This window comes from Triplophysa rosa, unplaced genomic scaffold (genome assembly GCF_024868665.1).
Source record: "Triplophysa rosa unplaced genomic scaffold, Trosa_1v2 scaffold432, whole genome shotgun sequence".
NCBI classification, from domain to species: Eukaryota; Metazoa; Chordata; class Actinopteri; order Cypriniformes; family Nemacheilidae; genus Triplophysa; species Triplophysa rosa.
In genome coordinates, this window is record NW_026634436.1 from 6,820 (window position 1) to 70,657 (window position 63,838).

Below are 63,838 nucleotides of genomic sequence, written 5' to 3' on the forward strand. Positions count from 1 at the left end.
TCAGGGTCCTCAGGAAGAAGAGGCGCTGGTGAGCCTTCTTGACCAGGCTGGAGGTGTTGGTGGTCCAGGACAGGTCCTCCGAAATATGGGTCCCCAGGAACTTAAAGCTGGGGACACGCTCAACAGCCATCCCGTTAATGTGGATGGGGTCATGTGTGCCTCCTCTCTCCTTCCTGAAGTCCACGATGAGCTCCTTTGTCTTGGAAGTGTTAAGGAGCAGGTTGTTGTCTGAGCACCATGTGGCCAGGTGCTGGACCTCCTCTCTGTAGGCAGTCTCATCGTTGTTGCTGATGAGACCAATCACTGTAGTATCGTCTGCAAACTTGATGATGGCATTAGATCCATTCACAGGCCTGCAGTCGAGTGTGAAGAGGGAGTAGAGAAAGGGGCTCAGAACACAGCCCTGTGGAACGCCAGTGTTAAGTGTGATGGTGGTGGAGCAGATGTGGCCTGACCTAACAAGCTGAGGTCTGTTTGTCAGAAAGTCCATAATCCAGTTGCAAATGGAGGTGTTAATACCCAGGTTCCCAAGTTTGGTGATTAACTTGGAAGGGACGACAGTATTGAATGCAGAGCTGAAGTCAACAAACAGCATTCGTGCATAAGTGTTTTTATTGTCCAAGTGTGTGAGTACAGAGTGCAGTGCTATGGAGACGGCATCCTCTGTGCTCCTATTGCTGCGGTAGGCAAACTGGTATGGGTCCAGTGTGGATGGAAGGGAGTCCTTTAGGTGAGCCAGGACCAGCCGCTCAAAGCACTTCATAACAATAGGTGTGAGTGCTACAGGTCGGTAGTCATTCAGGCACGTAGGGCTAGAGTGTTTCGGCACTGGAACAATGGAGGTGGATTTAAAGCATGCTGGCACAACTGCTTGGGCGAGGGACAGGTTGAAAATATCCGTAAAGACCCCAGCGAGTTGCTCTGCACATGCCCTAAGTACACGACCGGGGATGCCGTCTGGTCCAGCAGCCTTCCGTGCGTTGATCCGGCTCAGTGCCGTGTAGACATCTGAGAAGGTGAGTGTGGTGGTCGGGTGGTCATCTAAGGGTGTGAGCTTGGTGGCAGTTTCCTTATTGTCTCTCTCAAAGCGAGCATAAAAGTCATTAAGCTCGTTCAGGAAGACAACATCTGTGGCTATGGGGGTGGAGTGGCTGGGTTTGTAGTCGCTGATGGCCTGGATGCCCTGCCACATTCGTCGAGGATCAGAGTTGGAAAAGTGCTCCTCTAGCTTTAGCTTGTAGCAGTGCTTGGCCTTTTTGATGTCCCTCTTCAGATTTGCCCTGGAAGTGCTGTAGGCCTGTGCATCACCTGAGCTGAAGGCAGTGTTGCGTGACTTCAACAGGAGGCGCACTTCCTTGTTCATCCATGGCTTCTGATTTGGGTATGTAGTGATCTGTTTCTGGGTTGTAACACTGTCTATGGTGATGTTAATGTAGTCCAGTACAGAGGAGGTGTAGCTGTCTATGTCCATATGAAAGCCACAGGTAGCCTGAGAAGCAAACATACTCCAGTCTGTGTCTTGTAACCTGTCCTGGAGTGTTGAGTCTGCCCCCGCAGGCCACACTTTGATGGTCCTTACTGATGGCTTCACACGATTAATGATGGGTGAATACTTGGGGGTAAGGAACAGAGAAAGGTGATCAGATTGACCCAGGTGGGGGAGGGGGGTCACAGCGTAAGCTTCAGCCATGTTTGTATAGACATGGTCCAAAGTTTTGTTTCCTCTGGTGGGACAGGAAACATGCTGGTGAAATTTGGGGAGCACTGTCTTTAAGTTTGAGTGATTAAAATCTCCTGCAACAATAAATGCAGCCTCCGGGTGAGCAGTCTGTTGTTTACTGATGGCCGCATGAAGTTCGTTCATAGCAAGCTTGGCATCAGCATCCGGAGGAATGTAAGCTACCGTTGTAATGGTGGACGTGAACTCCCGTGGCAGATAAAACGGTCTACATTTAACCATGAGAAACTCTAGGTTAGCTGAGCAGTGTCTCCCAACAATAACAGAGTTCGTGCACCAAGCTTTGTTAACGTAAATGCACAGTCCTCCGCCTCTGGTCTTACCGGATTCATCTGCCGTCCTATCTGCCCGAAGTGTGTGGTGTCCCGCTAGCTCAGTAGCATTGTCCGGTATGCCGCTGTTTAGCCACGTTTCAGTGAAAATCATGACATTGCAGTTCAAAAGTCTTTTTCTATGAATGATGCGGAGTCGAATCTGATCCATTTTGTTCACCAATGACCGTACATTAGCGAGGAAAATGCTGGGTAAAGAGAGCTGATGCGGTGTTAGCTTTAGCTTAGCTCTTAGCCCTCCGCGCTTCCCCCGCCTTTGTTTACTATCTCGACGCCGCCGGCGAGCACTTCCGCCCGGCCGTGTAGGGTGCGTAGCATCGGGTGTTCTGGCGATCTCAGGGACGAGTTGAAGATTGCAGATAAAACTTCCGGGAATGCGCAAACCAATATCCAATAGTTCATGCCGGGTGTACGATGTAAAGGCATAGCTGTCCTGCACGATCAGACCCGAGATGAGCAAGAAAAACACTGCATAAATGCAAAAACTGGAGAGACCCTGAGCCTCGCGATGTGCACGCGCCGCCATCTTAGGGTATCCCAGGCCAGACCTCTGGAACCTCCATGTCTGGCCCCTGGATGAGATGAGGAGATCCTGAGTGGCCTACCCCCTGCGGCGGTTAGGACCATCACTCAGGCTAGGGACCTGGCCACTAGGTGGCTATACGCCTGTAAGTGGTGCCTCTTCTCATCCTGGTGCTCTTCTTGAAGAGAAGACCCGCGGAGTTGCTCGATTGGGAACGTGCTGTCCTTCCAGAGACTCGAGAGTAATCTCTCCCCTTCCGCACTGAACGTGTATGTAGCCGCTATTGCCGCTCATCACGACCCAGTTGCTGGTAAGTCTCTAGGACAGCACAACCTGATCAATTGGTTCCTAAGGGGTGCGGGAAGGCACTGCCTCACCCGCGCTCTGTACCCTCTTGCAACCTTGATGCGGTCCTGGAGCCCCTCGGAGATGCCGCTCTTTCTCACCTCATGATGAAGATGGCTCTCTGGATGGCGCTCAAGAGGGTAGCTGACCTAAAAGCTTTCTCCGTGTCCACAGATTGCCTAGAACTCGGGCCCGGTGATTCTCATGCTATCCTGAGACCCCGGCCCGGCTATGTGCCCAAAGTTCCCACCACTCCCCCTACACCAGGTGGTGAACTTACAGGCGCTCCCCACCGGGGAGGAAGACCCAACCCCATCCGTGTTGTGTCCAGTACGCGCATTGCACCTCTGCTTGGACCGCACGCAGAGCCACAGGAGCTCTGAACAGCTCTTTGTCTGTTTTGGAGATCAGCAGGGAGCAGCCCTGGCCCTTAGACCGGGTACCATCTGAGTTATCCACAACATAGCTCTAACCGGACCTAGTGCTACCGGACGTTGTAACCCCCCAGCAGGGCGGTTCCGTCTGATGTATCTTCATGATTGGTTCCCACCTGGGTAACCCATGACCTTCCCTAGGTGGACCTCCACCTCACAGTTAACTCCTTCAGTCCGCACATTCTTCCCATGAGTTCTCCCCCATCGCTGAGACCATGTTGGTATCTCCACTAAACTCCTCCCTCCGGTAGGAAGTGGTCTCTGTAGCGCATCCCCCGCTTGAGGAAGTAGCACTTACCCAGTGGCCTTACGGTACCAGGCGGCTTCTCGCTGTTAGAGAAACAAGGCCGCCGCCTGTGAGGCCGAAGGCAGGGGCCTTCCCACCTTTCAAGTAAAGCTCTGGGACCCCCTACCTACCCACTGGTAGGTTACAATTTCGCGGTAGCGCTCACGGCTGACACGCCCAGGCCAGTCACCGTCGCTTCGCTAGAGATTGTGACAGGGCACAGTGTTATGGCGTTTTCCATAGGAACCCCATCTGTCGGTTCGACACAACGTCGAGAGATACAGATGTAACCTCAGTTCCCTGATGGAGGGAACGAGATGTTGTGTCCTCCTTGCCACAACACGTGCTGCCCACTGCAGCAGTCGTGAGAGGTCTCAGGCTCCTCAGAACTAAGGTGAATGAATGAGGCACGCCATCTCCCTTTTATACCCGGATATCCGGGGTCGGAGTCCGGCATGCAAATTTCATTCGCCAATTTTCATTGGCCTTTTCTAAGAAGTCGGAAGCGATTGGTTCTCAGGGACGAACCCCATCTGTCGGCTCGACACAACGTCTCGTTCCCTCCATCAGGGAACTGAAGTTACATACATAACCAAGACGTTTTCTGTGCCAAAAAATGAATGCTGACAATGGAGGGCAGAGTTATCATAGAGCCACAAGAGCTAACAGATTTACACTCTGCATTAGCTGTGTTGTTTGGCTGCTACTATGTATTCAATGTGCACTACCAGGAAGCAGCCACCAATACGCTGGAGTTCATTCAGAGGTAATCATAAATTAATTAACAATTATTAAAGGGATACTCCACCCAAAAATAAAATTCTGTCATAAATTATTCACCCTGAAGTCGTTCGACAACTGTAGGACCTCCGTTCATCTTCGGTACACAAATGAAGATTTGTGTTTTCCAGACACGTATTGAGACTGATGCGCAAGTCAGGAAATTGTTCATTGAAGTTCATTTTTCTTTATTTGTTTGTTTGCACAGTATCCACGTGGCTTTATACAGTTAAGGCTGAACCACTGGAGTCACATGGACTATTTCAACAATGTCTTTACTCACTTTCTGTAGTTTGAGAGTTGGTTGCGTTGCAGCCTATGGGGGAGTCAGAAAGCTTCTGGACCTTAATTTCAAACTGGTTCTCTAGACAAGATTTATGTAAACCTCCCATCGTACAAACACTGAGTTATTAATACCAGATTTGTGATTACATGCATTACGCAACTCTTGTTAACACTTGCCTATGCTGATATGCTTAAAGGGTCTAACATGTACAGCTATACAGTACACTAATAACCATGTAGAGACAAGGTGTCTTTAATTGTGATCGTTTTCTGGTACTTTTTTAGAAGAGAACCTCAGCAGAGATTTCAATTAAAGCATCTGAAGTTTTGTTATAACAGGTTAAGCATCTGAAACCATTAGCATTATGAAGTCGAAAAAAAAGCTGTTTATGAAGTTAAAGGCATAGTTCACCCAAAACAAATGTCATCATTTACTCCCACCCTCTTGTCATTTCAAACCTGTATGACTTTCTTTCTTCAGCAGAACAAAAAAGAAGATAATTTGAAGAATGTTGGTAGCAGAAAACTGTCGGTCCCCATTGACTTGCTTTAGTTTCTTCAAAAGATTCTTCAAAATATCTTATTTTTCATTCAGCAGAAGGAAGTAAGTCATACAGGTTTAAAATGAGAAGAGGGTGGGTGACATTGACATTGTTATTGGGTGAACTATCCCTTTAACTGTTAAAACACTTGAGCCAGTGTTAAATTTTACTCTAATCTACAGCTGTCAGTTGAATCTCTGGCCTGACTAAACAGTTCAAGATTTAGATCTAGTTTTGCAGAAATATTTAAGAATTAAATGCATTTTACAAATATTGTGTCTTCATTTTATTAATTTTTTCCCTTTTCATTCATAAATGATTTATAAATATTGATAAGTATATTCAGTTCAAATTCAGTTTATAAATAATGCTAAATGTGTTTTTCTTGTGCTCGCAGGTTAATTCTGAGAATACACCCTGATAGCACCAAATGCCAAAATCACATATCAGCCAGACACGGAGGAAAATCACCAGCCTGAATCCATGTGGCATCTTTCATCAACGAGCTTGATGAGTAATGAACACTACTGATGACAACACTAAACAAACATGTTGTCACGGCAGAGATACACTCAGGAGTCAGATGCAGGGTTCGAATGCAGAATTTATTCGCAGTACAAAAACAACAAGAGTTCAGACAGTAATACCAGGCAGGGAGAACAGAGTTCGAGTAGGCTCGAGCGCTCGGCCAGGGAGAGAGGGTGAATGTTCAAAAGGGCAGTGCCTAACTGGGGGATGTCAGGGAACAAACGGCCCACAGGGAACCGTGGGGTTCAAAAAGGGTAATCCCCAAGGCAAACAAAAAATCCAAATGAAAGAGTAATCCACAAAGCAAACGGAAAAATACAAATGAAAGTATAATCCACAAGGCAACGAAAAATACAAATGAAAGTATAATCCACAAGGCAACGAAAAATACAAATGAAAGTATAATCCACAAGGCAACGAAAAATACAAATGAAAGTATAATCCACAAGGCAACAAAAATTTCCAAATGAAAGTATAATCCACAAGGCAACAAATTTCCAAATGAAAGTATAATCCACAAGGCAACAAAAATTTCCAAATGAAAGTATAATCCACAAGGCAACAAACATTTCCAAATGAAAGTATAATCCACAAAGCAACAAAAATTTCCAAATGAAAGTATAATCCACAAGGCAACAAAAATTTCCAAATGAAAGTATAATCCACAAAGCAACAAAAATTTCCAAATGAAAGTAATCCACAAGGCAACAAAAATTTCCAAATGAAAGTAATCCACAAGGCAAAAATCCAAATGAAAGTAATCCACAAGGCAAAAATCCAAATGAAAGTAATCCACAAGGCAAAAATCCAAATGAAAGTAATCCACAAGGCAAAAATCCAAATGAAAGTAATCCACAAGGCAAAAATCCAAATGAAAGAAGTTCACCCCCCACAGAAAGAATCTCTCCGGGCAGGGCCGGATTATCCAATGGGCATTATGGGCACAGGCCCAGGGGCCCATGCGCGCTTGGGGCCCAGGCAAGGGTAAGAAAATTTCACATAACAGCGTTTACGCCAAATTCATTTGTGTGCGCACATTGAGGTGCACACACAAATTCATTTGTGTGCGCACATTGAGGTGCACACACAAACTAAGTCAGTCTTATTTTCACTACCAAAGGAAGAACTTCTGAGGAAAAATGGTTACTATTTATTTTTCAAACGACACCAAAGGAGTATAAACCGAACGTTTTACTTTGCGCGCGTCATTTTACCGAAGATTGCTTCATCAATCTTGGCGCCTTTACTGCAGGATACATTAAACGTCTTTCCTTAAAAGATGTTGCAATACCAACTTTATTTGGACCTGTAAGCTCCACCGAATCACAACCTGTAAGTGTGACTCTTTATTTTTGTCTTTACTTAAAATTAAATTTGTGTGACGTTATCTCATGTCTGTGTTTAGCTAACGTTACCGTTATTTTTGGGGTTGTTACTGTTTGTTTACCTAACGTTAGCTATAAACTCGTTGCGCTAATGTAAGTGTTCAACCATATTAACTCGCAAAGTCTTTATTTCAAGAACTGCGTGGTGTACTATAGTTATAATAACATCTGAAGATACGAACACCGTACACTGTATGCCGTGATAACTAACTGTTACAAGAGAAGTGTCTAAAACAGTCCTTTTTCTTACTGGCATCTGTATAAGGATTAAAGAATGATTCGTCAGACTCGGGCTCGAACTGGTAAGGTAAAATCGACGCCATCTCTCTCTATACACTGTTAATATCCAACCACCTGCAAACCGTAATACAGCAGTAATGATAGGCGGTCCATTTGCGACACATGCTGAACGCGTTTGACCAATCACAGCAGACTAGACCATTTGACCAATCACAGCAGACTAGACCATCTGACCAATCACAGCAGACTACACTATCTGACCAATCAGATCAGACTACGCTGGCGGAAAGGCGGAGATTACACAGATGAATCGCGGAACGAATCATTTGAGAGTCAGTCAAGAAGTAAGGTAATAAAAACTGCTTATTATTACGAAATAATAGTATTTTTACATCATGTATGTACATAAACTTGTTGTCGGACACTCCATAAACCAAAATAAGACCTTAAAAATATTGAGGAATGTACTCTTTAAGAACAGTTTTGCATGTCCTGCATGTTTGTGTGTGAATTATGGAAGAATCTGATAGAACTGATTTGGTAGAGGTGTGGTAGTGTGTGCTGCTCCCATATGCCAGTGAGTTACAGTATGCTGGGAAATGTCTTAATATTGTTGTTGCTGGTCCAGAAAAGCATTGTTGCAATCATGAGGTGTAAATCCTGTATGATGGAGGATGTGTACAGGTGTTGATATAGTCCTTCAGGTTGTGATCATAGTTTGTAACTTGTCAATGTAATCCTGTAAAAGATAGAGGTGTTTATACGCATGGTAGGCTAATTAAAAACTTTATTGTGTGCATGTGTATGTGGGGGGGGTCCATAAAACACTTGTGCCCAGGGGCCTCTGAATTCTTAATCCGGGCCTGTCTCCGGGAGACGTTGCGTCCGCCCGATGCGAGCGGTGCACACGAGCCACGGGAAGGGAGGTGGCCGCGAAGTTGCTGAGGCGGAGTCCTTAGGAACGAGAGAAGCAGCAATGCCAGGAGTTCTGAGGGGAGAAGAGGGATCCCTGAACAGACGAGGACAACCGGGAGCCGTGGCAGCGATCTGCGGGTAGAGGGTAAGGAGAACACCGTGCAGACATCAAGTAGCTCTGGAGCCTAAACAGGATGAGACTTTTAGTGACTGCAAGGCAAGGCAAGGCATCACCGCGCTAGGAATGCTAACGGACTGACACAAGATAGAAACAAGCGGAGGTTTAAATAGAACAGAGAGCGATAGCGGAATAGGGAACAGGTGTGAAAGGATTAGCAAAAGTGAAACCCGGTGTGAGGTAATGAGAGAGTAACGAGGGGGCGGGGCACACATACGCGGACTCCGAACACATGGGCGGCTGTCACAACAACCCCATGTGTTTGACAAAACCCAAAACACAGACGAAACAGACAAAACAAGCAGGTGATCAGACCCGAGACCTGACACATGTTTTTTGCTGTTCGATTTATACTGTATTTCACCAATATTGCAGAATAGTCAGCAAGCTGACTAGTAAAACTATACAGCAGGATGTACGGTTAACAACTATTACCATATAACATTTTCCCAAGACACACGCAAGCTTGAATCTGGCATCCTCCATTCTTTCAGACAACAAAGCACCTGAACACAACCAGCTCGGAATCATAACATCAGAAGTGGGAATTATCAAATTTCCGAGAGCACTTGAATGTAGCATAAGTCAAAACCAACAAGCCACGCCCTCAGATACCCCCACTTGTGATCTTGGCCACTTGATGGCGCCTGCACGCCTCAGGAAATGCAGTGCGCTTAACGCACACTAAACCCCACACTATGACCCTTTCCCAAATGGCGCACTTTATGTGGACTTGCGGTCTCGTGGACTTAAAGGTGGGATGAAGTGATGTTGTTTATTATGTTGGCTTGACAGACTGCTACTCCTCCTAGAGCTTTCAAACTACATCCACCAAACTTTCCACAAACCTTCAGTCTGGTCTGACTTGAGTTGCTATATCTTTTCTAACTGATAAGCGTTCTGGTTTTCGAAAACCGGACTCTCAAAACCACCTAATTTCCCATAGACTTAACATTGCGACAAACTTTGACGGCTCATAACTCAAAGCGAGGATGTCGTAGAAACTTGCGTTTGAAGAAGCTGGCAGGCTCTGTAAGAACTTGTACCCCTGGGGAGTAAGAGCCCCCCAAAATTCCCCATTGACTTATAATGGGACAGGAACATGCCCATATAAGGCGTCATAACTGTCTCATGTTGAATAACTTCGCAGTACAACCACTTAGAGACAAGGGGGTGGGCTCATTTTACTGAGGCAACCAATCAGTATCCCAGGAACTTCCTTAAGCTACGAAGCCACGCCCATAGCAACCATTTACAGCAACCTAGCAACCGCTCCCACAGACTCCCATTATAAAAAGTCCAGATGGATATCTTTGCAACACAGTGTCGTAGACACAAGAGGGTGGGCTCATTTGGCTCAGGCAACCAATCAGTATCCCTGAAATTTCATTAAGCTACGGAGCCACGCCCATAGCAACAAAACATGTTAACTTAGCAACCATTTAACAAGACCTATAACTCTACATCAGAACATCGTAGAGACATGGGGGTTGGTTTGTTTCACTTGGGACTTGAAGCATCATCAATTGGTTTCTACTAAGCCACGCCCATAGCAACCAAACAGGTTAGCCTAGCAACCATTTAGCAATACCTATATCTCTGCATCAGAACATCATAGAGACACAGGGGTTGGTTCGTTTCACACATAGCTTAGAGTATCATCAACTGGCAGATGCTAAGCCACACCCATAGCAACCAAACAGGTTAGCCTAGCAACCGTTTAGCAATACCTATATCTCTGCATCAGATCATCGTAGAGACACAGGGGTTGGTTTGTTTCACTCATAGCTTAGAGTATCATCAAATAGCAGATGCTAAGCAACGCCCATAGCAACTAAACAGGTTAGCCTAGCAACCGTTTATCAATACCTATATCTCTGCATCAGAAAATCGTACAGACATGGGGGTTGGTTTGTTTCACTTGGGACTTGAAGCATCATCCAAACAGGTTAGCCTAGCAACCGTTTAGCAAAACCTATATCTCTGCAACAGAACATATTGGAGACACGGGAGTTGGTTCGTTACACTCATAGCTTAGAACATCATCAATTGGCATATACCAAACCACGCCCATAGCAACCAAACAGGTTAGCCTAGCAACCGTTTAGCAATACCTCTATCTATGTACTAGAACATTGTACAGACATGGGGGTTCGTTTCACTCATGGCTTGGAGTATCATACTAGCAACATGCTAATTATGCTATCAAACATGTTAATCGTGTTAGTATCATGTTAGTTAACATGCTTACAGTGTAAGCATCATGCTTGCAAAATGCGAATCACGTTAGCATCATGCTAGCAAACATGCTAATCGCGTTAGCATAATGCTAGCAAACATGCTAATCATGCTAGTATAATGCTAATCATGTAAGCATCTTGCTAGCAAACATGCTAATCATGTTAGCAAACATGCTATTCATGCTAGCAGACATGCTAGTAACATGCTAATCATGCTATCAAACGTGCTATTCGTGCTAGCGAACATGTTAATCATGCTAATAACATAATAAACCCGGTTTTTACACACTGGGGTCACATTATTTTTCCCATCATGTTCGAAAAAGTTTAACAATAAAACCTTTAAAACTATTTCCTACTCTTCAGGACAGGCTTTGTCAAGCCAACATAAAGTTTGTACTCGAACTTTACAATCTAGTTGTTTTATACTGTTGTACGAGGTCTACTTATGACGTTCGCGTGGTTTTTACATTCAAAATCATAAAAATCAATAAGTAATGGGTTATTTTCTACCCAGGTTTTGAGGCCAGCTCTGAAAACACTCGGTTTTAATGGGCGTGCCGCATTGAAGACACTTGGAAGTAAATGCCCACCACTTTGATTTAGTAGCAGTTTGCGTAGTTGGAGCCTTCTGTGAATTTGGTTAGAGACGTAGCGTTAGGTTACACATTAGCACCATTCACAGTTTTCGCAGGGCATTAGTATTATCTGGAGACCTCCTGTGATTTATAAATGACCTCCCCACATCAGTATTTCATGCGACGTATTCGCACGGGATGTGATGGCAAGGCTTTGTGTATAGTTTGTATAGCCTATAGTTGTATTGCGTTTAATGATATATGGCCGTACCTGTCAGCATTTGAGACCAGTGATCCCGAACCGGACAAAAGATCACCGCGATCACAGGTCTCAAATGTCAAGCCGCCATTATTTGCAAACGGTGTATAAAACCTTGAAAACTTATATATGAGCCCACCAAATCACAGAAATGGCAATTCGCACGGGCTTAAGATCACAGACAACCTCTGCAATTAATACAAATGAATAGTGCTCAGGGCACATCAAGCGATCTCTAACAAAGCAATAGAGACGCATAGTACAAACATGTTTTACTCACATAAGATTGCTGCGCCATTCCTATCGGATCCAATATTGACGGCACAGACAGCACTGCTTTTTAATTCGACCTGTGCCTTGTTCACGAAGGAATCTTCAGAGAAATTAAACGAACAAACGCTCCATGTTTTTCCCACATGAGCTGGAACGTCTTTAAAACTAAACTTTAACCACACATTCCTATCGGAATCCAAAGGAAGGTTATGCAGCGACTGTATTCTTCCACAACTAGGGATGGCACAATATTTAGCTATCTTTAACGGCATGTTTGTTTATTGCTTGCTCGCTCTATCTGGATCCGCGCCACTGGTTCTGTCATGCGCGAACCAGTGGGCGGGGCTAGACAAGTAGTCATTGATATTTTTTCTTTTGGAGGCGGTGTTCAACCTATCAATAGGTGCATTCCAGAACCTGGCGTTCGCTGAGCCTGGTGTCAATAACAGATGTAATCTTAGTAACAAGGGCGTTTTCAGTTCTGACACTTACATGATGTTCGCGTGAATACGATTCCCTCTTATATAACAAAAACTCGGGTTAAAATTGTGATTTTAATTCATCGCACCTTTAAATTGCGCGTGCTCGCCAAGTCTACGAGTCCGTAAGGTGTCCCATTTTTATTTTTAGCTCTCAGAAGTCTGCTCGCGAGCACCGTCTTTGTGCCCTCGATGCGGTCTTCGGCGAAGCCCGCATTGATGCAGACTCCACTGAAGTTACCTACCCAGGAATCCTTGCGATTGCCCAATCACAGAACGGATGGGAGGAGTGTCGTGGACGTCAGACATATACGTAAACATTACAGATACATTTTCAAATGTATGTTTTGATAAAATTCACAGTTACTTATTCACAGTATTGCTTATTTATTATTTATTAAGCCAGCTATTCAATAAAAAACTTTTAATGCAGTGCATTTTCTTACTTAAGGTGTAAGCCATGTTTTGTTGTAGATTTATATCTAGTTGTCTCAGGGCTCTGTAAAGCTGAACAACACAGCTTCTGTATTATAGAGAAATATTAAATAACAACATACAGTATATGCATATTAAGAACACATTATGCACATTAGTATAGTGTATACAAATAAATAAATATACATAAGCAGTTGCATTTACGTCATGCCAAATTTACATTTAAATTTAGTCATTTAGCAGACGCTTTTATCCAAAGCGACTTAAAGAGAGTTCAGGGAGCAATAAGCGATATGTCAATAAAACAATAGGTGCTAATACAAAGTTACTAGTTTCAGCAAAAGCTAGACCAATACCTGTTGAGAGAAAGAGAGAGGGTTAGTGTTTTTTTTCTCATTTGTCTGTCAAGTATTCACAGAAGACATGGGTTTTAAGTAGTTTTTAAAATTTTGTGAGAGATGTGGTTGGACGGACTGAGTTAAGAAGAATGTTCCACCAGGAAGGAGTTGTGAAGGAGAATGAGCGGGAATGCGATTTACTGCCCTTATGAGAAGACAATACAAGATGCCGCTCGTTTGATGAACGCAGGGTTCTTGATGGGGTGTAGGAGTGTAGGAGGGTTTGAAAGTATGCCGGTGCAGATCCAGTGATAGTCCTGTAGGCAAGCATTAGTGACTTGAATCTGATACGGGCTGGTAGCCAGTGGAGAGAGATGAAAAGGGGTGTCACGTGAGCCCTTTTGGGATGATGGAAGATGAGGCATGCTGCTGCGTTCTGAACCAGCTGGAGTGGTTTGATAGCCTTTGCAGGAAGACCAGCAAGGAGAGCATTGCAATAGTCCAACCTTAAGATTACAAGGGCCTGGATAAGTAGTTGTGCTGCATGCTCAGTGAGATGGGTCTAACCTTTCTAATGTTGAATAAGGCATATCGGCATGACCCCATTGTCTTTGCAATGTGATCATTGAAGGACAGCTGTTCATCAAATATGACTCTGAGGTTCCTGGCTGTTTTGGAAGAAGTGATTGTGGTATTGCCAAGTTGGATGGCGAGATCGTGTTGCACCGTGAGGTGTGCCAGAAACACGAGTAGTTCTGTCTTGGCAGGGTTCAGCTGCTGGTGATGCTCTTTCATCCAAGCTGAGATGTCTTCTAGGCAGGCTGTAATGCGAGCTGCTACAGTGGTAAGCGAGATGTAGATCTGGGTGTCGTCAGCATAACAGTGATGACAAATGAATGCATTACAAACATAAGTATTGCCTAATGCTTGGGTGGCATATTAACATATGAAATACAGAACTATAAAAACCGGCAGCTCATGTCCCAAATAACAATGGGACAATTTGCTGGACCTGACGAGATGTCACGGAAAACTTTCCAGTGTAAGTTAAAGGGGTCATGTGACACAGCTAAAACGAATATTATCGTTTGTTTTAGATGTAATGCAATGTGTATACATGATTTAAGGTTAAAAATGCTGTATTTTCCACATACCGTGCATGTTTGTATCTCCTCTTTGCCCCGCATCTCCGAAATGCGCAGATTTTTTTACAAAGCTCATCACTCTGAAAAGCGAGGTGTGCTATGATTGGCCAGTTAACCAGTGCATAGTGATTGGTCGAATACTGCAAGCGCGTGACAGAAATGTAACGCCTCTTACCATATTTGGAACATCAGGTTCCAAAGCAATTGTACTGACATGTACGCCTACCTTACTTGCATATATATTTATGTGGTCTTAGTCAAATCATTCCACGAACTGACGTAGATTTGTGGGGGTGTGGTTACACGAGGCGTTTCAGGCAGGTCTGGGTGAGCATTCGCTTTTAGATAGAATGCATCTTTTGTTCCGACACTTTAATTTTTGCAATTTTATGTGTCTAATACATGCGTGGGCAACTTATAACTCACCAAAGACACAGAAAAACACGTATTCTCGCCATATGACCCCTTTAAATAATGAGAATTGAAAGTGAATGTGGTAATAAACCATTAAGAGTTGCACTTTTTTTTGGTGCAAGCTACAAAGATAGGTTGGATTTGTATGTGTTTGAGGTATTTTGTAAAACGATTGCAGCTGCTTTTATCACATAATTAAGAACACTATATTAATTAGTAAGCGGGTTTCCATCACTCTGGTTTTATTCGCATTTTGAAGTTTTGCATCAGAAACGAGTGATGGAAACGGCAAATTTCGAATTAAAAACCCTTAATTCGCAAAAAAGTTTTTAAGCTCGCTTGAGGTGGTTTTTCTTTTTTGCGAAAAAGGGTTAATGCAAATAATGGGAGATGGAAACGCATTTGCCGAATAAATTCCTCCCAAAAGTCATGTAACTGCACTATGAGACGGCGTAACCTGACTAACCAGAGTACTGATCTTGTTACACACACAGCATGAGAAATGTTGTGATGGTCATTCTTAAATGCCTGAGCAAAGTCGTCAAAGTATTCTGTAATTGCATCTTAGAACTGTCACGACTGTGTTTCCCAAACAGCTGGCATCCACAAAAGCAACGCATTTATTGTGTTTCGTAATCGTCGGCTTGCACAAGTTTTATTATATGTGAAAATTATTATATTCAATAGGCTTCTCTTACTTTTCTTACTGATATTTAGTAGCAGTTTATTAGGAAGTGACGGTTGACTAGTTGGATGGAAATGGTGCTTATTCGAAAATGTTTTATGCGATATTCCAATTTTGCGCATAAGCTAAATTCGCAACTTTGGACGGAAACCCGGCTAGTGATGATTTGAAAAAGCATAACTATTGTTATTCGAACATACATACTTCTTAGTGATGCTTTGAAAAAGCATAACTATTGTTATTCGAACATACATACTTCTTAGTGATGCTTTGAAAAAGCATAACTATTGTTATTCGAACGTACATACTTCTTATAATTATTCTTGTTCCGCCAAAAGTTTGGCACGCTACTTGTCCCGCAGCTTTTGACGTAGACCCATGAATGAATACATCACATCGACGGGCCTATTCGGGAATGGTGTGCTATGACTTTTCGGGTGGCGAAAAACCACCCGAAAAATCCCATTGACTTAACATTGTGCCCAACTTTGAGGGATCGTAGCTCCGAGCGAGGATATCGTAGAAACATGAAAATAATACATGATTTGAAGGGGTTATCAGGCTCTATAAGAACATCACTCACAATAGGGTGTAAGTTGCACCCCTGTGGTGTGAGAGCCTCCCAAAATTTCCGTATACTTATAATGGCGCCCATAGAGTCCCATTCAAAACCTAGATACCTATATATTCACACGTTATTTTTTCGCTTTGGACCCATGAATGACTACATCAAATCGAGCGGCCCATTGAGGAATGGTGTGTGATGACTTTTGAAAGCGATCAGGTGGAGGGGGTGCGATAGGGGGCGAATAAAAACCCGAAAAATCCCATTGACTTAACATTGTGCCCAACTTTGACGGGTCGTAGCTCCGAGTGAGGATATCGTAGAAACATCAAAATAATACATGTTTTGAAAAGGCTATCAGGCTCTGTAAGAACATCACTCACAATGGGGTGTATGTTGTACCCCTGGGCTATAAGAGCCTCCCAAAATTTCCCAATCATAGGAAGCATGCCCATATAAGGCGTAAAACGTCCCGTGTTGAATATCTTAGCAGTACAACCACATAGAGACAAGGGGGTGGGCTCATTTTACTCAGGCTACCAATCAGTGTGACATGATCATTATGAAGTTATTAAGCCACACCCATAGAAACCATTTACAGCAACCTAGCAACCGATCCCATAGACTCCCATTATAAAAAGTCCATGCGGATATCTTTGCAACACAGTGTTGTAGAGACAAGGGGGTGGGCTCATTTGACTCACACAACCAATCAGTGTCACAGCATCATCTTGAAGCTATTAAGCCACGCCCATAGCAACCATTTACAGCAACCTAGCAACCGATCCCATAGACTGCCATTATAAATGGTTCAGGTGGATATCTTTGCAACACAGTGTCATAGAGACAAGGAGGTGGGCTCGTTTTACTCAGGCAACCAATCAGTGTCCCAGGATCATCATGAAGCTTCGAAGCCACGCCCATAGCAACAAAACATGTCAGCCTAGCAACCGTTTAGCAATACCTATATCTCTGCATCGGAACATCGTAGAGAGACGGGGTTGGTTCTTTACACTCATAGCTTAGAGCATCATCAATTGGCAGATGCTAAGCCACGCCCATAGCAACCAAACAGGTTATCCTAGCAACCATTTAGCAAAACCTATATCTCTGCATAGGAACTTCGTAGAGACACGGGGGGTGGTTCGATTCTCTCATAGGTTAGAGTATTATCAATTGCAGATGCCAAGCCCATAGCAACCAAACAGGTTAGCCTAGCAACCATTTAGCAATGCCTATATCTCTGCATCAGAACATCATAGAGACACGGGGGTTGGTTTGTTTCACTCATAGGTTAGAGTATTATCAAGTGCAGATGCCAAGCCACGCCCATAGCAACCAAACATATTAGCCTAGCAACAGTTTAGCAATATGTATATCTCTGCATCACAACATCGTAGGGACATGGGGATTGGTTAGATTCATTCGTGGCTTAATGTGTTATCACTCTAGTGTCCAGTTCCGCAGTTTGCCACAAACATCACTCACATTTTCTTCAGAAAATGTACCTATCTAGTTACATTGTGTTGTTTGTTCAGGGACTACAGAACAAACATTAACCTTTATAAAGCTTTGTGCTGAAAATGAAGAGCTATTTACAGGTGCTAAAAATTCTGCTTCAGAAGGTTTCAGGTGTAAGGTTTTCTAAGTGTATTTAATTTCAGCTATTTTTCATTTCTGAGTGCTTAAGCGTTTACTTAATTTAAGAGAGAAACACATACAAATGTGTTTATTGTAGAAGTAATTAAAAAATGTTGTGGTGTAAACTATGCAGTTGTTGTTTTCTGCTTTTAGACACATTTTAGGTGTAATGGGTTTGGACTGCCTGATGACTTGTGACCAGGCCAAGAAGAAATGGGAGAACCTCAAATTCAAATACAAGGTATTGTATTGTGCACATATGAATATCCATGGCATTCATTGTATATAGCATATCATTGTAGTGTACAGTAGATATGACCTCTCAATAGCTTAACCAGCAAACCTTGTCACGAATGGTGGCGGACAGAACCCAGGCGCAGACAGAAGGAGGGGGTAAACAAAACAGACGATAAAAACCCACGATGGGGAACAAACACAATAACCAAAAACGCTTTTAAAAGACAAAGAAAAACTTCCCACAATGGGGCAAAACAAAAACCAAAGAACACTAAAACAACTCACTTAACTAAACAGGTTCACGGACAGGACAAGGCAAGGCTGAGACGTGGGAACATGGGGTCACACGAAACACAACGAAGCGCACAGGACAATGAAACATGAGGCATTTTAAAGGGATCACAAATGAGGGATAACGACACAGGGCAGGTGCGAAACATTAGACACGGCAGGGAAGCAATACATGAAACGAGAGGGGCAGGGCCAATGACAAGACACTGGAGAGAACGCATATTTATTGTCAAAAGGACAATAATATGTTTCTCTCCACACATAACCAAAGACTTTGTCATGGCTCTGCCTCAGGACCAGGAAATCCAAGACTAAATGAAGCAGAACCATGACAGAAGCCCCCCCCCTTTAATGAGCACCTCCAGGTGCTCACCAAGGGGTAGACAGACGAGACAAGGCAGACTGGGTGACAGACAAGACAAGGCAATACAGCGAAAACATGATCAAAGGTAAACATGACAATACAATGACAGGACTAGGATGGGATAATAAAAACAATAAACATGGGAGGGGGGTGGGGACAGACAAGGGCTTGTGGGGGGAACAGTCCTAGTCCCCGGCTGCGCTCGAGGGCGCGAAGTCCTGTGGGGGACCGCCGACTTGGAAATCGGCAGGGCAAGGTTGGGCGCCGGCCGGCTGGAAGGCCAGCTGGAACACCGGCTGCACAAGGCTGGGGACCGGCTGGAAGGCCAGCTGGAACGCCGGCTGGGCCGGAAGCACCGGACTGGACACCGGTAGCACTGGACTGGACGCCGGCTGCACCGGACTGGACGCCGGCTGCACCAGACTGGACGCCAGCTGCACCAGACTGGACGCCGGACTGGATTCCGTCTGCACTGGACTGGATGCTGGCTGCACTGGACTAGACGCCGGACTGGATGCCGGCTGCACCGGACTGGATGCCGGCTGGGACGCCGGCTGGATCACCGGCTGGGATGCCGGCTGCTGCACCGGGCTGGGTGCTGGACTGGACACAGGCTGTACTGGAGTCCGCGCTCCTTTCCGCTGCCTCTTCTTCTTCAACCGAACCACAGGGCCTGTGGTCGGTTGCGAAACGGCGTTGGAGGGCGTGGCTAGCTCCGCACCGGAGGAGTCCGTAGACATTTCCCCAGACGCCCTCCTTCCCCGCTTGCCGCGGAGGGTCGCCGGAGGACCAAGGGCCGCGGAGCTAGTGGAGGAAGGTGCAGAGTCCCCCAGGGTGACAGTGGTCAGGACGTGATCCTCCGGGACGGTAGCCAGTGAGGAGGACACCCAGTCAGGGACGGATGGCCAGGGGTCGTCCCGTTTGATCACGTACTTGGCCATGTCGCAGAACCCCAGGACGCCCAGCATCCGGGTCTCCGACGGCTTGAGAGGCTCGGTGAGGCAGCCATTAAAAATGACCTTAAGTTCCCCCTCACCGAACTCTGTCTCTCCTGCTGCCGCCGCGAAGACCCGGACAAAATCGCGTATACCGCAGTCTCCCTGACGGACCCCAAAAAGGAGATGGGCTTGGCGGGTCCGCAGGGAAGACCGCGAATATTCCTCCTCGCTGTCTGCTGGGTTCATTATTGGCGCTTCGTTCTGTCACGAACGGTGGCGGACAGAACCCAGGCGCAGACAGAAGGAGGGGGTAAACAAAACAGACTTTAATAATAACTACAAAATAAAAACCCACGATGGGGAACAAACACAATAACCAAAAACGCTTTTAAAAGACAAAGAAAAACTTCCCACAATGGGGCAAAACAAAAACCAAAGAAAACTAAAACAACTCACTTAACTAAACAGGTTCACGGACAGGACAAGGCAAGGCTGAGACGCGGGAACACGGGGTCACACNTAGCATAATGCTAGCAAACATGCTAATCATGCTAGTATAATGCTAATCATGTAAGCATCTTGCTAGCAAACATGCTAATCATGTTAGCAAACATGCTATTCATGCTAGCAGACATGCTAGTAACATGCTAATCATGCTAACAAACGTGCTATTCGTGCTAGCGAACATGATAATCATGCTAATAACATAATAAACCCGGTTTTTACACACTGGGGTCACATTATTTTTCCCATCATGTTCGAAAAAGTTTAACAATAAAACCTTTAAAACTATTTCCTACTCTTCAGGACAGGCTTTGTCAAGCCAACATAAAGTTTGTACTCGAACTTTACAATCTAGTTGTTTTATACTGTTGTACGAGGTCTACTTATGACGTTCGCGTGGTTTTTACATTCAAAATCATAAAAATCAATAAGTAATGGGTTATTTTCTACCCAGGTTTTGAGGCCAGCTCTGAAAACACTCGGTTTTAATGGGCGTGCCGCATTGAAGACACTTGGAAGTAAATGCCCACCACTTTGATTTAGTAGCAGTTTGCGTAGTTGGAGCCTTCTGTGAATTTGGTTAGAGACGTAGCGTTAGGTTACACATTAGCACCATTCACAGTTTTCGCAGGGCATTAGTATTATCTGGAGACCTCCTGTGATTTATAAATGACCTCCCCACATCAGTATTTCATGCGACGTATTCGCACGGGATGTGATGGCAAGGCTTTGTGTATAGTTTGTATAGCCTATAGTTGTATTGCGTTTAATGATATATGGCCGTACCTGTCAGCATTTGAGACCAGTGATCCCGAACCGGACAAAAGATCACCGCGATCACAGGTCTCAAATGTCAAGCCGCCATTATTTGCAAACGGTGTATAAAACCTTGAAAACTTATATATGAGCCCACCAAATCACAGAAATGGCAATTCGCACGGGCTTAAGATCACAGACAACCTCTGCAATTAATACAAATGAATAGTGCTCAGGGCACATCAAGCGATCTCTAACAAAGCAATAGAGACGCATAGTACAAACATGTTTTACTCACATAAGATTGCTGCGCCATTCCTATCGGATCCAATATTGACGGCACAGACAGCACTGCTTTTTAATTCGACCTGTGCCTTGTTCACGAAGGAATCTTCAGAGAAATTAAACGAACAAACGCTCCATGTTTTTCCCACATGAGCTGGAACGTCTTTAAAACTAAACTTTAACCACACATTCCTATCGGAATCCAAAGGAAGGTTATGCAGCGACTGTATTCTTCCACAACTAGGGATGGCACAATATTTAGCTATCTTTAACGGCATGTTTGTTTATTGCTTGCTCGCTCTATCTGGATCCGCGCCACTGGTTCTGTCATGCGCGAACCAGTGGGCGGGGCTAGACAAGTAGTCATTGATATTTTTTCTTTTGGAGGCGGTGTTCAACCTATCAATAGGTGCATTCCAGAACCTGGCGTTCGCTGAGCCTGGTGTCAATAACAGATGTAATCTTAGTAACAAGGGCGTTTTCAGTTCTGACACTTACATGATGTTCGCGTGAATACGATTCCCTCTTATATAACAAAAACTCGGGTTAAAATTGTGATTTTAATTCATCGCACCTTTAAATTGCGCGTGCTCGCCAAGTCTACGAGTCCGTAAGGTGTCCCATTTTTATTTTTAGCTCTCAGAAGTCTGCTCGCGAGCACCGTCTTTGTGCCCTCGATGCGGTCTTCGGCGAAGCCCGCATTGATGCAGACTCCACTGAAGTTACCTACCCAGGAATCCTTGCGATTGCCCAATCACAGAACGGATGGGAGGAGTGTCGTGGACGTCAGACATATACGTAAACATTACAGATACATTTTCAAATGTATGTTTTGATAAAATTCACAGTTACTTATTCACAGTATTGCTTATTTATTATTTATTAAGCCAGCTATTCAATAAAAAACTTTTAATGCAGTGCATTTTCTTACTTAAGGTGTAAGCCATGTTTTGTTGTAGATTTATATCTAGTTGTCTCAGGGCTCTGTAAAGCTGAACAACACAGCTTCTGTATTATAGAGAAATATTAAATAACAACATACAGTATATGCATATTAAGAACACATTATGCACATTAGTATAGTGTATACAAATAAATAAATATACATAAGCAGTTGCATTTACGTCATGCCAAATTTACATTTAAATTTAGTCATTTAGCAGACGCTTTTATCCAAAGCGACTTAAAGAGAGTTCAGGGAGCAATAAGCGATATGTCAATAAAACAATAGGTGCTAATACAAAGTTACTAGTTTCAGCAAAAGCTAGACCAATACCTGTTGAGAGAAAGAGAGAGGGTTAGTGTTTTTTTTCTCATTTGTCTGTCAAGTATTCACAGAAGACATGGGTTTTAAGTAGTTTTTAAAATTTTGTGAGAGATGTGGTTGGACGGACTGAGTTAAGAAGAATGTTCCACCAGGAAGGAGTTGTGAAGGAGAATGAGCGGGAATGCGATTTACTGCCCTTATGAGAAGACAATACAAGATGCCGCTCGTTTGATGAACGCAGGGTTCTTGATGGGGTGTAGGAGTGTAGGAGGGTTTGAAAGTATGCCGGTGCAGATCCAGTGATAGTCCTGTAGGCAAGCATTAGTGACTTGAATCTGATACGGGCTGGTAGCCAGTGGAGAGAGATGAAAAGGGGTGTCACGTGAGCCCTTTTGGGATGATGGAAGATGAGGCATGCTGCTGCGTTCTGAACCAGCTGGAGTGGTTTGATAGCCTTTGCAGGAAGACCAGCAAGGAGAGCATTGCAATAGTCCAACCTTAAGATTACAAGGGCCTGGATAAGTAGTTGTGCTGCATGCTCAGTGAGATGGGTCTAACCTTTCTAATGTTGAATAAGGCATATCGGCATGACCCCATTGTCTTTGCAATGTGATCATTGAAGGACAGCTGTTCATCAAATATGACTCTGAGGTTCCTGGCTGTTTTGGAAGAAGTGATTGTGGTATTGCCAAGTTGGATGGCGAGATCGTGTTGCACCGTGAGGTGTGCCAGAAACACGAGTAGTTCTGTCTTGGCAGGGTTCAGCTGCTGGTGATGCTCTTTCATCCAAGCTGAGATGTCTTCTAGGCAGGCTGTAATGCGAGCTGCTACAGTGGTAAGCGAGATGTAGATCTGGGTGTCGTCAGCATAACAGTGATGACAAATGAATGCATTACAAACATAAGTATTGCCTAATGCTTGGGTGGCATATTAACATATGAAATACAGAACTATAAAAACCGGCAGCTCATGTCCCAAATAACAATGGGACAATTTGCTGGACCTGACGAGATGTCACGGAAAACTTTCCAGTGTAAGTTAAAGGGGTCATGTGACACAGCTAAAACGAATATTATCGTTTGTTTTAGATGTAATGCAATGTGTATACATGATTTAAGGTTAAAAATGCTGTATTTTCCACATACCGTGCATGTTTGTATCTCCTCTTTGCCCCGCATCTCCGAAATGCGCAGATTTTTTTACAAAGCTCATCACTCTGAAAAGCGAGGTGTGCTATGATTGGCCAGTTAACCAGTGCATAGTGATTGGTCGAATACTGCAAGCGCGTGACAGAAATGTAACGCCTCTTACCATATTTGGAACATCAGGTTCCAAAGCAATTGTACTGACATGTACGCCTACCTTACTTGCATATATATTTATGTGGTCTTAGTCAAATCATTCCACGAACTGACGTAGATTTGTGGGGGTGTGGTTACACGAGGCGTTTCAGGCAGGTCTGGGTGAGCATTCGCTTTTAGATAGAATGCATCTTTTGTTCCGACACTTTAATTTTTGCAATTTTATGTGTCTAATACATGCGTGGGCAACTTATAACTCACCAAAGACACAGAAAAACACGTATTCTCGCCATATGACCCCTTTAAATAATGAGAATTGAAAGTGAATGTGGTAATAAACCATTAAGAGTTGCACTTTTTTTTGGTGCAAGCTACAAAGATAGGTTGGATTTGTATGTGTTTGAGGTATTTTGTAAAACGATTGCAGCTGCTTTTATCACATAATTAAGAACACTATATTAATTAGTAAGCGGGTTTCCATCACTCTGGTTTTATTCGCATTTAGAAGTTTTGCATCAGAAACGAGTGATGGAAACGGCAAATTTCGAATTAAAAACCCTTAATTCGCAAAAAAGTTTTTAAGCTCGCTTGAGGTGGTTTTTCTTTTTTGCGAAAAAGGGTTAATGCAAATAATGGGAGATGGAAACGCATTTGCCGAATAAATTCCTCCCAAAAGTCATGTAACTGCACTATGAGACGGCGTAACCTGACTAACCAGAGTACTGATCTTGTTACACACACAGCATGAGAAATGTTGTGATGGTCATTCTTAAATGCCTGAGCAAAGTCGTCAAAGTATTCTGTAATTGCATCTTAGAACTGTCACGACTGTGTTTCCCAAACAGCTGGCATCCACAAAAGCAACGCATTTATTGTGTTTCGTAATCGTCGGCTTGCACAAGTTTTATTATATGTGAAAATTATTATATTCAATAGGCTTCTCTTACTTTTCTTACTGATATTTAGTAGCAGTTTATTAGGAAGTGACGGTTGACAAGTTGGATGGAAAAGGTGCTTATTCGAAAATGTTTTATGCGATATTCCAATTTTGCGCATAAGCTAAATTCGCAACTTTGGACGGAAACCCGGCTAGTGATGATTTGAAAAAGCATAACTATTGTTATTCGAACATACATACTTCTTAGTGATGCTTTGAAAAAGCATAACTATTGTTATTCGAACATACATACTTCTTAGTGATGCTTTGAAAAAGCATAACTATTGTTATTCGAACGTACATACTTCTTATAATTATTCTTGTTCCGCCAAAAGTTTGGCACGCTACTTGTCCCGCAGCTTTTGACGTAGACCCATGAATGAATACATCACATCGACGGGCCTATTCGGGAATGGTGTGCTATGACTTTTCGGGTGGCGAAAAACCACCCGAAAAATCCCATTGACTTAACATTGTGCCCAACTTTGAGGGATCGTAGCTCCGAGCGAGGATATCGTAGAAACATGAAAATAATACATGATTTGAAGGGGTTATCAGGCTCTATAAGAACATCACTCACAATAGGGTGTAAGTTGCACCCCTGTGGTGTGAGAGCCTCCCAAAATTTCCGTATACTTATAATGGCGCCCATAGAGTCCCATTCAAAACCTAGATACCTATATATTCACACGTTATTTTTTCGCTTTGGACCCATGAATGACTACATCAAATCGAGCGGCCCATTGAGGAATGGTGTGTGATGACTTTTGAAAGCGATCAGGTGGAGGGGGTGCGATAGGGGGCGAATAAAAACCCGAAAAATCCCATTGACTTAACATTGTGCCCAACTTTGACGGGTCGTAGCTCCGAGTGAGGATATCGTAGAAACATCAAAATAATACATGTTTTGAAAAGGCTATCAGGCTCTGTAAGAACATCACTCACAATGGGGTGTACGTTGTACCCCTGGGCTATAAGAGCCTCCCAAAATTTCCCAATCATAGGAAGCATGCCCATATAAGGCGTAAAACGTCCCGTGTTGAATATCTTAGCAGTACAACCACATAGAGACAAGGGGGTGGGCTCATTTTACTCAGGCTACCAATCAGTGTGACATGATCATTATGAAGTTATTAAGCCACACCCATAGAAACCATTTACAGCAACCTAGCAACCGATCCCATAGACTCCCATTATAAAAAGTCCATGCGGATATCTTTGCAACACAGTGTTGTAGAGACAAGGGGGTGGGCTCATTTGACTCACACAACCAATCAGTGTCACAGCATCATCTTGAAGCTATTAAGCCACGCCCATAGCAACCATTTACAGCAACCTAGCAACCGATCCCATAGACTGCCATTATAAATGGTTCAGGTGGATATCTTTGCAACACAGTGTCATAGAGACAAGGAGGTGGGCTCGTTTTACTCAGGCAACCAATCAGTGTCCCAGGATCATCATGAAGCTTCGAAGCCACGCCCATAGCAACAAAACATCAGCCTAGCAACCGTTTAGCAATACCTATATCTCTGCATCGGAACATCGTAGAGAGACGGGGTTGGTTCTTTACACTCATAGCTTAGAGCATCATCAATTGGCAGATGCTAAGCCACGCCCATAGCAACCAAACAGGTTAACCTAGCAACCATTTAGCAAAACCTATATCTCTGCATAGGAACTTCGTAGAGACACGGGGGGTGGTTCGATTCTCTCATAGGTTAGAGTATTATCAATTGCAGATGCCAAGCCCATAGCAACCAAACAGGTTAGCCTAGCAACCATTTAGCAATGCCTATATCTCTGCATCAGAACATCATAGAGACACGGGGGTTGGTTTGTTTCACTCATAGGTTAGAGTATTATCAAGTGCAGATGCCAAGCCACGCCCATAGCAACCAAACATATTAGCCTAGCAACAGTTTAGCAATATGTATATCTCTGCATCACAACATCGTAGGGACATGGGGATTGGTTAGATTCATTCGTGGCTTAATGTGTTATCACTCTAGTGTCCAGTTCCGCAGTTTGCCACAAACATCACTCACATTTTCTTCAGAAAATGTACCTATCTAGTTACATTGTGTTGTTTGTTCAGGGACTACAGAACAAACATTAACCTTTATAAAGCTTTGTGCTGAAAATGAAGAGCTATTTACAGGTGCTAAAAATTCTGCTTCAGAAGGTTTCAGGTGTAAGGTTTTCTAAGTGTATTTAATTTCAGCTATTTTTCATTTCTGAGTGCTTAAGCGTTTACTTAATTTAAGAGAGAAACACATACAAATGTGTTTATTGTAGAAGTAATTAAAAAATGTTGTGGTGTAAACTATGCAGTTGTTGTTTTCTGCTTTTAGACACATTTTAGGTGTAATGGGTTTGGACTGCCTGATGACTTGTGACCAGGCCAAGAAGAAATGGGAGAACCTCAAATTCAAATACAAGGTATTGTATTGTGCACATATGAATATCCATGGCATTCATTGTATATAGCATATCATTGTAGTGTACAGTAGATATGACCTCTCAATAGCTTAACCAGCAAACCTTGTCACGAATGGTGGCGGACAGAACCCAGGCGCAGACAGAAGGAGGGGGTAAACAAAACAGACGATAAAAACCCACGATGGGGAACAAACACAATAACCAAAAACGCTTTTAAAAGACAAAGAAAAACTTCCCACAATGGGGCAAAACAAAAACCAAAGAACACTAAAACAACTCACTTAACTAAACAGGTTCACGGACAGGACAAGGCAAGGCTGAGACGTGGGAACATGGGGTCACACGAAACACAACGAAGCGCACAGGACAATGAAACATGAGGCATTTTAAAGGGATCACAAATGAGGGATAACGACACAGGGCAGGTGCGAAACATTAGACACGGCAGGGAAGCAATACATGAAACGAGAGGGGCAGGGCCAATGACAAGACACTGGAGAGAACGCATATTTATTGTCAAAAGGACAATAATATGTTTCTCTCCACACATAACCAAAGACTTTGTCATGGCTCTGCCTCAGGACCAGGAAATCCAAGACTAAATGAAGCAGAACCATGTCAGAAGCCCCCCCCCCCTTTAATGAGCACCTCCAGGTGCTCACCAAGGGGTAGACAGACGAGACAAGGCAGACTGGGTGACAGACAAGACAAGGCAATACAGCGAAAACATGATCAAAGGTAAACATGACAATACAATGACAGGACTAGGATGGGATAATAAAAACAATAAACATGGGAGGGGGGTGGGGACAGACAAGGGCTTGTGGGGGGAACAGTCCTAGTCCCCGGCTGCGCTCGAGGGCGCGAAGTCCTGTGGGGGACCGCCGACTTGGAAATCGGCAGGGCAAGGTTGGGCGCCGGCCGGCTGGAAGGCCAGCTGGAACACCGGCTGCACAAGGCTGGGGACCGGCTGGAAGGCCAGCTGGAACGCCGGCTGGGCCGGAAGCACCGGACTGGACACCGGTAGCACTGGACTGGACGCCGGCTGCACCGGACTGGACGCCGGCTGCACCAGACTGGACGCCAGCTGCACCAGACTGGACGCCGGACTGGATTCCGTCTGCACTGGACTGGATGCTGGCTGCACTGGACTAGACGCCGGACTGGATGCCGGCTGCACCGGACTGGATGCCGGCTGGGACGCCGGCTGGATCACCGGCTGGGATGCCGGCTGCTGCACCGGGCTGGGTGCTGGACTGGACACAGGCTGTACTGGAGTCCGCGCTCCTTTCCGCTGCCTCTTCTTCTTCAACCGAACCACAGGGCCTGTGGTCGGTTGCGAAACGGCGTTGGAGGGCGTGGCTAGCTCCGCACCGGAGGAGTCCGTAGACATTTCCCCAGACGCCCTCCTTCCCCGCTTGCCGCGGAGGGTCGCCGGAGGACCAAGGGCCGCGGAGCTAGTGGAGGAAGGTGCAGAGTCCCCCAGGGTGACAGTGGTCAGGACGTGATCCTCCGGGACGGTAGCCAGTGAGGAGGACACCCAGTCAGGGACGGATGGCCAGGGGTCGTCCCGTTTGATCACGTACATGGCCATGTCGCAGAACCCCAGGACGCCCAGCATCCGGGTCTCCGACGGCTTGAGAGGCTCGGTGAGGCAGCCATTAAAAATGACCTTAAGTTCCCCCTCACCGAACTCTGTCTCTCCTGCTGCCGCCGCGAAGACCCGGACAAAATCGCGTATACCGCAGTCTCCCTGACGGACCCCAAAAAGGAGATGGGCTTGGCGGGTCCGCAGGGAAGACCGCGAATATTCCTCCTCGCTGTCTGCTGGGTTCATTATTGGCGCTTCGTTCTGTCACGAACGGTGGCGGACAGAACCCAGGCGCAGACAGAAGGAGGGGGTAAACAAAACAGACTTTAATAATAACTACAAAATAAAAACCCACGATGGGGAACAAACACAATAACCAAAAACGCTTTTAAAAGACAAAGAAAAACTTCCCACAATGGGGCAAAACAAAAACCAAAGAAAACTAAAACAACTCACTTAACTAAACAGGTTCACGGACAGGACAAGGCAAGGCTGAGACGCGGGAACACGGGGTCACACCAAACACAACGAAGCGCACAGGGCAATGAAACATGAGGCATTTTAAAGGGAACACAAACGAGGGATAATGACACAGGGCAGGTGAGAAACATTAGACAAGCATTACATGAAACGAGAGGGGCGGGGCCAATGACAAGACACTGGAGAGAGTCAAAAGGACAATAATATGTTTCTCTCCACACATAACCAAAGACTTTGTTATGGCTCTGCCTCAGGACCAGGAAATCCAAGACTAAATGAAGCAGAACCATGACAAACCATAGCTGCAGATTCTGGTTGACCAAGGAAGTATTTCCGTGGGCAATACAAGGGGCCAGTGGGACACATCAGCATCTAAAATACATGTGCTGGTCATTTTATCGGGAAAATATGTTAAAAAAGTACACTTTTATTCAGTTTAGTAAAGTTGCATCTTATACACTCTTGAATGTTCATGCATACTTTTTAATTTTTGTACTTAAATTGTATGTATGCTATATATCTTAATTGTTTCATATGAGATTAAACAGAAATCAAAGATGACAGGGTTGGGGACAGAAGGAGGAGAGGAGTCAGCAGGCACTTGGTTGTTCTATGCAGCCATGGATGGGGGCTATAGGGGGCAGGCCTTCGGTCACTCAAGTCAATTTGTTTTCATCAGGCGGACCAGAGGGATCCTCAATCATCAGTGAAACAGAGAAACATGCAAAGTGTGACATGCCTTCAGTGGTAATAACTCATTCCCCATCAGGAGATAACCAGTGCTCAGCAGCAGGCACCCAATCCACAGAAGCCGAGCCTGGGCCATCTGTAATTTCAGAGAAATAAAAAAGAGAGGTAAAGAAAAAAGAAAACAAAAAGCAAAGAAATTAAGTGCTTGAGTATATCCGGGAAAAGGAAGAAAAACGACTAAAGGAGGAGTAAGACAAAGAAGAAAGAAAAGCAGACCAGACCTCAAAACAGATCTATCTATCTATAGAAAATGTAAATACATTTTTTTGTTTCTTTTATTCTTTTTTAAATTGGTATCACTTATTTTTTTGAGTTTATTAACAGTGTCTCGTGATACACTAATATCAATTATGTTATTGAAAAAATAAAAAGGTATATGACAATAATAGTCATTGTTACACAACTGATGTACTTTTTGCATCAAAGAGTTCAGAACAGTACTCTACTCTCAGCCAGTCTTGTCTCATTGTTCCAAGGTTACCACAGCGAGCAGGATGCAGTTCATGGCCTGACCTGATGGTAGTGTGGAGAATGGGAAGTGGGGACCTGACAAGAGCTGAGATGATAGAGCTGGATAAAGAAGGACGCGGTCTCTTGACATGTCTTCACCACAAAATTTCAAATGCTATTAGATTATTAATGATAATCTTAAACTATAATTTATTTTATTATTAAGTTTATTTATTTTATTTAGCCTTGTTGTGCAAGCTCTCTGGAGCTTGTGCAGAGGCAGCAGCTTTTGCCAGAGGGGAACTGGAATCCCCTGGTTGGGCCTGGGTTCTCCTGAGGTTTTTTTTCTCGATTAGAGTTTTGGGTTCCTCGCCACCGTTTGCATACTGTTTTTGCACTATCTGCCTGACCGGGGGGGCTGCTTTAGAATTTTAAAGTTTTACTTAATTAATATTGCATATAGGAATTTATAGTCTGTTATATTTGACCTGTGCTTCTCTCTCCTTTATCCTAAATGTGTGCTCTCACTGAGCGTGTGTGTGTGTGTGCGTACTTGTCTGTGTACGTACGTGTGTGTGTGTGTGTGTGTTGTGTGTGTGTGTGTGCGTGCGTGCGCATCCGTGTGTGTGTGTGTGTCTCTATGTCTATGTGTGTTAGTACGTGTGCATATTGTGTGTGTGGAGTGTTTTGTATGTGGGTATGTCTGTCTTCTGTGTTTTCAACCTTTTCTTGTTTTTGCAGGTACAACTTTAATTATTTTGCTTATAGTCAATATGTCTCATGTACAGCTGCTTCGTAACAATGAAAATTGTAAAAGCGCTATATAAATAAAGTTGAGTTGAGTTGAGTTGTTTCTCACTTTTCCAATGTGTACAGTGGCAGTGTTTCCCTAATCATTTTTCTCAAAGAATCCAGACAATACACCTTTCTGATGTATATCTTATCCACGATTCCCGATTCAATGATCAGCTTATTAATAGTGTATCAGACAATAAGTCAAAGGAAAGACAAACATGTGTATTGATTCAATTGTTTTGATTCATTGTTCAAGGACTGGTATTTCAAATAAACAAAAAAGTACAGCAAAAACAACCTAAATTTCACTTTACAACACTATATTAAACTTTTAACCATAAAGTAAACTTTCGAAAATCATAATTTGTAGTATTACAACACCATAGTAAATTCAACCAGTACCGTTACAAATAATCATCAACAACTATGGAGCCAGTGAGTCAGCAGCAGACACTTGAGTGCACAGTCTGTCCCTTGTGCGAGCTCCACTCCTTTATTCTTTGTTATCTGGTAGAGTTTGTTCATCATGGCCAGCATCATTCAGATCTTCTTCTGGCTCCAGGATATCTCCACTCGTGACACAGATATTATGCAGAAGTGCACAAGCAAGCACAACATATGTACAGAAGGAGATCTTCACTTCTAGAGCTTTGAACAGAGTGGATCTCCACCTTGTTTTCATGATACCAAAGGCTACGATAACCAATGATACCAAAGGCTACGATTGAACGTGCCTTACGATGATGATAGTAGATTAAATCTACAGGATGCCTTGAGGCAGATATAATTCTCAGGGCACATGTCCTTACAAACACATAGCCTAAATGCGCTTCTCACTTGGACAGTTACATGATTCACACCACGTGTAGGCTATATAGTAATTACAACTGTGTATTCTAAAACTATATTGCATACCTGTCGTTGCGATTATACCGCAACACTTTAATCCAGTTAATGCAAATAGGGGACCATGGTTGGAGGTTTTGGTCTTTATGAATTGGTTGGCTCATGGACTGTCTTATAGAGTGACTGCAAATGTCTTCTACATGCACAAGTCAACGGTTTCTCTTCATGTACACAGGATCACAGCTCAAATCTAGAAAATTGTGAGGGAGGGTAAAGTCATAAATTACCACGGAGAGATCAGCTTGAATGTATTGGTCAAGGCTTTGCCGGTTTGGCACAGCATGATGCCTTCAGCAAAGCAGTTGGTGCTATTGATGGGTGCCGTTATTTTTTTTTTCCGATTCAAATGCAGGCCATATGTGATAATAAAGGGTGTTTCATAAATGTTTCATTGGTTATCCTGGATCTGTGCATGACACAAGAATTCTCAAAAACAGTCCAATCTTGCTAAATGCAGAATATTCACCTCAGGGGTATTTTCTTTTAGGTGATGGTGGCAACCCTTCTGGAAACTGCCTCAGTAAATATTTGCATTTGATTTAACGGTTTATTATAATAAATATAAATAATCTAAAAGGTGTGCATTATGCTGACACACACATTAACACTGTACAGTTAGTCTTGTGGGTATAAGTCATTCCCTTTAAATGCCATTAAAGTTGGAAACATGTATTTGAATGTGTATGTAACTTTAGAGACGGTCCCTAAATTCACGAATATCGAAAGTTTAATGTCAAACCAACTTTATGCCAGTGAAACGCGGCAATGAACGCATGCTTTATATGCGCCACGCGCTCGTGTGTAAACACATTAAGACAATTTATAATCTAATCTAAAATAAAACAGTATACAATATTCGTTAATGTTCCTCTAGGAGCTTGTTCTGTTGACAGACAGAGGCTTCAATTCCGCGAGTAGGCTACAGTTTGCAAAACTGTGCGAACGGATTGCGAAAGCGTGGGCACAGATTATGAATTCGTGGGTACAGATTTCAAAAACTGAGGGGACGGTTTACAAAACCGAGAGCACGGATTGGAAACTCGTGGGTACAGTTTATTAATCCGAGAGTACGGTTTTGTAAACTGTGGGTACAGTTTATTAATCCGAGAGCACGGATTTTTAAACTGAGGGAACGAATTACAAAACTGTGGCCACGGATTTGCGGGTCTTGCTTTCTTTTCTCCGAGGGGTGACCAGACGGGCTCCGTACTACTCTACCCACCTCTGCTTTTCACCAGGAAAAACAACGCAACTCTGTTTATATTGACCTTCCTAATATGGCGGCGCAGTTGATCCACGATTCAGCATTAATGTATTAAGTCTATGGGCGGTGCTGTATCTTTCGGCACTAGTAAAATATCGCAGTGCAGAAGAGAAGACGGCGCGCCTGCAGTTCAATGCTTGATCCGGCTGTTACACAGAAAAATGAAGCTATAATGTGAGCTGACCTACTCTGGTGAAGGTAACGTTACGTGGAGAAAATATAATTTTATTGTTTGAATGACCAAGTCGATTTTTTTCTTTAAAATAATTACAACATGGCGTTTTGTAAGTATTGTCATCTGAGATCACGTGTTTGCCACATGGCCTTTTTAAGTCACATTCACTATAAAATATTTGTGACTGTTCAATTTAAAGTGTAATTGTAATTTTTACCATGTTTTAACAGTTGTTACACCTCAGTGATTAAAGTGTGTTTTCCTCCATTAGGGTTTCTGATAGTAACGTGTAGCGGCAGAGTTGAGCTCAGGTCTGTCTGTAGCCTATTAGGCTACATGTAAGCAACCTAAGCCAGCCATTATGTTTAATGTGTTCAAACTCATCATTGGACTCCTTTTCTTGAAACGGCATTAGATGAAGGAATGGACACCCTGGGATATATTAACCCTGTTGCTGTTTTACTGGTATAATAAAAAAAAGTGGGTAACAATTTAGAATAATGGTCCGTTGTTAACAAGTAACTATGCAGAAAGTAATAGGCAGTACTTCATTAACACTTACCTTAATACTATTAACTAATATAGAAGCAAGATTAACTAAGCAGTAAGTAATAGCTAATTTAGGACAAAGGTAGTTCCTTATTTGGTATTTGATAATTACTAAAGAAAAATGCCTTCATTGACAACTACTTGCGAACTATGACCAATTAATAAAGAAAAAACAATTAATTACTAATCTCAACATTAACGTACATAAAGTGAAAAAATAGGTTGTTTGTGGAAACTAATTTATGAATAAATACAAATACCAAAAGCCAAATACCAAAACATGAATGGATGTATTCTACATATATTGCCTATCCATAGAGATATATTTCATGTAGTACTGCCTATTACTTTCTGCATAGTTACTTGTTAACAACGGACCATTATTCTAAAGTGTTACCAAAAAGTGTTGATTGATTTGTAAGGGGATGTAGTTTTTATCTCTTTTTATTTAAATGAATCCACTTGAATGCAGGCATCTTGAACAATACTTAATGTACACCGTATTTGAGTTTGTTGATAATAAACAATAAATTTGAACATCTGTGTGTGCGCGTGTCAGCATCTCAGCACTGTCTTTGAACCTGTTGAACCCCTTCATGGCTCAACGGGGCAAGCAACAGTGCAAAAGTAAAGGCTTGTTATATAATTGGAGCCTCTTGGAATTGCTCCCAAGTTCCTCTTTTAAAAGCAACCTACAATTGTATTCATTCATGAAGTTCAAGTGGTTTAAAATGACATTTTCAAGGCTAGTTAATTTGCTAGCCTTGTTAATTTCCCCACACAATCATGTCACAATATGGTTGAATGCAATAGTTTCACAAAGTGTAAACAGCAACTGAAGATTGCACATGATCAATGATCTAGTGTAAACGACACAAAGTAAACTGCTATAAAAGCATATTAATATTACGAGTTTGCAGTTCATTTTTGCAGATACCTTAACACCAGCTAAGATACAGACCTCATAACATATGTATATGGGCTAAAGAAATGATCAATCTATATCAATATTGGTAGATGTCATTACAGATAAAAGGTAAAACTGATTTGTATGTTAAATGGCTAGTAATAGCCAAACAAGAACAACAACAAAAATGATTTAATGCACGTCAAGCCCTGCAAGTGTAGTAAGTAAAATCTAACCTGACAGTTTAATACAGATGTTAACACTTGATAAAAGAATAAATGGAAAAAGCTGACAAGCAATGATTTGTACATTCATCAAGCATCACATGTTCACAACATATGAGTTCACTGTATTTGGAAAAAGAATAGATAAGCACTTGATCTGAAGTAGGGCTGTCACGATAATGAAATTTGGCAGTTAATTTCTGTTTTAAAGCTTTGACAATATAACTATTAATGACAATTAATTTATTCAAAGAAGGAAATATAAACCTAAGAAATGTTTTTTTTAAATAATTAATAGTATTTACTGTAGAGTGACCTTAACAGAGAAGACTTGAGTCTTGAGCACTAAATCTAGATACGAGGGTCTTGCTGTGTAGATGCAGCAAGTCTGGAAACAAAACAAATCAACAACAACAAAAAAAAATACAACTCAAATGATGGAGAAATGTCAGTGAGTGCAGATCAAAGACGGTGGATGTAAAATGCAGCAGATACTGCAGACCACCCTTGTTTTCAAAGGATTCACAATAATTGCGGTTATCTGAAATAATTGTGATGGCGTCAATTAATTGTGATGAGATGATTATTTAATAATTGTGACAGCCCTAATCTCAAGAACAATATAACATCCAGAGCAGTGGTTCCCGGCAGGTTTTACATTTGGACAGTCAAGTAGTAACCTAACACAACCAAAATTCAGGTTGAATGGGAAGTTACAGTGCCTATAAAAAGTATTCACCCACTTCATTTTTCCATATTTTGTTGTTTATGCCTTTTGTTAAACTACTATAAATTATATGTTTTTACATTAATATACACTCCATACAACCTAAGGACAAAGCAAAAAAACAAAATTGTGACAACTGAAATAATTACATTGCATAAGTATCACCCCCGGGCCCCTTTGCTCAGAAGCATTCTGCTTGTTGATGTTTTAGTGGCGTTAACCTGTGGCAAATTCAACTGACTGAGTATTCAAGTTCAAGCTTTATTAAGATCCCTTGCGGGCAATTTGGATGCAACGGAAAGCAGAAAAATTACAACAGACTCTCACAATGCATTCCCATAACACACAATACAAAACATATATGGATAAAATAATAAATTACTCAAAAAATGTCCACCATTTAGCAACCGGATTGACTATTTGTAATCGATTACTTCTCATCTTTGGCAGTCTATAACATGAGCCTGAAGGGAGCATAAAGAACTCTGAATACAGAAAATGTTCACTGTCCAGAATAAAGAACTGTGCCCTACTCAAAACATTTCTGTTAAACAAGAATGACAGACTTCTTTGTTCTTTGCCTATAATTTACCCACTAAAAGTAACTATTCTATGTCAATCATTTTTATGTTTCACACTGAGATCACCAAACCAACAGCTAATAGAAAAGGACACTACCGGCTCAATATACGACTTATGGAACAATTCCATCAATGTCCTATATTAAATGATCTTCAGCAAACTTTAAAAAATACCTACTTTTATAATTTCTTACACAGTCATTTGTATATAAGATATATAATAAAGGAGACAAAACACAACCTTGAGGAGTTCCTGTGGATGTTGTCAATGGGGGTGAGAAACTACCATTGACTCTCACTCTTTGAGTTCTTTCGGTTAAGAAGTCTAAAACCAAGCCTACTAAGTTAAAATCAAGACCAAAATTAGAAATTAATTTATCTGCTAGAATATAAGGTTGTAAATAATTAAAAGCAGATGAAAAATCTGCAAACAAAAGATTAACATGTGTTTTGCTCCCTTCCAGATACTTTAAAGGGATATTTTTCAATACCAAATCAAAATTTCCCCATGTTTTACTCACCCTCAAGGCATGCTAACTGAATATGGTTTTCTTCTGGAATAAATATTCAGGCAGAGTTACACCACGTACAGTATCATTTTGCTTCCAAGCGGAAGAACGGGAGTGAAGGGGTGTTCATTTCTTGAAGCTCCAAAAAGTGCACCCATCGATCAAAGAACTGCTTTGACATGACTCCGTGGTCTTAACAAAGGTCTTCTGAAGCGAATCGATGCGTTTGTTTAAGAGAAATATCCATGCGCTATTAACGTTGATGTCTAGCTTCCGTCATCTCTAAATGCGCGTGAACCAGAGGCTTGTTCTTCCGGCAGATGACTTCTGGTTCCAGAAGTTCCGGTGGCGAACGCTGCATTTTTCGTTTTCCGCCAATAGGATGCATCTAATCTGGCGGGAGATTTCGTCACCGTCATTTTCCATCAAAAAATCAACACCCACTCACTCCTATTCTACCGCTTGGAAGCAAAATTATATTCAGTTAGGATACCTTGAGGGTGAGTAAAACATGGGGAAATTTTGATTTGGTAGTGAAATATCCCTTTAACACCAAATTTAATAAAGTTGCTGTTGCATCCTCGCCACCTCGCTTCGTTCTCTAAGTGAACTGTAGATCCAATACATTTTTGGTTTTAGCCAATAACACTTCTTTAACTATTTTTTCAAAGCATTTCATTATAAGAGATGTTAATGTTATTGGCCTAAAATCATTTATTGTTGCAACATTTACAGTTTTTGGCACAGGCACCACAGTAGCCTGTTTCCACAATTTAGGGACTATTACAAAACACTGGGGCCAATTGCTCAGCGCAAATCTTAATTAAACGTCCTCCAATATTGTCTGGCCCAGGGGATTTATGGAAGTATGTATTTATATACATATAAGTTATACATTTATATAAGTATTATGGAGTATGATTTGGAAAGGGACACACATCTTAATAAAAGGTCTAATAGCTGAAAATGCATATTCAATTCAGTTATTTATATAGCGCTTCACAATTTTCAATTTTGCAAAGCAGCTTTACATACAATATAATTTAAACATTTAATGATAATAATAATACTTGAGGGAAAAAAGCGTACGCACAAATTTGTGCGGTAAACCTGCGTACGTACATTTTTACGAACAAATCATGATTCACTAAAACGTTTGTATACTAAAATTCTAAAATATATTCTAAATATAAGAAAAAGTTAGGAACTGCTGAAAGCACACGTACGCAAAAATCACCAGTCTCTTTGCTTGCATCCGAAAGCTCAAAAATGCTGCCTTCGGAGGCAGCATTTCAAGGAAGGAAGGCATCACGGCACTTCCGAATACAATGTTTTCTTTACTTCCTGTCTCTTGAGATACCTCCATCAGGACGGTTTTTGAAGGCAGCATGAATGTATCCTTCGCTGCCTTCACTGTCCCACAATTCTATGCGTGTGCTCGTGCGGGCAATGTGATTGGTTGAGCAGGGTCAAGTTCGAAAAAATAAAATTGCGGCCAAAAAAGCGGCTGGAGCACAGTTTTTGTGTAAATAAAGTTATTTTTCTATTCTTTATAGCGAGATATTAGTATTGTAGTTTTAACATATTCGATTAGTTATCACAAAGGCGCCCTCTGTTTATACTTCAAACATAATTCTGTTATGCTGCCTCTGAAGGCTGTCCGAATGTCTTTCTCGGAGCTGCCTTCATGCCCATCGCTGTCCCCGAAGTCATTGCCTCATGAGGCAGTGAGGCAACAAGTCAGCTACTTAAGCTTTCGGACGCAGCCTTTGACGTAAGTGATGACAGGTGATAGAGAAAAGGTTAGGTGGAAAGCTCTAATATGGAGATGGACTGGGTGTGTCTTATGCAAATGACTATACTCGTGCACATGGCCGCTCATTTAGAATACAAATTCCCTAGGACGAAGAACAAATTCATGTGCGTACGCACGTGTTGTGAATTAGGCGGAAAGTTTTCGCGAGAAGTTCAAATGTGCATATAAATACGAAAAATCTACGCAATTATTGGTGAATGAGACCCAGTATATGGTTTTAAGATACATCGTATTAATGCAAGTTTTTCCTTTATGCAATATACACTGATGAAACTTAACTGAAATAAATGTTGTATTTAAGTGTTGTATTGTCAGAAACTCTCAATTATTTAATTGAAGTATATTATTTTAAATATTGTTATCGGGGCTGGAAACCTAAAATTACAATATACCAGAACAATTTGGCATAATACCAAAACGTGGAGAAAGAATGTATTTGTTAAAGCTAAGGTGTTAATGCACATCTAAATTGTTAAACGTAAATCGTTTATATCTATGGATTAAGCAAAAGCAGCAGTCTCCGAGTGAGTAAAATGGTGGCAAGGAATCATATCAGAAACATAGAGCAAAAAGAGCTTTATGACAGAGTGGCCAAACTCAAGCCTCTCCTCAGTGAGACACATGAAAATTTGAAATTTTCAAAAACAAAAAACACTTAAAAGAATCTTTAAAAATGTCAGAAACAATATTCTTTGGTCTGATGAATCTTAGTTTCAAGCATCATGCCTTCAGGAAAACAAGCGCTGCTCATCGCCTGCACAATACTATCCCACACAATAAAGTGTGGTTTTAAAAGCATCATGCTTTGTATGTGTTTATCAGCAGCAGGGACAGGGGAACTTCTCAGGATAGAAGAAAGGCTCAACGGCATGAAATGCAGAGATTCCCTTAATGAATGATATGTAATCAACAAAGTTCAGGATGAGCACGAGCAGATAATCCAGCCGGCTGTTCGCTATCAGCAATCTCAGCTCAAGAGAGAACCACTGCAAATAGACATTTACATACATTACATTTATGCATTTGGCAGACTCTAGCGACTTACATTACATTATATTACACATTTGTTTCTGAGTATCTGCAATCCCTGGGATCGAACCCATGACCTTGGCGTTGCTAGTGCCATGCTCTAACCACTGAGCCACAGGAAAGCTGTCTTACCTGTATTCTCCCGCAGGACAATGGGGGGAGCGCTCTGGCTTCGGGCTAATACCGGGCCCGGAGCCCTCTCCCCGGACTGAGGGAGAGTACTCCAAGTTCGGAAGAAACTGCCGGACAGCACGCCAAATATGTATACCTTTTAACCTGCATTATTATCTGCATAGGCGAACTCGTGAAAAACCTAGTCCAGAGCATTCAGAACCTCTGACTGGGCAGAAGTTTTCTTCTTCAACAGGACAATGACTGGGCAGAAGGTTCCTTCTTCAACAGGACAATGATCTTAAGCACACAGCTAAAACAATGCAAAAGTGGTTTAAGTCTGTCTACTGTTTTGCTTGAGGGTTCCAGCCAGTTCTTGAGCTTGAACCCAACTGAACATCTCTGTAGAAACCTGAAAATGTCTGTTTACTGATGGTCCCCAACCAATCTGGCTTTAAGATGAGTTTAAGATGATCTGACTCCTCAGAATGGCAGAAAATTGCCAAATGCAGATGTGTAAAGCTTGTCACATCATACCCAAAAAGACTTCATGCTGTAAAGGTATTTTAACCAAGAACTGAGTTAAGGGTATGAATAAGGGTAATACTTTTGCAATGTACTTATTTTATTTATTTCTTTAAAAAAAATTAAAAGTTGTCAAAAAATATTTTTTTTGCTTAATCATTATAGTGTATGTAGCGTAGATTGGTGTGAAAAAAAGTTACCTGAATTATATTAACGTAAGGCAGCAACATGAAGAAAAAATGAAGGGGTGAATATCTCGAATTTCAAATGTCTCATGTTCTCACAGCCTGTAATTTATAGCTCAAAGCACAAACCTTTGTTCCTAGTGAGCCCGTATTTAATGTAGCCTGGGCCCTTTCAGCATTCAGTATTTCAGGTTATGAGTCACCTCTTTTGATCCAGCCCATTGCAGAGGGACAGTGATTAACTACTAGAGATGTCTTATATTAAAAGCTCTTTGAACCCTATCATCTTGAGTAGGCTGCTTGTGTGGGGATCGCTCAGGGTGAGGGGTTATTGGCTGGTGTCCCTCTTAAACACAGTGAAATTGATCTCATTGCATAATCAAAGGCCACACAGAGGGCTCAGGCAGTGTGGAATGGAAGGATATTGATGGTACAAGTAGGCCTAGTGTCTCTAAGCATGACAATCATTATCATGAAATTGTAAACAGGTGCAAATCTCAGAAATGCACCCTTTTGGCTTGTGGTTTCTGTCGCATAAGCTGTGGTTGTAGCTAACTGTACATCACAAGGATACACTTCATCCGATACAGTACCCTGAAAGCACTCTGTCATACCAAAAGTCCACTGGGTTTGTAAATCATGTCTGTGGACCAGGCTATTATGCTTAGAAGATTTTACTCCCAGGCACATTGCTTCACACTGACATATTAGGCCTTCCAGGTCCTGTGCTGCCTCTTTATTGTTCTACTGTATCTTACATCTCCTGAACGCTTGCGATTTGTAGGATAATTTCATACTTGACCAAAACCTCTTTGTCCTTTTTGAATCTGATCAATGGGTTCATTTTGATCAATGGATCCATGTGAAAATGCATGTGGACATTCTATTCTGTTGTCACCTATGTCCTACACAAATCAGAAGCAAGCAGAAAACATTTCCTTTCTTTTTGTTATGGGTTCAGATTTTTCACAGCTCTGCTCACGGAGCGATATGTAATTGTAAGCTCAGGTATGGTCTTGTTCTTTTGGGACTTCATTATTTATGTTTTGATTTATAGAAACGTCTTCACATGTCTTCAAGGGATTCCTCAGGTTCCAAGGATTCCTTGTCCTTGGCACTGGATCGTGTGTCCATGGCAGAGTGCATGTTAGGCAGCCAGATGTCATCCATGTTTGGCATTACAAAGATTTTCTGGGTAGGATAATGGAAGTGTCACAGAGTCAAGGGAACATCAAGTATAGATCCTGACAGAAAAGATCTGAAATTTAACCCTAACAAACTAATAAGGAATAATTTATTTAGAATAGAGAATATCCTTAACCGTAATTTCAATTATAAAATCGGTGTGTGCCTCCAGTCAAGACCCATGTAAAAAACATTATAACTTTTATGGCTGTTGGTTCCAGCAATGTGTGTATAATACGTGATCCGTGCAATGCATGTTCATGTTTAAATCTCAAATATGTGTACCTGAAACTCCTGATCTAGTTTTTTCTCTATCCAGTCTGTCACATGAGCGAAAGTGACTTCTCTCTCTCCCAGTTTAGGTCGAGCTTTTAGTTCCAGGTGAGGAGGTCTTCTAAAGCCATACCTAAAAAAAGATAAATCATGAACACACATCCATCTAAATAGTGTTGTCACGATACCAAACTTCGGTACCAGTCGGTACTAAATGTGACGATACTTGCATTTCCATTATCATTTTGAGCGCTGTTGAACAGAGTACACACGGAAGCGTTTGAAAGTCTATCAAAGTGTATCTGTGTAAGCGCTCGGTAGAGAGTGCGATGCAATGATCATTTCACGCGCTTCCGGGTTTAGTTGTGCAAGCGCTCGGTAAGGAGCCATTCAAAGACATATCCCATGAGCTTGGAAACACAATAGCCAATCAGAGGTCTTTCCAATCTGTTCAACAGCGCTCAAAATGATAGAGGGAAATGCAAGTATCGTCACATTTAGTACCGACTGGTACCCAAGTTTGGTATCATGGCAACACTACATCTAAAGATCTAGCTTTACTTGCACAATATAATGCAATTTACAGTCATGACAATGACATTTCTTTTTACATTGCAGCATAAACACTGCAATAATCCTAAATATTCCTGACAGGTTTCCTGACAGACTGACATGTGTGCAAATTGCATTTTAATAGACGGTTTCAAAGCAACAAAATATACAAACATTACTGCGCACGAGAGCGCTTTTATAGCCCGAACTAACTTCCGGTACACATCCGCAAAGAATATAGTCCCTGTGGATTATTTCTGATAACAAGCAAAACAAATAACAAGCAAAAATAAATTATCTAGCCAGTTAAAATGATGTCTAGCTAGCATTGTTTTGGGTTACCAGTAGAAGATCCATCACTTGGCTAAACTTAAATGTGACAAAGTTACACGACCTGTAAGCAGCCAAGTCTAATACTTAGGGCAGCCAAAGAACTTTGAGGCAGCTGAGGGATGCTGGGTGGTACTTGTTAGTGGACGTGCACGCTTAAAAAAAGTTAAATGTTCACACATACGTTTGATATATTTTACCGTCGTTGGTCTTCATTTCCATTAAGCAAGATTCCAACAGTCAATAAAATCCAGAGTTCACTACAGCGTAGCATGGACTATCACAGGCAGCGCAGCATTACACAAGCTGTGTCTGAATTCGCCCTATATTTTCTATATAGTGCACCATATCGGGTGTCCACCATTTTGTAGTGTTGTCCGAATTCTGAATGAACAACTCATTCCCTACATTCGTTCACTACTTTTACCCACAATGCATTCTGTTTTAGCTCTACATCTGATGTACACTTGTTCACTCACTCTGATTAGAATCGGCTGGTGGAGAGTTGATGCCACGAATGCACGTTTATACTTTGTACTACGTTTATACTTTGTTCTTGTTGACAGTTATTTTCTACTTTTTGAGAATAAACTGATTAAATGAATGTTATAGACAGTGGAGCTTTATTTTAAATATATTAAATCATTTTATTAAACGTAATAAATGTAATAAAATTAAACGTGGCAAACAGTTGTTTTGTTCTCTTTATTAAAAACTAATACAAAAACGTGACAAATAAGGTAAAAATGAACTTTAAGCCAAACAGTTGTAACATAAGCGTTATGACGAATGTCAGCGACAGTACTTATATTACAGAAGCAGGTTATATTACTTCAGCGTTTGAAATCGTTCACTCATTTTCATTCACTTCTTCCCCCATAGTGGACTATTTAGCATTTGCTATATAGGGAATAATGAATGAGTGAGTGAATTCAGATGCAGCTACAGTGTGGCGGTTTAAAAACTGTGTGCACCTTCCCCCAGCAACACCTGTCATCTGAGGGAAGGTTCCTACCTATATTGTGATGTCAATTAAACAATAGTGACCCCTACTTGACACACCTCTATGTAACAAAAATTCTACAAAATGGCTCTTACACAACCCATTCAACAAATTATTTATTTAATAAATTAATATACAAGAAAATTCAACAAATTATTTATTTAATACAATAAAATATTAATATAAATGAATATCAACATAAATAAAATAAAATAAACATTTTGATTATTAGCCACTAGCCAGAACAATCAACAAACACAAAGCTGAAGTTAAATTTCGGGCCAGGCACGTGTTCGATGAAACCGTCTATATCATGGGTGTCCAAAGTCGGTCCTGGAGGGCCGGTGTCCTGCAGAGTTTAGCTTCAACCCTAATCAAACAAACCTGAATCAGCAAATCAAGGTCTCACTAGGCATAGTAGAAACTTGCAGGTGTGTTGAGCTAAGTTGTAGCTAAACTCTGCACAGTAAGGTTGCACCAGCCATTCATAAATTCTTTCTTAAATTAGAACGTAAAGTCCACACTTAACAACATAGCTTAGTAACTACTTGCTAGTTTGTAACTAACTCTGTACGTTATTCGTTTGCACCATTACACAAAACGTAGCTAGTTTACGTTGTACGGAAGTTCAGCTGTGTTTATTTAGTGCATTTCAGTGATGAATGTTATATAAACGAGAGATAATGCTGGATTTTCAGATCGTTTGAAACTGATAGAGCGGTCCCAGCGCTAAAAGATGCTGGTTATGAACCTCACGCTGTAAGTGAAACGGAGTCAAATGTCTGTGTTTTGTTGGCAATCGGCGTGTATGTGCATAATGCATAAACATGAATCATGTTTATGAATCAACAGATATGCTGGAATAATGCAACGATGTATTGTGTGCTTGTGCTGTAGTTCCACCCACTGCACGCCTTCAGGAGTTTGACTGTTTTCAGAAATAATCAAAAAAGCTGTATTTGTCTTTTATAAATGTGATCAAACTAAAGACTCTTTGAAGACACAAAGTAGGCAGAACTACTTTATATGTACTCAAGATTAAAATGAGATTGGCAGAAATTGCATGTGTTACCACTGCTTTAATAAAATGCCGATTAAACAAATGCTGATTAAACAAAATACAACATAATACAATCATAATAATGATATGAATACGGGTGGAGTTCATTTTAATGCCATCCACCAATGAAATAAAAAGATGATTTTATTTTGACATGCATAACTGTCATGAATCTGACAGGAGGCAAGAACCCAGATGCAGACCGCAGGTAGCAACAAAATATTTTAATAAACACAAAAACCCACGATGGGGAAAAAAATGGTAAATAAATAGGAACTCAAAACAGAAAATACTTCCCACGAGGGGGCAAACAAACGAACTCCAAATGATAAGAATAAAGTCCACGAAAACATGACAAGGCAAGACTGGAACAGGGAACAAGACGATGGGGAATTACTTCACACGAACTTAGTACAAACTCTGCAACCATAGCTAATGAACCGGCACAGAGAACATGGGGGCCTTAAGTGGAGAAACTAATGAGGGAATAATGACACAGGGCAGGTGAGGGGAATTAAACACTAAGGGCGAGAATACGGGAAACAAGGGGGCGGGGCCAAGACACGCGACAGGAGAACATGGGGAGCAAAGTCACAACAAAAGCCACGTGTTTCCACACAGAACACAACAAGCACAAAAGACATGATACTGTCACAACCCTGTCCACAGAACTAGAAAACTCCTAACAAGGACAGGATCATGACACATAATACAGGCAGATACACACACTGAGACGCGCTAGGGCGGGTTTTTGCTAGAGCCGCTAATAATGTAATGTCATCACATACATTTGGGAAAATAATTATATGATCCCCTGCTGATTTTGTAAGTTTCCCCAGTTACAAAGAAATGAAGGGTCTATAACTGAACAAAATATCAACCAGAAAATCCAGAAAAAAAACACATTATATAAATGTTAGAAATTGATTTGCATTTCATTGAGTAAAATAAGTAGGGTGCAATGGGGCTGAAGGCACACCTTAAAGACTTGTACACTGGGACGATAATTGCACACGCTTTTCGGCGTTCATACCAAAGCAATTTTCAATGGCGATGAGCCTAGTGAACGTGCAAATTCACTCCCTGACATAGACAGCGCTTAATGAAAAACAGAAATATTCTGGTACACAAGGTGGCACTGCTCAACTTTATGCTTCTGACACTCACTTGTCACACGGAAGAATTCATCTTGCTTCCTCTTCGTCTGTAACGGAATGGTCTGTACCAAGAGCACGACAAGGGGTATATTCCAAAAGAGCTTTAATAAATCCAGACAGAAAGACAATCCAACAAGAGTAGAAACAACCAAACGTAACAACTTAAAACCGGACATGAACACAGGCAAACACAGAGATTAAATACAATGGATAACATAATTAGGGAGAACAGAAACAGGTGCGAACTAATCAGTGACCATGGGAACAAACTAGTGCAGGGAACAGAAACAGAGAAACTAAATCTAAACAGAACATAAATCTAAACTGACTAAAACTGTGAAATCGTCATTGTGTGCTCGGCAAGACCGTTTTGGGCTTGAGCGCCACCAAGTCGTGTTTTACTGTAACTTCAGCAGCTCCAGGCACGTGAACAAAATCGGCAATCTCATTGGTCGGCCAGTTTTTAATGCGGCACGTCACAATAAAAACGAGCCCGAGGCGGGTTTTTTTAATTACGCTTTTACGCCTGCCGTTTTGCGCATTGGTGTGCACACTCACATTGGCACCCTTTGTATAGTCATGAGGCGTTAAACGTCGACGATAAACGCGTGTGATTATCATCCTGATGTGGACAAGCCTTAAGAAACAATGTGCTTTTTCCTACACCCATAATGTATGAATGCAAAAAAATATCAAGTTTTGTATTAAATATTAATGGAGCAACAGATGTGTGAAAATAAATCATACTGTAAGTGGTTAATTTTGTTTAAGATATGTATGAGGTGGCGAGGGCCGGCCTTTTACCCCACATAAGGGGTAAAAATCTCACCAGCATGGGGTAAAAGGGACATAGTATTGATACACAAATACTTTAGATAAAATAATATGGTTTTAAACAATCACTTTAGCAAAGTTTGTACTATTTTTTGTTTATTTTGTTAAATAAAATTATTCATTTTTGTTCAATAAATAAACTGTCATTAAAATATGTTAATATCACAATATTTAAAAAACAGAAATCAAATATTTAAAAAATCAGATATCATAAAAATTTAATATAGATTTACAGTAGTAACAATAAAAAATTTTTTATTGTTATGATTATATTATTAATAAAATAAATGTTACGGCTTGACATTATAATTTTGCACTTAAAAAGCACGGAGTAAGTTTGTTTGCTGTTTGATCCGTGGCCCATTCAAGTCGTTCAGGCTTTGTTTTGCTAATCGAGAAGGCGTGTTTCAGACCGTAAATGCATTTAAACTGCCATCTTAAGCTGGTAATTTAGGAGAAGTGAATATCATCACAAGTCTGCGGTAGTGCGTGAGTCTGCTATTTACCCTGTTACGTTGCTTTAACTGTTGAACTGGTCTGTTGCCTGTTGTTAGTTAAGATTATTTGAGCTTGTTTATTTAATTATTCGTTAGTCGTTGACTGATTGCTAAGGTGTTAGCGTTTTTTGTTCCGTTGGTAATGAAGTCAATTTAAATTGCCGTTAGCTGCTCGTTACGGCTTGACATTATAATTTTGCACTTAAAAAGCATGGAGCAAGTTTGTTTGCTGTTTGATCCGTGGCCCATTCAAGTCATTCAGGCTTTGTTTTGCTAATCGAGAAGGCGTGTTCCAGCAGTATTCTGTTCGCGCTAATCTCAAAACATACTTAAGCAGTGCCTCTGCGCTGGCGCGGTAAGCGTCAGCCCTCCTCATGTGAAGACCGATGAGAGTAAAGACCTGCGACTCTACTTGCGTGACTCCACCAAGCAAAGACACCGGCAAGGCACATCACTACATTTAACATAAGCTTTGTTTTTATTTATGTGTATACTAACACCATGTGTTTCAAGTTTATTCCTGTACTCCACCGCATACAGCGTTCTCACCCAAGACGCAAGGCACGACGCGCTCACTCTCACGCGCGTCCCATTCACACATCCCCTTCTACACCTCTGTCTCTCTCTATGGGTCTCTGGAACTGCCAGTCAGCTGTGAACAAGACTGACTTCATCCATGCGTTTCCCAGCCAGTCTGACATTCACATTCTTGGTCTTACTGAGACATGGATTCGTCCTGAAGACTCAGCCACACCCGCTGCTCTCTCCACAAACTACTCCTTCTCTCACTCTCCCCGCCAAACTGGAAGAGGAGGAAGCACAGGTTTGCTTATCAACAATAATTGGAAATATTCCCCACTATCTTCCCTATGCAACAACTATTCAATTGAATACCATGCTGTTAATATCACTTTTCCCACTCAGCTCAGTGTTGTTGTAGTTTACCGCCCCCCAGGTCCTCTTCACAACTTCATTGAAGAGTTAGATGTGTTGCTGTCATCATTCCCGGAGGATGGCGGCCCTCTCGTAGTGTTCGGGGACTTCAACATCCACCTAGAGAAACCCTATGCCTCTGACTTCCACACCCTCACCGCCTTGTTCGACCTCATGCGCCTCGCCACAGCCTTGTATAACAGATAACATTCAAGTCACACCTCTTCACATTTCTGACCACTTCATCACTTTCAACATGCTCCTTCCTATATGTATTACACCAACACCCGTTTATTTTAGATGGAACCTTCGCTCTCTCTCCCCCAGCACACTCTCTGCTAAAGTGACATCCTCTCTTCCCTCCAACTTTGCATCTCTAGATGTTGACACCGCCACCAACACCTTATGCTCAACACTTACATCCTGTCTAGATAACCTTTGTCCTCTGTCCTCCAGACCAGCTCGTGCCGCCCCCTCCTGCCCCTGGCTGTCTGACATCCTCCGTGAACAATGGAGTACACTCAGGGCTGCTGAAAGGAAATGGCGCAAGACCAAAAATCCTGCTGACCTAGGGGACTACCAGTCACTACTCTCCTCTTTCTCTGCTAGTGTTACCACAGCTAAAACATCTTTCTATACTACCAAGGTGAGCAATGTGCCTAATACTCGGCAGCTTTTCAAGACGTTTAACTCTCTTCTTTGCCCCCCTCCTCCCCACCCACTTCATCTTTGACCGCGGAGGACTTCGCTGTATTTTTCACTGAGAAAACATCATCCATCAGCGAACAATTCTTAGCACCTCAGACCTCGGTACACGCCTTCCTCACTTCAAACATTGAACTCTCCTCTTTCACCCCACTGACTGACACTGAAGTCACCAGATTTTTCTCCAGGCACCCCACCACCTGTCCCCTTGACCCAATACCCTCCCTTCTCCTTCAGGCCACATCCTGCACACTCGCACCTGCACTCACACACATCATCAACACCTCCCTGCTCACCGGCACCTTTCCATCCACATTCAAACAGGTCCAGGTCACACCCCTATTGAAGAAACCCACATTGGATCCCTCTACTAACGACAGTTACAGACCTGTCTCTCTGCTCCCATTTATTGCAAAAACACTTGAAAGGGCAGCTTTCAACCAGGTGTCGTCCTACCTATCCCAGAACAAACTACTGGATGACAAGCAGTCTGGCTTCAAAACAAACCACTCCGCTGAGATTGCACTGCTATCGGTCACAGAAGCACTGCGGCTAGCCAAGGCAGAATCTAAATCCTCGGTCCTGATTCTGCTAGACCTATCTGCAGCGTTTGCCACTGGCACTGGTCTGTCAATCACCAGATACTGCTAGCAACCCTGTCATCTCTAGGAATCTCAGGCTCTCCTCTCCGCTGCTTCAAATCCTACCTCTCCGGCAGATCCTTCAGGGTGTCATGGAGGGGCTCGCTGTCCACTGCTCACCACATGATCACTGGGGTCCCTCAGGGATCGGTGCTTGGACCGCTGCATTTTTCCATCTACACGACATCCTTGGGACCCATCATATGGTTACACGGCTTCTCCTATCACTGTTAAGCTGATGACACCCAGATCTACATCTCGTTTCACCCAGACGATACCACTGTAGCAGCTCGCATTACAGCCTGCCTAGAGGACATCTTGGCTTGGATGAAAGAACATCACCTCCAGCTGAACCCGGCCAAGACAGAACTACTCGTGTTTCCTGCACACCCCACGGTGCAGCACGATCTCACCATCCAACTTGGAAATACCACAATCACTCCTTCCAAAACAGCCAGGAACCTCAGAGCCATATTTGATGAACAGCTGTCCTTCAATGATCACATTGCAAAGACAACGCGGTCATTAAGATATGCCTTATTCAACATTAGAAAGGTTAGACCCTATCTCACGGACCATGCGGCACAACTCCTTGTCCAGGCCCTGGTAATCTCAAGGTTGGACTACTGCAATGCTCTCCTTGCTGGTCTTCCTCCAAAGGCTATCAAACCGCTCCAGCTGGTCCAGAACGCAGCAGCACGCCTCATCTTCCAACAGCCCAAAAAGGCTCATGTGACGCCCCTTTTCATCTCCCTCCACTGGCTACTGGTTGAAGCCCGTATCAGATTCAAGTCACTATAGCTTGCCTACAGGACTATCACTGGATCTGCACCGACATACTTTCACACCCCCCTACACTCCTACACCCCATCAAGATCCCTGCGTTCAGCAAACCAGCAGCGTCTTGTACTGCCTTCCCATAAGGGCAGTAAATCGCTTTCCCGCTCATTCTCCTTCACAACTCCTTCCTGGTGGAACATTCTTCCTAATTCGGTCCGGTCAACCACATCTCTCACAACATTCAAAAAACTACTTAAAACCCATCTCTTTTGTGAATACTTGACAGACAAATGAAGAAAAAAACAAAAAACCTAACCCTCTCTCTTTCTCTCAACAGGTAGTGGTCTAGCTTTTGTTGAAACTAGTAACTTTGTATTGGCACCTATTGCATTATTGCTCCTGTATGACATATCGCTTATTGCTCCTTAAACTCTTTGTAAGTCGCTTTGGATAAAAGTGTCTGCTAAATGACTAAATGTAAATGTATATGTAAAATATTTTAAATATAATGGTTTCATTATTAATATGGTGATTATCTCTAAGGTGAACACCAAACTTCATATATTATATTTAGCATCTGAATATGATTAATATAATATTTTAAATATAATGGTTTCATTATTAATATGTGACCCTGGATCACAAAACCAGTCTTAAGTAGCAGGGGAACATTTTTAGTAAAAGCCAAAAAATGCATGGATAGGTCAAAATTATCGATTTTTCTTTTATGTCAAAAATCATTAGGATATTAAGCAAAGATCATGTTCCATGAAGATATTTTGTAAATTTCCTACCTTAAATATATAAAAACTTTATTTTTGTGAGTGGATGGCCTGCCACAGTACCCCTGATTAACAACTTCAAAGGCAATTTTCTCAATATTTTTAGATTTTTTTGCACTCTCAGATTCCTGAGTTTTAAACGGTTGTATCTGAGCCAGATATTGTCCTATTCTAACAACTCATACATCAATAGAAAGCTTATTTATTCATCTTTCAGATTATGTAAAAATCTCAATTTTGAAAATTGACCCATAAGACTGGTTTTGTTGTCCAGGGTCACATATGGTGATTATCTCTGAGGTGGACAACTTAATATATGATATTTACCATCTGAATGTCATGTCAACAAATGGAAACCTTGCAAGCTGCTTATTATCATGTTAATTTAGTGTACCCCAAATACCAGACTTTTACATATTATTCTGTTATTGAAAAACTGTTGCTTTAATTAACTTGAACAAGATTACCTCAAAATATATTGAGTAATTTTAGCGATTCTCATGTACTGCTTAAATCTACAACATTTCGGAAAAAATCACATATTCGATCAAATTAGCAATAAATCAATTTTGCGCTGTGGCCCGTGATCGTGTTAAAGATCAGCTGAATATCCATATGCAGAGGAAAAAGTGCATGTTTTGGAAAGTGCTAAGCACTTTTTTTTGCATGTAGTGGTTTAAAGGAAAATAAAATCAAAGGAGCGTTTCACCCCATTGAGCCCTTTGCCCCTTTGTACCCTATTTGATACCCGAGCAAAACATTTATTTGTACTGGAGAAATCCTTGTTGGCAAGCACTGAGGCAAGATGTTTCTTATAGTTGGTCACCAGGTTTGCACACGTGACAGGAGACATTTTGGTCCACTCCTCTCTAAATCTTTAAAGTTTCTTGGCTGTCGCTCAGCGACTTTTTAGCCTCCTTCACAGATTTTCTATAGGACTAGGCTCTGGAGACTGGCTACACTTAATGTGCTTCTCACTCCTTTGTTGTCTTGGCGATATGTTTTGGGTCTTTGTCACGAAGGCCCATCCATGACCCATCTTCAGTGTTCTGGTTGAGGGGAGGAGGTTCTCGTCCAAGATTTTATGGTACATGGCACTGGTCCTGTCCCTCATCCCCTCAATGCGGTGAAGTCATCATGTACCCGTAGCAGAGAAAAAGGCATCTTAGGCGTCTACTCTCGAGCGTCTGAAATGTCTTTGTTCCAGCACTTGGATTCGTTTGGCCAACCAGAATAAAGATAACAGCATTGTCTTTTTTAGGTCCTTGGGCAAACCAGAATCACTCATTCTAAACATCATGTGTGTGCCCATGAAAGCATTGCTGAAGGGGATGAACGCAAAGTGTCTTTCAAAGAGAAAATGGCGTTGATATTTATTATTCAGTACACCCGTGTGATAACGGCTATGTTATGAAAGACAGTTGCCAGTCTCCCTTTCGAATTTCCGCTTCTAGAGCTCTGCCCTCTAGTGAGGCACTCGGGTGCGATTGATATTCGTCCGAAGTTTCAGTTGCAGAAGCTGTAGTTTACAGATGATATTTAGTAATTATTTTAGAGACCGATCAATTCGCTTCATAATACATTCATATGTCGTCAGGAGCCATGCGGATTACTTTTGTATTGCTTGCTTTTTGACCTTTCTTAATAACTCTTTTTTGAGCTCTTATAACTCGCACCAATCAGGTCCTGCACTCTCTTAATAACTCTCTTACCATCAGTGCCGCACATTATTTCTCAATACTGCATGTTTTAAAACCAAACCAAAACCTCAGATGCACTAGCGCTTTGCTTGCAGGGCAATTTTTCATGAAAATCTCAAAATCGATATTTTGAACTTTTTCCTGTAGCTCAAAATTATTGTCATGTGATTAGCTGCTGCTCCATGTCATGTGGTTCACTTAAAAAACTTGTGCAGGCCAAATGCCTGAAGAAAATGACAATAAAATACTTATTGTACTTGTACTTATTACTGAAATGCAAATAAATTTATAACCTTTATATAATGTTTATTTTTACAGATTTGTGGTCAATATTCTGTCTCTTAAAATAAACCTACCATAAAAATTACAGACCCTTCATTTATTCGTAGGTGGGCAAACTTACAAAATCAGCAGATCAAATAATTATTTTCCCTACTGTAATGTTCTCTATTTTAAAAGGTAAGTGACTGTAAATGTCAGCATTATCATATGTGTAAAGTATTGAAGAATGTCAAGTGAAACGAGAGCTTATTCTGTTAGTTCAGTGAGTCTGCTATTTTATTCCTGCAGTTACTCCTGACGGGAGGCTTCCATAAATGTTTATTTTATACGTAATGTTACGCTTCAATTAAAATATTTAGTAGTGCATAAGCTTTAACTTACTGCCCATTTAAGTCAAAACTAGGTTAAGTTGTAACTTACACACAGCTGGTGCAACCGGCCCTCAAGGACCGACATTGAACACCTCTATGACCAACAGATGATGTGGTAGCAGCATTTAGCATGACAACAGATATGATCTGTATAAAATACAGTTGCATTACTATAATTTCGACAGGATCTTGAAGAATGTGTTATTTATACCATATCCTGTCTGTTGGAGGAGGTGGAATATTGACAGCGAGAGTCCCTCGGCACTCCTGCACCTCCACAGTGAGGAGCAGTGGTGTGTTGGACACCTCCTCCATCTTCTTTTTGATAAACTCAGTCTCTGTGGCTTTCTGAAAATACTTGGACTTTGCGATCTTGTCCACAAAGCGCATGATTTTGCTGGGTCGGTGTCCCCAAACATAACTGTGAAAACGAGATTATTGAGACTATACATTACCTAATGTGTGTTTAGAGATATTTGCCTGTAAATTACACATCTGAAATGAATAGAAAAGGTTTTTCAATCTCACCCCTCCACTCCTGGAATTTCAGGCACTTCTGCAGCGTCTTCTTCATCAGATGATCCAGCACTGGATGATTCCTCATCACTATCGGCCAGGAAGTCAGTGCGTGGTCTGGGTCTGCAACATGCACACACAAACACATAGAGCTTTCACAACATATTACTGCATGCCCAGATAACAACACATTGGTACAATTTGATTTAGAGCAGTCATCCTCAATTGGCAGACCAAGGTGTAGCCTAATAAACCATTTAAAACTTTGGACTATTTTGGTTGTTTAAATTGAGCCGTGCGTCTACACAATGGAGAATCACATCACACGTGCTCTCAGGAACATTTTTGTAATTGATCTTTTGCCACTATATCCTCTAATATCTTTATTAGGGGGCAGTTGTGGCCTAATGGTTAGTGAGTCGGACTCATGACCAGAAGGTTGCCTGTTCGATTCCCAGGGTCGGCGGGTAACAACTGAGGTGCCCTTGAGCAAGGCACCTTACCCCTACTTGCTTCCCGGGCGCTGCAGTGATAGCTGCCCACTGCTCCGGTTCACCACTTGCTGTGCGTGTGTTAACTACTGGGTTAAATGCAGAGGTCACATTTCGTTGCCTTGTACTTGTACATATTCAGTGACAATAAATTGAATCTAAAAAAAAAAATCTAGCACCAAATGCACTTCATTTTAACCCTTTCCACTCCGCGTGCACTGCTTCTCTCCCGCCAAGGATGAAGAGCAGCAAACACGTGCTTATTTTAACAACACTAGTGCAGACATGCAGAGCAGGTAAATGGACACACAACAGTAAACAAAATGCAGCAAATATTAAAGCATTTGTATCCGTCAGTCTGTTTACTGTTTGCTATATGTCTCCAAACTTTCAACCAGATTTGTGATATTTTATTAACTACATTTAGCATTAGCATTATTGATCAGCATGTAAACATTTGTGACCCTGTGAAAACCCAGGCTAAAGTCTCCTAATCGAATTGATTTTTAGATAACAAGCATCAAATATTAATTATAAAAGATTTTGGCATTATTCAGTCAATATTGAAGATATTGTTGTATTTCACAGAATATTCTGTAGGATAATTTTATGAAGGACTTTTGCTGGGTTTTCACAAGCAGGGTCACATTTTGTAATGAACAAAGTTTTAATTGGGAAATTATTTAAAGATTGAAATAGTTCTGGTATGAATGGCATGGAAAGGCTAATTTAGTAAGTAACTTTGTTTTCTGTTTATGATGAGCATTTTAATTGTTACATTACATTTGCTGTTTGCATGTTGTTGGTAGTTTTTTTATTTACAAATATTATTTATCAGACTACTATTAAGAGGGCATTCCCCACAGAACCTACAATGCATACATTATCTCACAGAAGTGAGTACACCCTCACATTTTTTAAAATATTTTATTATACCTTTTCATTTGACAACAGTGAAGAAATGAAACTTTACTACAATATAAAGTAGTGAGTGTACAGCTTGTATAACAGTGTAAATTTGCTGTCCCCTCAAAATAACTCAACACACAGCCATCAATGTCTAAACCCCTGGCAACAAATTTGAGTACACCCCTATGTGAGAATGTCCAAATTGGGCCCAATTAGCCATTTTCCCTCCCTGGTGTCACGTGATTCTTTGGTATTACAAGGTATCAGGTGTGAATGGGGAGCAGGTGTGTTAAATTTGGTGTTATCGCTCTCACTCTCTCATACTGGTCACTGGAAGTTTAACATGGCACCTCATGGCAAAGAACTCTCTGAGGATCTGAAAAAAAGAATTGTTGCTCTACATAAAGTAGACGTATGAGTGCTGCCAGGTTGAAGGCGTGGGGGGGTCAGCCTGTCAGTGCTCAGACCATACGCCGCACACTGCATCAAATTGGTCTGCATGGCTGTCGTCCCAGAAGGAAGCCTCTTCTAAAGATGATGCACAAGAAAGCCCGCAAACAAGCTGAAGACAAGCAGACTAAGGACATGGATTACTGGAACCATATCCTGTGGTCTGATGAGACCAAGATAAACTTATTTGGTTCAGATGGTGTCAAGCGTGTGTGGCGGCAACCAGGTGAGGAGTACAAAGACAAGTGTGTCTTGCTTACAGTCAAGCATGGTGGTGGGAGTGTCATGGTCTGGGGCTGCATGAGTGCTGCCGGCACTGGGGAGCTACAGTTCATTGAGGGAACCATGAATGCCAACATGTACTGTGACATACTGAAGCAGAGCATGATCCCCTCCCTTCGGAGACTGGGCCTCAGGGCAGTATTCCAACATGATAATGACCCCAAAATAAGCTGAGGGTAAAGGATGGACTGGCCAAGCATGTCTCCAGACCTAAACCCTATTGAGCATCTGTGGGGCATCCTCAAACGGAAAGAGGAGTGCAAGGTCTCTAACATCCACCAGCTCCATGATGTCATCATGGAGGAGTGGAAGAGGACTCCAGTGGCAACCTGTGAAGCTCTGGTGAACTCCATGCCCAAGGGCAATGCTGGAAAATAATGGTGGCCACACAAAATATTGACATTTTCACTTAGGGGTGTACTCACTTTTGTTGCCAGCGGTTTAGACATTAATGGCTGTGTGTTGAGTTATTTTGAGGGGACAGCAAATTTAAACTGTTATACAAGCTGTACACTCACTACTTTACATTGTAGCAAAGTGTCATTTCTTCAGTGTTGTCACATGAAAAGATATAGTAAAATATTTACAAAAATGTAAAATGTACTCACTTATGTGAGATACTGTACATATTGTGGATATCAAAATATAAAATAAATGGCCTGAAAAAGATCATATCATTATACCATTATATCCAACTGGGCTAAATTGATTAAATATTTATTTATTTTCAAAAAACATATTGTCCGGACCTTCGTTTGGAAGAAAATATAAAGACCGGAACTCTTGGAACTAATTGAATGCCCCTGATTTAGAGGAATTTATTTTACATTCCAACAATACAATGGAAAGAGAATGAAATCTTGATTATAAATATATTTTATTGAAGGAAAATTGTTTAAAAAGTATTTGCTCAGTGATTTGAGTATTATGCTAAAGTAACCACATGTAGAATGACTGTAGGACTGGTTGTGTTTTAGTGATGAATTGTCCACTACAGTCTAATAAATGAAGTAAGGTAATGGAAAATTTCAGATAAGCCATGACCATCAACTCACCATTAAGTTCACATCCACAAAGATATCCAGAGAAACCAAGAAAAGAAAAGAAGTGATAAATACATCCAATAGTCACAATAATAGTAAAATAATACAACATCTCACAGGGTAGAGGCTTAGATCAGTTGAACAAGGGATAAAACATCAAAAACATTTGACACACTGTGTGCAGTTTTCAAATAACTTTCCATAAGCTTACCCTTCTTTTCCCTGTTCTCCAAAACCTTCTCCTTCCTTTCCAAGCCTAGTCAGGTTCATCTTTGTTTCAAGGCTCATAAGAAACGAACCATTGTAGAAGATCTCCAAGTCAAACCAAAGGCCTAAAGGGGTTTAAACTGTTAAATACTGTCTTTAAAATGAATACAATTTTGTCTTAATTTCTAGTTATAAAAATCTTCCAAAGATAAATACTGTAGAATTCATGCAAAATTAGAAATGTACTAAAACGCGTAAAACAAGAAAAAACTAGCCAAAGGGTAATTGTTATGGGTGTGACGATACACTTATCCCACGAGACGAGACACGAGACTGAGTTCACAAGAACGAGATGAGATTTTTAGTCTTTTTTAAAGAAATCCTCAATGATGAAATATACTATATAGTCATGGTACTTTTCATGTTTCATGGTATGTTTCAACACCTAATACTAAGGATAAAACATTTTTTAAATTTATTCTAGCTATTGTATATAGGCCTCCAGGGCATCACACAGATTTTATTAAAGAATTTGGTTGGTTCTTATCAGAACTAGTACTGGCCGCAGATAGAGTCCTTGTCATTGGTGACTTTAACATCCATGTAGATAACGATACAGATGCCTTAGGAATGGCTTAGGAAGACACTCTTAACTCCATAGGCGTTAGTCAACATGGGTCAGGACCAGTGTTGGGCAGTAACGCGTTACTAGTTTGATTACTTTTTTGGTAACGGAGTAATTTAACGTGTTATAATTCCTAAAATAGTAATTAGATTATAGTTCCAAGCCCAGGTAACTGTACGTTACAGCTGCGTTACATCGTTGCCGTAGTATTGTTTTATCATTTAAATTGTAAAACGCGAAATAGCTTTTTCAAAGTCTGGATGCCTGCCTGTCGCACCCGCAACGTCATCAAACTGAAACGCGCCTGCGCGTAAAGTACTACCAAAGCCACTCCATGGAAAGCCTGCCACCTTAAGCTAAAAACTTTTAACGACCAATGCTATCGCCGCACGGAACACAGGCAAGGAGACTAGACACCGAATATGATTGGCTGAGGTGCCTCTCGTGATCGATGTTAGACTTTATGCTCCAATTGTAAGTATTACAGACCCATACATCTCCCTATCACAAGACAATCTTTGGTACTACCAGCGAAAACAAACTCAGCATGGAGAGAGAAACGTATGCGTTCTGTAGCTGGAAATACAATCATTATTTTTAGTTTATTTCTGTCAAAGGCAAGAACATTGTTGTGCGTTGTCGGTCATGTGGAGGTAATCAAAACCCTCTCTCCCGTGAAAAACAACCTGAAAGGGCAGTACAGCACGAATCAACTTCTACTGTCGAGTGCCAGGCTGCTATTAGCAACATGTTATGTTTTGTCAGACTAGTTTTTGCTGCTCTAACATATTCATATTCTACTACTATTCTTAAAATATTTGTTAAATGATGAAGAAATCATCATAGAAATATGCAGAAGCACTAGTTAAGATATACAAGTTATAAGAAACTAAGGAGAGACTTTTTACATTATGGAGTATGCAGGTTTAGAAATACTAGTTAACATGAAAAAATGTTTTAAGTTAAAATGTCACAGAGTTTAATTATTATTATTATTATTTATGACAGGCTTTAGTATGGAATAAGCAGAAAGAATGTATTAAAATAATTAAAGACGAGATAGAGTAGAGTATGCACTTCCAAATAAAGTTTAGTCTTGAGAAGGCTAAAGAGGTTATTTTGTGTTTTTGAGGGGTGGGGGATAATTAATTACTTTTGAAATCAAGTAATCAGACCAGTAACTTGATTACTTTTAAAAGGAGTAATCAGTCATTTAATTACATTTCCAGAGTAACTTGCCCAACACTGGACTGTCACGAATCACGTGGGGGGGGGGGGGGGAGAACCCAAGCGCAGGCAGCAGGAAGGTACACGAAACAAGACTTTATAATAAATACTCAACTCAACTCAACTTTATTATATAGCGCTTTTACAATTTTCATTGTTACAAAGCAGCTGTACATAGAGCACATATGACTACTAAGCAAAACAATCAAAGTTGTACCTGCAAAAACAAGAAAAGGTTGAAAACACAGAAGACAGACACACCCACACACAAAACACTCCACACACACAACAGCACACACACCAACACACACAGACACAGAGACACACACACCACACACACCACCACACGTACGTACACAGACAATACGCACACATACACATGCTCAGTGAGAGCACACATTTAGGATAAAGGAGAGAGAAGCACAGGTCAAATATAACAGATAATAAATTCCTATATGCAATATTAATTAAGTAAAACTTTAAGATTCTAAAGCAGCCCCCCCGGTCAGGCAGATAGTGCAAAAACAGTATGCAAACGGTGGCGAGGAACCCAAAACTCTAATCGAGAAAAAAAACCTCAGGAGAACCCAGGCCCAACCAGGGGATTCCAGTTCCCCTCTGGCAAAAGCTGCTGCCTCTGCACGACCGCGTCCTTCTTTATCCAGCTCTATCATCTCAGCTCTTGTCAGGTCCCCACTTCCCATTCTCCGCTCTACCATCAGGTCAGGCCATGAACTGCATCCTGCTCGCTGTGGTAACCTTGGAACAATGAGACAAGACTGGCTGAGAGTAGAGTATTGTTCTGCACTCTTTGATGCAACAAGTACATCAGTTGTGTTTTTGGTTCCGGTTGATCTAACTAATGCAGTCTAAACCCTCAGAAGATTTATATTATGGAAGAGTAGTGTATGCAAGATTAAAAAGATGCGTCTTTAGTCTAGATTTAAACTGACAGAGTGTGTCTGCCTCCCGGACAGTGCAGGGAAGACTATTCCAAAGTTTAGGCGCTAGATAGGAAAAGGATCTACCACCTGCACTTGATTTTGAAATTCTAGGTATTACCAAATTACCAAATACAAAACAAACACCCACGAGGGGGTAAAACGATGAGGACAAGGGAATGACACACTTGGAGAACAGGGACTAAACTAACTAACAATACTAAGACACTAGACAAAACTAACACTAGACTAGAGTGGGTACTCACAAGCAGGAACAAGAACAGTAACACTACCAGATATCACGGAGTTCTCACAGAATGTACAATGCATACAAAATATACAAGGTCTTTACAAAGATCTTCACAGGTATTACAAACGCAAGAGCACAGGACAAAAGACACAAGGGCATATAAAGGGAACCAAATCAAGAGGGACAGGTGCGGGGCATGAACTAATTAACAATCAATAACGAGGGATACAAGAGGGCGGGGACAAAGACGAGACCTTGAGAGAGCATGTGGAAGGCCAAGTGGGCTCAAAATGCTTCTCTCCACATTACAGTTTTTTTCAACTGCTAACAAGAATTGTTCAATACTGAAGCCACATTTTCAAAACTCTTCACACTGTTTGCATTACCAACAGGACTGTTGGCCCCACAGTTCATCTCACCTCCAAAACTCACTCACACTAACAAAACACTTCATCTATGTCTCAAAATAAGCTCATTCCAACATAACACTGACAACAATTCTCATTCAGAAAACATACATTTCATTTATAACATACTGACCTAAAAAACACTAACAACAAGGAGCATTACAGAAATGATGAACTTTATTAGTAAATGCTGAATTATTTGTTTCATAAATCTGTCTTTCAAATAGAATAACTAATTTTCACTAAAATGAATGTACTACAGCATTTTTTTAATCAGTCTTGTTACATATGCGTACAGTAAGTTTTCTTTCTTTGTTTATACAGTAGTACTTCATCTTTGAAAGTTACAGTACAAAGGTGAAAAGAGGAAAACAGTTCCAGGGCTGCAATGATGATGAAAAAATAAAGAATAAAAATAAAGAGAAGAGTTTTGAAAATGTGGCTTTAGTATTGAACAATGCTTGTTAGCAGTTGAAAAAAACTGTAAACGGGATCCTGCCATGATTCTGCCACAAGATCAAGCAGAGGTGTGGACTCGAGTCACATGACTTGGACTCGAGTCACACTCGAGTCATGAATTTGATGAATTTTGACTCGACTTGACAAAATGTAAAGAGACTTGCAATTCTACTTGGACTTTAACATCAGTAACTCGTGACTTCACTTGGATTTGAGCCTTTTGACTTGAAAAGACTTGCTACTTTCCCCAAAACCCAAAGATTAAAAAGTATGTTGACGTGGACCGCTCTATCTCTCTCCGTTTTTATATCCATTTGTGTGTGTGTGTGCATGCGGGTCGAAGATTACAGACGGAGATGCAACAACTTCTAACTTCGTTCGACATTTGAAGTTGCACAAAGAACGGTACATGTTTAATGACGCTAGCTTTTCGGCTAAGTAACTTTGCTAGCTGCATAGTTAAATCAATGAGACTGTAAACTCACTGTTAACGTTACATTGCAAACACGTTAATCTGCGTCCACTGCGGGTTCACTCCCTTACTCATACTTTTGTCATAACGTGATAGTTTGGGATTTTTGAAGCGGGGTTGTATGAGGAACTTTGTCACGAACTACGTGGTAGAAGAACCCAAATGCAGGCAGGCGTGAAGGGGTTAACAGGACACTTTATTTTACACAAAAAACACGCAAAACAAAAAAACCCACAGTGGGGAACAAAACAGGCACATAAACTCACTAACCTCAAATACAAGGACTAAGGACCACACTGGAAAAAACTACAATAAACTAACAGACACTAAACTCACGGAACAGGAACACACAGAACTAGGCACGGAATCAAGACGAACAGGCATGAATACAATACAATCCACGAGCAACAAGACAATGAAACATGAGGACTATTTAAAGGGTAAGACAAACGAAGGATAACGAGCGAGGGCAGGTGTGAAACATAAGACACGGCAGGGAGACAATACAGGAAACGAGAGGGGCGGGGCCAATGACAAGACACTGGATAGAACGCATATTATTGTCAAAAGGACAATAATATGTTTCTCTCCACACGTAACCAAAGACTTTGTCGTGGCTCTGCTACAGGACCAAGAAAAACATGACTAAATGAAGCAGAGCCATGACAAACTTAGTCATTGTATCACACAGTAGACGGCAGTCAGCAGCAAAACATAAGCAAACCTAATCAAATGAAGGTCAGGTAAAATATACTTTATATTAAGAATATGTGTACCGTTTTAGCTTGCTGTCAGATGAATTTTTCCGTTAAGACTGATATTAATAATATGAGTAATAAAGAGTAGTTTCAAATACAATTCATGTGTGGCTATAAGAGATTTTCTGACACCTGTTTAATATGATTTAGTGATGTTTCGTTCGTGAACGAATCTTTAAAGTGAACGAATCGTTCTCGTTCATGAAATGCGATGACTCATATTTCTCGTTCACTGAAATCTCTCCCTCGAGCACAGAGCGTCTTGGCTTAAAAGAGTGTCTAAAGCACGAGCCAATGGCGTTCGAGAGTGAGCTTTGACAAAGCATATGATTGGTTGAATGTACTGAACGAATACGCCCTTCAACTGGACTAGCCTGTGTTTGAGTCTGAACGAGACCCGCTGATTCTCGTTCGTGAACGAAATGAACGAATTGAACGAGAGTGTACACTGTAGGTTGGTCATTTAGCATGAGAGTCTCGTTCAGCAGTCAGCAGAAAGCGGATGCAAAGTGCAGTTACAGGTAGTCTACTTTGCACGCTTGTTTATTTAAAATACATAAACTTCACGTTTAACATAATCCCAGATTTATGAATGTGTAAATGACCAAACAATTAACTTTTTAATTATGCAGAAAAACCTTGTGCGTTGGTCATCTGAACATCTTATTTAGACTTATTTTTATTTATTTAATGAGTAGATCAGAGACACACATTTTAATAAAGCCTGTAATCAGTTTATACGTCCATTAATACGTTCGTTGACATAACACAACTCTTTTTCGCCACCTGCTGGCGTATTATAGAAATGGTCACTGAACTCAACTCTCAACTCAACTTTATTAATATAGCGCTTTTGCAATTTTCATTGTTACAAAGCAGCTGTACAAGAGACATATTGACTATAAGCAAAATAATTGAAGTTGTACCTGCAAAAACAAGAAAAAGTTGAAAACACAGAAGACAGACATACCCACATACAAAACACTCCACACACACAATATGCACACATACTAACACACATAGACAGAGACACACACACACACAGATGCGCACACACACACACGTACGTACGTACACAGACAAGTACGCACACACAAACACGCTCAGTGAGAGCACACATTTAAGATAAAGGAGAGAGAAGCACAGGTCAAATATAACAGACTATAAATTCCTATATGCAATATTAATTAAGTAAAACTTTAAAATTCTAAAGCAGCCCCCCCGGCCAGGCAAATAGTGCAAAAACAGTATGCAAAC

General features: G+C 41.5%; 1 protein-coding gene, 1 long non-coding RNA gene and 1 other non-coding gene across 3 annotated transcripts; 2 read left to right on the top strand and 1 right to left on the bottom strand.

Annotated features, from left to right (window-relative positions):
• Window positions 1-20,064: 20,064 nt before the first annotated feature.
• LOC130550807 (uncharacterized) lies at window positions 20,065-30,035 on the top strand. The gene is made up of 3 exons (XR_008962494.1): window positions 20,065-21,763; window positions 26,798-26,885; window positions 29,636-30,035. It is a non-coding gene; the product is annotated as an uncharacterized LOC130550807 (long non-coding RNA).
• Window positions 30,036-34,409: 4,374 nt separating this feature from the next.
• On the top strand, window positions 34,410-34,545 carry LOC130550809 (small nucleolar RNA SNORA50). The gene has a single exon (XR_008962495.1). It is a non-coding gene; the product is annotated as a small nucleolar RNA SNORA50 (small nucleolar RNA).
• Window positions 34,546-34,968: 423 nt separating this feature from the next.
• LOC130550808 (testis-expressed protein 2-like) lies at window positions 34,969-59,000 on the bottom strand. Its single transcript, XM_057328299.1, has 5 exons — window positions 57,447-59,000; window positions 54,073-54,177; window positions 53,756-53,965; window positions 41,930-42,050; window positions 34,969-41,650 (listed from the first exon to the last, which is right to left on the bottom strand). The coding sequence occupies exons 1-5, from the start codon at window positions 57,521-57,523 to the stop codon at window positions 41,525-41,527; spliced, it is 639 nt and encodes a 212-aa protein (XP_057184282.1). The 5' UTR covers window positions 57,524-59,000; the 3' UTR covers window positions 34,969-41,524.
• Between the last annotated feature and the right edge of the window lie 4,838 nt (window positions 59,001-63,838).

Excerpts from the sequence above, each read along its gene's own strand:
- LOC130550808 (XM_057328299.1), bottom strand. The coding sequence starts at position 57,523 with ATGAGCCTTGAAACAAAGATGAACCTGACTAGGCTTGGAAAGGAAGGA. Across the intron at positions 42,051-53,755 it reads CCTCCAACAGACAGGATATG|GTATGGCTTTAGAAGACCTC; the intron begins GTATAAATAACA and ends ATCTTTTTTTAG. Across the intron at positions 41,651-41,929 it reads AACTAGATCAGGAGTTTCAG|AAAATCTTTGTAATGCCAAA; the intron begins GTACACATATTT and ends TATCCTACCCAG.